At 38.8% G+C, this 72,089-nt stretch overlaps 2 protein-coding genes across 6 annotated transcripts; both read right to left on the reverse strand.

Moving 5' to 3' along the window:
• Positions 1 to 18,223: 18,223 nt before the first annotated feature.
• LOC117402510 (macoilin-1-like) lies at positions 18,224 to 36,802 on the reverse strand. Of its 5 annotated transcripts, XM_059023730.1 has the most exons (12): positions 36,546 to 36,801; positions 34,674 to 34,767; positions 34,067 to 34,208; positions 33,705 to 33,831; positions 33,281 to 33,404; positions 29,248 to 29,426; positions 26,925 to 27,381; positions 26,559 to 26,717; positions 25,037 to 25,216; positions 24,182 to 24,302; positions 20,939 to 21,113; positions 18,224 to 20,724 (listed from the first exon to the last, which is right to left on the reverse strand). In XM_059023730.1, exons 3-12 carry the CDS (start codon positions 34,184 to 34,186, stop codon positions 20,534 to 20,536), a joined length of 1,833 nt encoding a protein of 610 aa, XP_058879713.1. In that variant the 5' UTR covers positions 34,187 to 34,208; positions 34,674 to 34,767; positions 36,546 to 36,801; the 3' UTR covers positions 18,224 to 20,533. The 5 variants fall into 5 exon arrangements, with proteins under 5 accessions (XP_058879713.1, XP_058879712.1, XP_033859618.2 ...); XM_059023729.1 differs by lacking the exon at positions 34,674 to 34,767 and having other exon boundaries at positions 29,257 to 29,426; positions 36,546 to 36,802; XM_034003727.3 differs by lacking the exon at positions 34,674 to 34,767 and having other exon boundaries at positions 36,546 to 36,802.
• A 2,283-nt stretch (positions 36,803 to 39,085) lies between these two features.
• On the reverse strand, positions 39,086 to 43,785 carry LOC117403207 (cysteine-rich venom protein kaouthin-1-like; the record flags this gene model as incomplete). The annotated part of the gene is made up of 3 exons (XM_059024748.1): positions 39,086 to 43,187; positions 43,464 to 43,509; positions 43,731 to 43,785. Coding segments are annotated over 3 exons (210 nt in total), but the record flags the coding sequence as incomplete, so codon positions are not given.
• Between the last annotated feature and the right edge of the window lie 28,304 nt (positions 43,786 to 72,089).

Genomic DNA, 72,089 nt, shown 5'->3' on the forward strand with positions numbered 1-72,089 from the left:
CAGAGCCGCACCAGTCCCCTGCAAGAGAGGCAGAGCCGCACTAGTCTCCTGCAAGAGAGGCAGAGCAGCACCAGTCCCCTGAAAAAAGGGGAGACTACACACTGGTCCCACCTCCGTCGCCAGGAGACTACACGCTGCTCCCTCCTCCATCGCCAGGAGACTACACGCTGCTCCCACCTTCGTCGCCAGGAGACTACACGCTGCTCCCACCTTCACCGGCAGGAGCAGAGCAGCCGGAGCTGCCTCTGGCTCCGCCACCTTCACCGGCAGGAGCAGAGCAGCAGGAGCTGCCTCTACCTCCGCCACTTCCACCGCCAGGAGCAGAGCAGCAGGAGCTGCCTCTGCCTCCATCACCATCAGGGGGAGAGGAGCAGGAGCTGCCTCTCCCTTCACCAGAAGAACCAGGACTAGATGCTGGCGGTCCTCAGCAGCCCTTGCATAGGCTGCTGAGGGAAGCACGGGGAAGAACCGCCCGGCCGCAGAGGCCGAGAAGAGGGCCAACACCCGCACCCCAGCTTGTCCTGACTCCCTGCCTCGCTTCGCCCAAGGATGCCTGCCTCGCTTCGCCCAAGGATGCCTGCCTCGCTTCGTCCAAGGATGCCTGCCTCGCTTCGCCCAAGGATGCCTGCCTCGCTTCGCCCAAGGATGCTTGCCATGCTTCGGCCAAGGATGCCTGTCTGGCATCGCCTGGGGCTGCCTGTCGCGCCGCATCGCCTGGGGCTGCCTGTCGCTCCGCATCGCCTGGGGCTGCCTGTCGCTCCGCATCGCCTGGGGCTGCCTGTCACTCCGCATCGCCTGGGGTTGCCAGCCGCTCCGCATCGCCTGGGGTTGCCAGCCGCTCCGCATCGCCTGGGGTTGCCAGCCGCTCTGCATCGCCTGGGGTTGCCAGCCGCTCCGCATCGCCTGGGGTTGCCAGCCGCTCCGCATCGCCTGGGGCTGCCTGTTGCTCCGCATCGCAGCAGGAAGTACTGTGTCCGGAACCCCACCAAGGGGAGCTGCCGGCCACGAAGAAGGTGGGGGAGGTCAGGAGACCTGCTCCCACTGCAGCAGTTTCGCTGCCGGAGATCGTGGGGGAGGTCCGGAGACCTGCTTCCACTGCAGCTTCTTCGCTGCCGGAAGTACTGTGGTCGGAGCCCCACCAAAGGGAGCTACCGGCTACAAAGACAGGGGGAGAGGTCAGGAGACCACTTTCCCCAGCAGCAGTTTCGCTACAGGAGTGGACCAGCATGCTGTCAGCCGTGCCACTACCGGCAGAGGTGCTGACAGCATTGCCAGCCATGGGCCCACTGAAGCCTCCCTTCCCAGCCCGAGACTTTGTTCTGGACTGCTGGGTTTTTAAGGGGGGAGGTGGCCGTTGAGGCCATGTGTGCTGCGCACAAGGGGGGGTATATGTGGCAATGTGGCCACGCCCTTGTGCGTAGTTTGTGTTATATGTTGTATGTTGCATGTGTAAATGTTGGTGTATAGTCATTGGTACACGGGATATAAATGGGTTCACGTGCTGGTTAAAATGTAATGTGTGGTTACGGGAGTACACTTAATTAATTCACGTGCTGGGCTTCAAGTGAATAATTAATTAGTAATTGAATCCCAGCACAACAGTATATATAGACACATTTTCATTCACTCGGGGTTGGGTGTTCGAGAGTGGAGAACGGGAGAGAAAGAGGAGTTAAAATAAGTAATAATAATAATAAGTGTTTTGTACTCACCGTGTTTGTTTGTCTCCATGCACCGTTTGTTAAGTGTTAGTTTGTTTTGTTTGTCTGTTTATTTTGGCTACAAGTGCCGTGTCCTGTTTTGTGTTTAAAACCTTTTATTTTTCTGTTCTGTTTATTTATTAAATGCTGAGCGAAAGCATTCGCTCAGCTCCACCAAACTCTACCTCTCGTTTTGTTTATTTATTTCCTGGCTCTGGTCTGACGCCACCCACTCCGGCCGTCTTTGTGACAGCCCCCCACAGGCGAACAGGATTTATTTACATATCAACACACTGAACAACTCATGTGACACTACCAGCAATGGTAGTGCAAGGAGCACATACAACACAGTGTACAAAAATTTTGGTAGGATCTACAATATCTGAATTAATCTTCGCTGTCCAGTAATAAACCAACATTGCTGAAGTGGTTGATCATGGTGGATAAAAGGCTAGGGCAAATATGTGACAGGCAGATATGCGACGGATTACTGTATAACCAATATAAATCAAACTAAATACTGTTAGATAGTGACATCTCCTGGCTATCAGTGTAATGATATGTGACTGCATATGTCAAATATAAAAAAATAGGTATTCATAAAAGTAAATAGTGTGTCACCATTGATTTAAACCATTTATTTTTTGGTATTCATTTTATTACTTACAAAAGTCACATTTAAACAGCTTTCATGTTAGTAGACAATAGTACTCTTTAAAGCACTCTGAACATATTAAAGCAGTCCACAAATAGAATGTGCCCTATTAGGAAACATATCCAGAAACAAATGTTTTTATACAATTAGGTACAGAAAGCAACAGGAAGCTTTCCTTTATCTACAACAACTGATTAGTAATTGTATCCACCCATTAGAGATGATAACGGCTCCATTTATATAGACAGAAATGTTGTACAAGCCCAATGGCAAGGCAGGCTGCAACCATCTGGAGTCATGTCTTTAACAAGAGCCAAGGAGTTATGAACTTTGACCTGATCAGATGCATGGTAATTGGAAAATTGTGACATCCAGATATAGCTGGTCACCTGTAAAACAGAATATGTACAGGTTTAACATATATTGAAACAAATTGCTTAATGGATTATGAATGCTGGGTAATTTCCTTTTATTTTTTTTAAATTCTGATTCCAGGGTAAACCCAAGGCTACGTTGTTTTATATGAGTGTCATGTAAAGGAGGTAACAGTACAGTTAAACATAATACAATACAAAGCAAACAGGAAATAGTTCGTAAAGATTTTCGAGTCTACTGGAGGATATCCCAGTTGAAAATATATTTAGGAAATTGGAATTACTTAACTATAACCTTATCACATCTGTTATTTGCTACAACTCCATATTTATTTGAAAGGATAATGCTTAGGGTTAAATTACTGGATTAAGGGATGGATCATAGTGAAATGCCAATGGTAAAAAAGCTGCTTCATTACTTACCATCACAACGACATCTACTACAACATCTTCACTATGTTGCTCAAAGAACCAATTGTCAATTAATTCTGCCTGTGTTGCGTGGGAATCATCCAAAATGACTATTAGGCCGACCACAGTGTTGAAAACCCCCCCAAACACAATATGACATGCTGAGTAGCTGTAAGGCAGAAGATATGAGAACAAAAATACTCAGCTGTTAAATTATAGTATTTGGTCCTGGAAAAATCCCATCATATACTTGTGACTCAGTATACCCAGCTGTTAACTTCAAAGGAGCAGGATGCACAGTAAACAAGCGGTGGCATTGTAGTGCAAGTCTGGATAAAGACATTCTGGAAAATGGAACTTGCCAAACTGTCCTAGCTTTAAGAGGATTGGCATAGTTCCACTGAATTGCGACATCTCAGGTAGCAAAATTTGACTGCATTCTTAATGAAAGTTTTAATCATAAAACAAACCTTCTCAAACTGGTTATTGGTAGTAAGTTTTCTAAACAATATACAGTTCTGTAATGCTGGAGAAGCAATCAGAAGTATACTATACCTTGACTGGAAATATGCATTCAATATTTCTGTTAATGTTACATGGTTGAGATCCAAACCACACCATGTCCACTGGATAGAAGTGATTACCAAGGATAGTAACAAGAACATCCCTGTGGAAGGGTGGTGGGCAATTCACTGACACAGAGGAGACAGAACTTTATTTGTAACGCCGCTCAGGCGCACTGATTTATTTTTGCCACAAGGTGGCACTGTGGTACTGTTCCAGAGCACAACCTAATACCAGCAATGGTAAAAAGGTTGGCAGGTCGTAGCGCACACGCAGGTGCTCAAAATAATAATGAAAACAAAAGGCGAAAGAAACAAGGGAAAATAAAACACAGTAATAAAACTACAAAACAAAGGTGCTGCACTCGGCAGCATTACCCCAACCGTCGCTATCCGCACAGCCCATGTCTCCGTCATACGCTCACCCGTTTCCTCAACCTGTGGAGACTGTTTGGGGTTCTGCCAAGTTTTTCCTCGCTACTAAAAATTGCTTTTCTTTTCGGTTTAATTAATTTATTGTTGTGCTCATTCTTCTCCGGCCATGCTTGGTCCGACAGCAGAGCTTCCGCCAGCTGGCTCATTTCATCTTAGAGGGGCAGGCCGAGGAAACAACAGAGCACTATCTTATTGGGTCAGCAATCCCCCAAGACCCGCCTCTCAGCCACTCATAATGGTTTGAAATGTCGAGATATTGTGTGATCTTGACAGAACACATTTCTATTTGTTTTAGTTTTTTTCACTGTCCTTAAATGGGCCACCGTAGAAATCTGAACTGCATGCCGATGTTTTTTTTTACTTTTTGCAATTTAACAAGCTAATCTCTTCCCCTATGTGCATAATGGTGATGGAATCAGCATCAATATTTAGTTTTTCTTAATGATTGGTTATCAAAGAAATTTATATTTTTTCAGTATGACTGTTACAGGTTAAATAAGTGCTGTACTGATCTTTCAATTAAAAATAAATACAATATCAATCATTTTGTTGTGGTGTTTTTCAATGTTTAATAAAGATTATGGTTGGAAACATTCAATAATGTATGGTATTGCCATTGATAACTAAGTTAAACTAGAAACAAACAGTATTCCAATCATTGGTGTAACATTAGTGCTTTGAAGACAATAGAATGCCCAAGGAAAATCACATGTTAAAAAGGGCTAAACAGAAGCACATGTGAAAGAGAGTTATGGGGTTACTCAGGAGACAAAAGCTATTAAATTCAGTGTGAAAAGTTGTTGAAATTAGCATTTACACATGCAAGCAATTTTGTTGAGTTTGTACAGAAAGGAAAATATATTGGTAATGAAGAAAAAAGTATTTTGAGGTCAAGTACCCATTTGTGAGCATACAGAATGCGTAAAGTTTAAAATCTCTGGCTTTACTCTCAAATAGATGTCAGTCCCACTGCACAGCCATATGGATCAATGAGAACTTTAATGACAAACAGTCCAAATGGTAGCTCATTCATTATACAAGGATTTGTGATTCACTCATGCTGCTAACTTCACAGGGGGTTTCCTTAATCTGAATTTGCACAGCTGAACTGTTTTCACTGAAGTAAAACCCATTAATATGAACAGAGATATTTTCCAGCACCTACAGAATTCCATACAAAGTAACACTCTGAACATCTATGTCAATCAAAGTGGTTGAAACAGGATTCATCTGCAAATGAGGCTGTGTGGTCCAGTGGTTAAAGAAACAGGCTTATAACCAAGAGGTCCCCGGTTCAAATACCACCTCAGCCACGGACTCATTGTGTGACCCTGAGCAAATCACTTAACCTCCTTGTGCTCCGTCTTTTGGGTGAGATGTAATTGTAAGTGACTCTGCAGCTGATGCATAGTTCACACACCCTAGTCTCTGTAAGTTGCCTTGGATAAAGGTGTCTGCTAAATAAATTCGTATCATGAAATCTTCCTACAATCTAGAAGAGGTTATGTAAACTATTGTAAGATTTAGCATTACAATACTAAATAGATGTCAAAACATATGCATATTAAAGTAAGCATAAGCACATATTTTATTATACTGATCAATGGATTTTAGTTACAAAATCCACAAATAGCACATCAAAAAGTTAATACATAAAATAGGCTTTCAAGAATATACAAGGAAGATTCTGGAGGGGGGGCTTTTAAGCAATGCTTAAACGTGGATTTGTGTACTATTATCACAGCAATGTTAATGATCCAGTATTATAGTTTAACCATAGCATTGTACATCCTTTCTTTTTCAAATGTACCTTAGCTGATCCTGACCTCAGCTCACCACCAGAGAGGTCTTGGTATTCAGATTTACTGTACAGTTACGGTTGCAGTAGACATTTTATGCATTTTAAAATGACGTTTTTATGGTGTCTAAAAATATGTCTAAAGTCGATAGGCCATTGAGTTAATTCATCCCCGGTGACACTGCTGCAAGGGATACCAGGCAGACTGTATTCCAGAAACCTGTACAGCTACTGTGTGTAAAAGGTAGCTTGGGGGAACTCTCAAACAAGAATAATAGGTGCATCTACTGACTTTTATTGGGCTGCACCATGCTGGAATGAATGAAGATGCTAATTCATGGACTGCAGCCAAAAATATAAACAATAGTACAAAGCTTGAGGAGAGATCGGAGTTACCTAAAGCAGTTCATATTGCAGAAGATAGGAAACAGCACAACAAGGTCCAATACATCTTGCAGGTATTGTTATAACTGATATGGATGTGATACTGGCAAATTAACTTTGATTGAAATATAAAATATTACTTTACCTGTAAAAGTTTGATCATTGACAACAGTCATTTCTTGTTGATATTCAAAAACGCAAGAGACAGAACAGTGAGCTGGGACATTACTTACATAAACTGTCACCTTTCGCTCATACAGCTAATTCTGTGACACATGAAGTTATCATACATGATGAAGCTCAGACTGTGTCATTATATGTAAAGTAATCTTACTTTAGCTATAGCTTACCATGTGTTAAACCATATGCATCTTTATGGACAACATATAGGACCGATAGAGAGATATTTTAGGAAGTCAAAAAACACTGAAAGCGAAGTTTGACAAATAGTGTTTGCAGCATCTTTGTTGTGCAGTATATTCATTTTGATTTTCTGTAACGTGAAAACAATCCAGCGAGGTGCAGGCTTGTCCGCCATTTAGCTTTGCTCTGTGAAGAGAGGAAGGACGTTCAGCGTGATGATGTAATTTGAGGGAATTTATAGCCTTTTGATACCATGGTAACCACACATTTAAATCTAATGTCTTTGTGATGTCGCTCAATATATACAGTAGCTAATGATGTAATGATCTACTGTTCCTGTGTATTTAGATCTTCAGACATCATGGTATCTAGTCTATGTATCCATTTATTTAATTTTATATACTGTGCATATTTTATTTTATTACATTTTATGCAAAACATATCGTATACAAGGTTGCTTGTTTTTTTAAGACTGAATATTTATTTTATTTATTTACGATTTCACTTATATCTTTACCAATAGATTGACACACTTTACATGTGCGTTTACACGTTTCAATGTCTCTTAATGTATCTATAATCCCTTTATGCTTACCGTGGACTAAAATGTCAGCCAAATTTGCATCCCTTCTAAAAGCTATGATCTGTGTTTTCAGAAGTATACGTAAATGCTTCCAAAATATTTTTGAAATGTTGGGTAATAATTTAGAATATGTAATAATTAATGGTACTCTCTTAACCATCTCTTCCCTTTTCTTATAATCAAGCAGTTCATTCCCATTGAGTTTGTCAACATTTCTCATTTCTCTCTCAATAATTTGTTCTTTATCTCCTCTTTTCTTTTTAATTCCTTTCTCTGTATTATATAGTCATTTTCATCAGAATATATATATATATATCAATATAGCAAAGGAAAGAAGGTACAATTGAAGTGTGCAAGTACTGTCCAGTTACTATACATATATAAATATTGTGACAGAATAAATGAAAGTAACCGAAAACAATAATTTCATACAGTACATAAAAAAATAGCTAAAAATAGGCACAGAATAAATAGCTAAAAATAAGCACAGAAAAATGAAAATAAAAACTGAAAAACAGAAGCCCTAATTATATGACACAGTAACTCTCATTACTGATATACCCTTTGTATGCAAAACAAACCTATAGAGATTGAAAATGTAATGCATGTTTAAAGGAAATAAAGTACAAAGTACAATAAAACCTATTTGATAAGGACTTTACACAGTCTGATAACTTAATTGACAATGTTTATAAAATCAAATGTAATACAGTAACTACATTTTTATTTTTCAGATAAATAAACTACATGTTATGGTTATTCATGAGTCAAATACTGCAAAAGCCATTTGATCAAAAACTGTTTATCAGCTTCATAAAGCAATGTGTTGATTGCATAATTAAAAAAACAAACAAAGTAAAGCACAAGTTTTATTTTTTTAAAAACCTCCTAAAAGCAGAAATAGCAAGTCTGTGCTTACGTGTGTATTATACAATGTCATACTGGGATGTGAACACTAATCCCTCAGCCTCAGACTGAAGTGGCTGGAAAAGGCTTTTCCTGTTTATATGTTGAGACAATTATTTGTCAAGGCTCTTCCTCAACATTACACAAATCAGCTTCATAATAAATAAAAAGGCTATGTTTGTTTCTTTTTGATTCTTGAAACAGTTAATGGAATTAAATATTTGAGTGCCCATACAGCTTAAAGCCTACAGTAAATGTACACACATTTTGGCATACTGGTTTTAAAGAGCACAGAGGTACATTCATTGGTTAGTATTTAAATATAATAGCTGATTAGCACTCGTATTTGAAGGTACTTCAGTGCTTGATACACTGTCCCACATAAGACTGATCCCTCGTGATCCAGACACAGTCAGCCTCTGTGGGAAAATATACTTAAAAAAACAAAAAAAATGACAGGGAAAAGGATGCAATACTTGCCAGGGCTTGGTTTAAAGGAAGAGGGATAAGAGAAGAAAGAAGGTGTGACAGACATACGGAAAAGAGCAAGCTTGTTGGATATAAATATTTAACTGCCACCAACCATTATCCCAGGGAGTCAGTCAACGCTGGCTCGAATTTCATGTCTCTCGCTAATGTATGTGTTCACAACATTGGGGGTTAACCAGGTGTTATGAAGCTGAATCCTGACTTGTCTTCCCTTGATGAATTGCTTCTAGGTAATACTTGTTCCCTTTGTTCAGCTGCGGTTTCCTTGATGTTTATCCCAGGTTGAATCCCGTTCAGTCCACCTGGATATCGCATTGGGTATAGCAGCAATCTTCTCCTACAGAAAAAAAATCACATTCAAGTCAAAATCATGATACACAATATAAGATAAACATTGCATTAAAAAAATGGTGACCAAATTATAAAATGGTGACCTTGTTTTCCTTCTCTGTTTGGCTGAAATGAAAAAAGGAGCTACAAGGAACCCACATTATCTTGCACCAAAAGAGAAACAAGGATATACTAGGGTTATGGCTGATATTTATTTTAAATATGTAGGGCCTATGGTTCCCTTTCAATTTGAAGATGACCACCAACAACATTAGGTATGAGATATGCCTGCCTATTGGTAGGTATTTTCTGAGCTCTCTATACCAGAGCTGCCGATAGGCCCCTTTCTGGGATGACGCCCTTGGTCCCGCCTACTAAGGGATTAAAACCATCATACTAAGGAAGCCATTTCTCTTTTTGCCTCTCAAGACAGCAAGGTCAGACCCTCTGTGTTGATATCTGAGCATATTGTGAAAAAGAGCTTCGAGTCTACTGCAGTTCCCTTGGCTTTCAGCCTGAAAGCTGGCTTGCCGCTTTCAAGGAATCAGTCACTCCTGATTCAGCCTTTTTCTTTCTTTCATCCCAGCAACCTGCGCGCACTTGCGTTGCAGATGGCTGCTTTACAATCTGTGGTATGTGAGTCGACTGCCTGTGCAGTATTGATTTAAAGGAGTGAGTGTTGTCGTCTTTTCAGCCTTTCACTCGTGTGGGAGCACGTCCTCCACCGGGGCTAGGCTCTGCCTTACCCCCGCTGTCGAGCAACTCAGCTGGCTGCTGAGTGGCCATTTTAATATATATATATATATATATATATATATATATATATATATATATATATATATATATATATAGTTATTGTTGTTGACTAAATACCCTTGCTGACACATCTGCAGTCCGCACACTTGCCTGCGTTGTGTAGCAGCTAGGTAAAAAAAAAAAACAACAGCAGCAGGCCTTGTCCTCCTTGGGCTGTATTTTTCCAGACCCACTCTAGAGTAGACCTCGCTGGCTGCACCGGCCTGTCCACCTTGGTGCCTTCAGAAAAAATCAACAACAACAGCAGTGTGCTCCCCTGTATTATTGTTGTAATTGTATATATTGCATTGTACTCCATCCACAGATTCACCTGCCGAGGCTTCGGTGCTTGGTGCGCACAGCACCTCGGTGCTGTGTTACCTTGGTGCACCCAGTGCACACTGTACTTAGTGCACTCGGTGTGCACGGTGCTCGGTGCATACGGTGCTTGGTGCACACAGTGAGCGGTGCTCTCGTTACTCAGTACAATCGGTACAATAGTGCACTCGGTGCGCGCGGTGCTAGGTGCATTCGGTGCACCCGGTGCGCTTGGTGCTAGGTGCATTCAGTGCACACAGTGCTCTGTGCACCCGGTGCACTCGGTGCTTAGTGCACTCGGTGCTTGGTGCACCTGGTGTGCTCGGTGCTTAGTGCACTCGGTGCGCACGGTAATCGATGCATAGTGCCTCGGTGCATTTGGTGCACACAGTGCTCGGTGCTTAGTGCACTCTGTGCGCATGGTGCTTGGTAAACATCACCTCGGTGCATCCGGTACACACGGTACTCGGTGCACACGGTGCTCGGGGTCCAACATGCCATGGAGGCCATGGGCAGAGAGGACTTGTGTGCGACTTTTCAGCCCAGGGTGCATCACAATAGGCTCTGAAGGGCCATGGGAGCCCCATCGGAGGGGCCCCATCCCTGCTCCTCCAGCTCTCACAGAGCCCCTCGCAGCAGATCCCCTGCGCTTAGGCTCCTGTGACAAGACCTCGCAGTCGCTCCCCCTCACCCAGATGAGAAAGGCGAAGCACCTAAAGCAGACGAGGGACATCATTTATCTCAAGGAGCAGATGGCTGAGGTCCTTGAGCTGCTATCTAGGCAGCAAGCTCCTGCGGCACTGGTAAAGGCCCCGGCCCTGCTACCGCCCGCACCAGATTCGGCCCCTGGGTCTACCATGAAAGCCCAGGTCGAGCTGGAGCCACAGCCCTTGATAGCGGAGGAGGACACGCTATCTTTAGCGGCCTCCTGGGATGAGGACTCCTTCCCCACGGAGATGGTGGAAGAACAGGAGCTGGGGACGCCGACTGTGGCAGAATGTAGCTCCGAGATTGCCTCGGAGACTGGTTTACCGCCATTTCCCAGCTCCATGCCGGCATTAATGGGACCTGCTGCAAATTTTTTGCAGATTCCCTGGAAGACACCGGCAGAGCCCCACCGGTTCGTGTTTCAGACTCAGACAGTAGTTCCCACAGCACAGCCATTCCCACCGTTCTCTGATTTTATGGAGGAGGTACGCCCGACTTGCTTCATTGGAAGGCACAGAGAAGCTGGGCTTGGCAGGATTCCCCCGGTTGACTCCACCATCGCAGGCCCCCAGCAGAATTTGCTTGGGACATTTTACAAAAAAACTGCATGTGGGCGGGCGAGCCCATACACACAGGAAGAGAGGTACACAGAGGCTTGCTTTTGGCTAATTTTGTTATTTTATGATGGCTAGGCATTTCTTTCTCGATTACAGCATACACGGTCTCTGAATCTCTCACGCAACCTCTACCTCCTGAGAGAGAGCTCTGTCCCTAGTCCTACCATGTCAGAGGCATGTCTGCTGGATGAAATGTATGAATCATTGTGACAGGGTACACCCTGCTCCTGTGCATATTATGTTTTGTATTTGTTGCATTATTATTTAAAAACGTATTGTTTAAATTCATATAAACTATGATGTTTTGTTATTGTTGTTTTTGCAGCATGGACGGGGTTAAACTTCCCCATCCATGCTAAACCCGTGCAGAATGTGACCATCTCCAGATGGATTGATTAATTTATTATTATTTTGGAGATGGTCACATGTATATAAACCCGCAGCTTTGGCTGACTGGGGCAGAGTGTGTTCAGAGTGGAGAACGGGAGAGACGTGAGTGAAACAGAAACTAAACATAACAATTGCTACTCGTGCTGGATTTGGATCAAAATATGACTTGGTATAGGTCCCCGATCAGAGAATGTGAGCAGAGCAGAGCGGTTACAAAATCCCGCTCACTACTCATAATATCTTCCGCTCTGCTCCTTCTGTTATTCCGCTCCACTGCTTGTAATTTCTGCTCCGCTTCCCTGCTCCAGACAAAATAGGCACGCTCCGGTCCTCTCACATGGTATCAAAAAAAATTAAATAAATAAATAAATAAATAATTAAACTAGCCGTTTTTCATCCCACTGTGTTGTCGATTGCAGATGAAAAGAATGGACATCCAGAAATGAATACTATTTAATCTTCCTTATTATAACAAAATAGCTTGACACAAGTAAAAGAAAATTTCCAGCTATGATCAGCAAAGAAAAAAGCCAACATAAAGTCCTCAGAGAAGTTATCTAATTCAGTCTGGAGACGCTTTCTCATTATTATTGTCTGATACTGAAAAAATGCGTAAATTGAAAATAAAGTAAAAGTTAGGAAATATCATCTTGCAATGAACAGGTTTTTAACAGGTTTCTACGATGTTGTGTACGGTGTCACATATTTCAAACTTTGCATATGATTTGTATCAAATTAGCTTTATACTGGGCTGTATCCAAATATCTCATAGGGAGCTCAAAGCAACTCACAACCACATATGAGTGAGTCTCAATGGAGCTAACGGACCACCCTGTAGCGGATGAATTATCCTTAAGGTGTTCACACTGCGCTGTACTGGGGCATAACCGTAGAACTGTATAAGAACAATATAGGCTAAGTAATAACTGCAGACAGATGGACACACTGATGACCTTTCTCACATTTTTATATGGCAGCTCCACATTCGGGAGAATATTTTTTTCCCTCCAAAATGAATTATGAAGTGTAACGCCAATCACATTGAAGCTTTTTTTTTAAAAAATACAATTCTCCACTCATAAAACATAAAACATAATAGTGCCTAAATTTGGTTTAAAACTGGAAAATGAATGGTTAACATGCACAGGCATGGCGGAAAATACTGTAAAGTGACTGCATCTGTATTTGTATTTGCTCCTGCTCTGCTCCCCCGCTCTATATACAATTGGCTCCGCTCCACTCACACTCTCTGTCCCCAACGCAGGACCGGATTAACCAATATGCCATAATAAGCATAGGGCCCCCAAAAATATTGATTCGCGTAGGGCCCCCACATCCTTAATCCGGCCCTGATAAGAACAAAGCACAGTTAATATTAAAGACGTTTGAACAATTCCTTATGAAAATCCACAACTGCACAAATGTGTTACAATCATATTTTTCAATTAATACATAGCAGTAAAAACAAACAAACAGGTCAAGTTACAGTTTTACAAACATTACCAGAAAATAGAATAAAAATACATTTACAACACCCTAAAATCCATGGACCAGGCCTCTGCTATATACAGAAAAGCTAACATTTTGAGAGCCTGTGGACAAAGAAAAGCTCATTAAACTTGAGAACATACAGTATCAAATGGACAGTTTGCAACACTAGAGGGTGCTACATAGTCCATAAATGTAGTTTGAGATGTTTTGTTTCAAATAAGGATCACAACCACAACTTGCAATTGCAACAATGTTTATTGTGTGTTGATTAATGTAATTGTTTAAGACTTTAAGCCGACCTATGTAGTTGCCCTCCACACAGCACTTTAGAGTTCCAGTGCCAACATGGTTCATTTCAATTGGGTATTTGATTATTTCAGATCATGATTTTATTTATTATTTCTTTGAGGATAGCACAGTGCCCATTATATCTGAAAATCTATATGCCTTGAGTAGATACATGGCTGATAACTTGTGTTCTAAATCCCGACTGGAAAAACTAAAAAACCCAGAAAAAATAATAGTCAGGTCTGGACAAACAGAATCATGCAACAGAAACAACTTGTTTAAGTATTTTAAAGAGATAGGTCTTCTTCCACAACACTATATCATGTTTTGCATGAATCCCTGTAGGGTATTACAGATACAGTAAAACAAGCTGTGACAAATCATATCTACCATACCATCAGCTCTCCTACTAGACGATGATGTGTTTGAAAGCTGCTCCCTGGTTTAAACCTGCACAGCATGTTTAATGTAATATTTAAGCTGTCACTGGCTTTTGTGTTGGCATTCATGAATCACTGTAGGCTGACAAAAGAGTTTGTTATGCCAAGTGCCTTCTTACTTTAAAACTAGCATTTATTTCTCAAAGGAATTCCCAAATTCGTGTTTACATTTACCATTTAATTTACACTGGAGATAGTTCAATTAAATGAACTGCTCCAGGCAGTGTAAACCAATCACCACTGGTTGCAATTTCATGTATTGCCTAGCTTTGGCAGTGTTTCAAAAAGCATTGTTAACAGGAAGCTGATCTCATTCTGCATTAATGTCATTAGGTACTGATTGAATAGGTTAGGTATTCATTCACTTACACCCTGCCCAGGGCTGGATTAAACGAAGGGGCCCTACGCTAACCCATATTTGAGTGGCCTTATGCACATTATGGCAAATGGTGTTATTATTATTATTATTTATTTCTTAGCAGACGCCCTTATCCAGGGCGACTTACAATTGTTACAAGATATCACATTATACATTATTTCACATTATACAGATATCACATTATTTTTACATACAATTACCCATTTATACAGTTGGGTTTTAATGGAGCAATCTAGGTAAAGTACCTTGCTCAAGGGTACAACAGCAGTGTCCCCCACTGGGGATTGAACCCATGACCCTCTGGTCAAGAGTCCAGAGCCCTAACCACTACTCCACACTGCTGCCACACTTATTGGCATATTGGTTAATCCGGCCCTGCCTTGGGGACAGAGAGTGTGAGTGGAGCGGAGCGAGCCAATTGTATATGGAGCGGAGCCCAGAGGGGACATTTCCAGCCTGCTCTTTCTCAGCACTGAGAAGAGCTGAGCATGGTTTTATTTTTCTTAAATACATGCCATGGAGAACTGTGTATGCCTTTATTGCCTTTTACTATACAACAGAAATCACATGTGAGTGATAATAATTAAAGCATCATGGGAACACAGAGCACAAAATGATGCAATATGGATCACAGACATACAAAAAGCTTCAGTTCCAGGCAGTAAAGTATAAAAGTATTAGCAAGTGCATAATACAACATCCATGAGGTTAGTCAGTGGTTTTGTTAGTTTACCAGAAACTCCAGTAGCTAATATATATATGTATTTTTCTCAAACCTGTTCGTAGATTCCTTCTATGGGCCAGTAGTAGCATTGCATTCAATAGAACAAAACAATGTAGTTTAACAAAAAAGGGAATGACTTTTAACTTCTTTTTGGGTATTCTTTTGTAGCGAGACAAACAAACACTATGGACTTAAACCGTTCTTGCCGGCTGCAGACATCCACATTTGAATTTCCTTCAGCCTCCTGCATTGTGCACATTTACCTTTATGCGCCTTTTTTTCAAAAATTTCAAAAAGAAAAGTTTCTAAAATTTAAAGAGGCATACTGTGCACATTTGAGACAGGACAGGTTTTTAAATTGGCACTAAACCTGAAATAAATGAATACGTAAATTGTGCCTGATTCATATATTTTATCCTGCAGACTGGTGCTTCTGACGTAGTAGGACTAGGGACAAATCTTTCCCAGACCAGGAGGTAGAGGGCGTGGGGCATTTGGTATTGTACATTAGCAGGAAGCTGCTTGTGTGAGAGACTCAGTGACCAGGTATGCTGTAATCGAGAAAGAAATGCATAGTCTTCATAAAAGAACAAAATTAACCAAAAGCAAGCTTCTGTGCGCCTCTCTTCCTGTGTGTGTGTGGGCCCGTCTGCCCGCCCGCCCGCATGCAGTTTTGTAAAATGTCCCAAACAAATGGCAACCTCGCAGGGGCCCAACGCTATAGTGTCATTTGCGTATAGGTTAATCAAGCCCTGCCTCTGTCCCTTGGTTTGTTTACTAGTGAACACACAGTTTTTTGGTCGTCTTTCTGAGCTTCAAGAATCACAGGTCCAAAGTGGGGGAAGGAAAAAAAAGTGATCATAATTGGTAACGTGATCGTTTATGCAGTCATTCAAGGGATATATAATCACAGCACAGTATCAAGTAGAAAATACATTTGCTAGCAAGAGCATTTTAAAGCATATATGGGCTTTTTTTCTGCACACTTTATGTGAAACTACATAATTAGCCATTAACAAATAATGAAGCACATCTGCTAATGTGTTAATAAACTAATTTAAGTTACTAAGCAAAAAAGTGCCCATTAAATAAAGCATTATTTGCTTTCAGATACAATGTTAATTCCATCACCAGTGAACCTCAAATTGATGGATCTATACCACATTTTTAAATTAAAGAGGCATACCATCTACATTTTCAGAATATTTTTTGCCTGTTTAATATTATTATTTGTTTATCCAAGGCGACTTACAGAGACTAGGGTGTGTGAACTATGCATCAGCTGCAGAGTCACTTACAACTACGTCTCACCCGAAAGATGGAGCACAAAGAGGTGAAGTGATTTGCTCAGGGTCACACAATGAGTCCGTGGCTGAGGTGGGATTTGAACCAGGGACCTCCTTGTTACAAGCCCTTTTCTTTAACCACTGGACCACACAGCCCCCTCTTCCAGCATATTTAAGTCAAAACCCACATAATTAATGATTTTCCAGAGAAACTGTAAAATCAGGAAGGGTAAGATTGACAAAAGGGTGTCTGAGGGTTAGTTTTTGCTAGTCTATGTCAGGAGGGAGCAGAGGTTCAATGACATTGTCGCTTCCCATTTCGGACATATGGCAAGGTGAAAATAGAACAGGAGGCAGATGCTAATCTAGTGACTAGTGTTTCATTGTGCCTTTTTGTGAATTTGGCACAAGTGGAAACAGTACAGTTTATATTTTTTGCAAGTAGATTAGTGGAAATCAAACTCAAAATGATTGAAAGTTGCAGTCAGATAAATCTGCTAAATGGTGGCTTGATAATTCGTGTAATAGTTCTTCAGGATCTAAAGTGTCCTTGTGACAGAGAGCAAATGAATCCTAGTCAACAATCTTCCTCCTGACCTGTGAGTGCCTCGTACTGGATGGTCTGGCAGTTCATTCCAGGGTCAGTCGGAAGCCAGCCATCCAGGAAGGGGGCGGAGTCACAATGCCCAAAGTCATCGCTCTAATGCGGTACGTGATGTGTCAGTCGTGATTAGAGGAGACATGACTGAACTAGCTATCATAGGGGGCATGACTAAGGGTATAATAGGGGATGTGACCTTGTAATCTGTTCCTTTTGATGTGGTTATGACAAAGACAAGTAAAGGAAACAAACTGTGAAAAGCATATCATGAGTGTTAAGTGTTTTGTTTGTTTGTCGAACCTGTCTGTGTTTGTCATTTTTAGACAGCTAACAAAAAACGGGAGCTGTCGCTACAGGCCGGCATCAAGCCTGGACTACACTTCACTACTGTCACTATAATTGCCTTGCACCGCACCTGCAGTAAGAGCACTCACTATCAGAAGTGACCGTGTCTGTGTTGTGTGTTATTCTTTGTGTTATTATTTTGGGACTGAACCCTGTGGTGTATATGCTGGCAATACACATTGTTGTGTAGAGCCAGCATTATTATTTAACCGGTTGCAAACCGTGAACTTTGTCGTTGTTGGAGCACCTGCATCACCTGTACACTGCAAATTACTCGATCACAGTCCTAAATAAATAAAACAAAAGTTGGGAGATTTAAAGAACTGAAATCCATTGCCAAATCTTGTCTAAATAAAAACACAGAACAGTGTAGTTCATTTAGTTGACAACTTTTTAACAAAGTTGTTTACTTTCTATTTAAAACGTTCTGTGCCCATGATAACAGCCCTTGCTGTTTTAATGACTCCCAATGTAATGCAATCATGGTCTGTATTTTTCAAAAAAGAAATATCAGTGTTTTTATGGTACTGTTGGCCCAGGTTTACAAAGTTTTTTTTATTTTATTTTTATTTTTTGAGCCAAATTAAGTCTGATATTCACAAGACTTTTAGTTAAAGAACATTTTTTCATTAAATAAAAGAATGGATCTATAGTGGCAGCAGCTATCTAGAGTTTCTATTGATGGTGATCTGTCTTGTGTTACTTAGTATTGTTTTCTCCTGTGATTGGTGTTTGCTTGGGAAAGAGTTCTCATAAACTGTACCATCTGACAACAAACTTACAGAAACATAAATAGTGTATGTGTTGTCAAGTTGCGTATAGGTTGGAAAGAAACCATTGGAAACCAATGTAAAATGTAAACTCTTTAATTTGCATTTCAGTAACAGAACATGGTGTAAAAATCAACAAGCCCTTAAATGTATTCTGGTATTGATCAAAAACGTAACAAAATACCTGATGTCAGACATGATGGGCCCTATTCACAAAGCTTCACGTTTTTTTCAAGGTCAAAATTAGTTTAGATATTCAAGAATCTGGTCCAAACTGTTAGAACCCAACATTATTCTGCATCAGTTTCCTGAACACCAAACTGTAGTTATTGTAATAACCTATGAGTTAAAGCTTTGTGAATACGACCCAACATTTCACATTGTTCAGTTCAATATCAGGTTGTAAAAATAACACATTTGTATATGTGGTTAAGGGCTGAAGTTAACATCCCACAATGACCAAAAGGTAAGTTTGCATGCAGATTACAATAAACTCGAAACTCAAGTCTATACAACAGAGTGTTTATCAGGTTTGAAAAATAAAGTTATTGTTATTATTATTATTATTATTATTATTATTATTATTAGAAAAGCAGTCTGGATTTTGTAATATTCAAAAAATACACACTGTCTGCCTAATATGCTACAAGTGTAAATTAAATGTCCACAAATTACAAACAGGTACATTTTGAACAGATTTACATAAAAAATACAAAGGACAATATCCTAGTACAAAACCTTTACAAAGTATCAAACATACTACAAAACAGGTATGAGCACTTCAGGTCAAAAGTATCCCTATATACCATATACTTTTTTTGTTTTGTTTTGTTTTTTAATTCAAAATTGAACATACAACATAAAAATATGTTAAATATTTCAACAAAGTTGAAATTCAGTATAAAATTAAACCATAAATAGATAAATAAATAAATAAATCTGTACACGATTGAAACCGTTCAGTTTATTGTTTTATCATTTCCAACTCATAAAACAATATAAAACTTACTAAATTATTAATACTAAAATAAATTATGACATAATGCATACAATATAAATGAAGGGGAAGAGTGCATTTCAGATTACAGAAAAACTGTATTCTGACATTAAAAAAAAATCAGTTTTGATCTAAGGGCTCGACTAAGATGATCAACTAACTTTGCTGCAGGGAAATATGTTGTAGTAGTAACTACGTGAACTGCCTTCCAACCTAAATTCCCTGCAAGCTGATCAACTCTCCAAAAATGCCAGTCGATCAAAACAAATCAGCTTTACTTCTTGCTCAGAAAACTTTTTTCAATAATAAACGGGAAAATATAAATTATTAATTTAACCCAAGCAAACATACCTTTGCATGGGTTGCATTGTATCAATAAAGTTTTACAGACCAGCAAAAGTACTGCTCTCATGATTGAATGTGAAGAGATGGCATTAGTTCTCTTCCAACTGCAGTCAATCCACAGTTGTATAGCACATACAATGAGAAGCACAGCTCAGACCTGTAAATGGCTTATCTTGAGCAGACCATCCTAGAATGATAGTCCAGCTCAGGATCCACAATCGGTTAAGATCAGACAGCCTAAAAAACATCTGGTTGTCAATACTGTGCATCAGCAATTGAGGCGTATACATATACTCCACCTGGAACTCAAGATGTATGCTCTAAGCCCAAAAACACAAGCCATGGACACCTTGTCAGCAAAGGATCCAGTTTACTGATGAGTGCAGTTCTTCTTCTACCGCCTAGATAGCAGGCAAATAATTTACAGGGAGTCCTGTCTTTCTGAAAATGACCAACAATCATTCAGTGTACTCAGTGTCCCAAGTTCAAACCACTTCTTGGTTTTGACAAATGTTAACGGAATATGAAGAATTCAGTGCCGTAAGTTCCCTGCTGGGAATTCATTTTGTGCTATTCTAAACCTTATAATACGTAATCACCAATAGCATCACAAGTGAAAATGGAAAGAAACTACAAAATAAAATAACCATTTTACAAATCGGACAACGTCTGAAAGTAACACATTACAAACATGCATCTCTGCGAGCTACAGTACATGGACATTGATCAAGATTAATCAGTTGTTTATGGACCACGGATGGACCAGAACCTACATTTACATTAGTTGCTGCTCCTTTAAATGCACGGATGTACTTACGAGTGCCTCAACTACATCGCCACAAGCATCCCCAGCAAATGTCAATTTGTTACAACTTCTGACTACAGCAATCATACCCTTTTCATCACACGGCAGGGTTCTCTCTTTTCTCTCCCAGACTGAATTCTACAAAAACATTTGTTTTAGTTCACATAGACCCTGGGCTGCATACGGTGGCCTGGCAACACATTCGAAGCCTGGTTTCAGCACAGTATGGACAAGCTGGAATGTTTATTTTTTAAGACACTGGTACATTAATGCACTGGGATCAAGCACATAATGTTCAGAATTGACAAACTTAGTTAAATACTGAGGTGTAACTGGGTGCTGAACACCATATGTAATGTCTGGCATGACAGCCATTACTTCAGCAATCTTCTGTTTCATTCCTCCAATCTCTTTGTCCTGTTTCATTAGTTTTCCTACAGGATAAACAAAGCATGTAAATTACAAGAAGATAAACGATATAATCAAAGATCTGTATAGGGTTTTATTAAAATGCTTCTTTAACAGAGGTGTAATAAATCTACTAAAGAGTGAATATTATTTTCACTCGCATAAAAACAATGTAGGAAAGATGTACATTATGTCAATCCCTGTGATATGGAAGAATTAATAAAAATATTTAAATAAAACCTTGGGCTATCTCCAGCTGTCGCCGTGCATCTCCAAGAGCAGAGAACAGGTCCAGCTTGATCCTTGTTTCAGCACTAAGGTTGTATTCTAGGTGATGGGTCTTATCCTGCATGGCTGAAAGTGCTGACAGCAACATCTCACTATCTTGTTCAATGCCTTTATATCTGCAAAGTACCTGTAACAAAGAGAATAAAAAGCAGTTATAATAAAATAAATGTTAACATGGGCCAGTGTCCTTCCTGGTTTTTAATTTAATTAATTGTTTCTAATAAGCACTTATTGGTCCAATTAAGTAATTTAGGGTACAGTTGGAACAAAAACCAGGAGGGACACCGGCCCTCCATAACCAGTACTGGACACCCCAGATCCATGGTTTTCAACATGGAATTGCAATTGATCCATGAGCACAAGTCCAACAGCTGCTTAACTAGCAAGAGTTGGGAAATGGAACAACTATTTACTGGTTTCCTACTGGATACCCAGTAGGTAAAGTGTATACAAAAGAGGCATATGCTTCCAGCAATTATATTAATTTAGGACTTGTGGCAGGGCAGAAGCTTGGGTGCTTGGGAATGTAAGGTTGGCAGGGATGGGGTTAATCCTGTCCCTGCCAACAGTCACAGGTGTGGCTATTCTCCAATTAAAAGGAGGAGAAATCCGTTGTGTGGGGGAGGGGGTTAGGTGAGTGAAACTGTGTTTTGTTGGTAACAGTCAGAAGGCGAATGCCCAGCCCACATTTGTGTATTTCATTTTGGCTCTCGTTCTTGTTTCTTGTTTTTTCTTCTGTTTTGTTAATAAATGTGCACAACAGCGCTTCACTGCAGCGTCTGTCTCAGAGTCTCGAATTCCTGCCGGTAACATCTTGGGCCACAGCTGTGATTGTTGGCAGAGTCGGAATTAACCTCATCCCTGCCAACCTTACATTCCCAAACACATTATTTACACAAGCAGGGCTTTTGCCCTGCCACAGTAGTGTAATCAACAATCAATTTGCATTAGAAATGTACAGACAAGGGACTTTAAATTGTCTGATGAAGTTGGACCACTGTTGGTCATTGCTGGAACTGTAACAACTTTGTTGCAGAGAAAATGTAATTATTCTATTCCTATACAAGGCAGTTTCTTAAGTGGTTGTTTTAAAAATATTTGAATGTCCTGCATATTGCATAGACTATGATGTATAGTCAATATGATATATCTTCATAATAACTTTCATGCAGACAAATATGGGTTTATAGTAGGGGTAGGCACCAATATCGATATTTTGATATGATATCGATAATTTCCATATCGCGATATCGTGGGATTAAAAAAATTAATGTACGCTCGCAGGGACATACTTTTTATTGCCAATACTGCTAAAAATACAAATGCAGTATAATCAGGTTTATTTTATATTAAGATACCATAAACCCCATACATGCCAATCATTGTTAGTCTCGTAGGCAAACACAACACATAAAGTATAATTTAACCATTTTATTCAATTGATTGGTGGTTTTCTTTTTCTAAGAAGCTGATTAACATGTGTATTTAAAACAATCAATAGCTATAAATGAAGAAAAACAACACATCCATAACCTGTGTACCCTCTCTTGTGCGCTCTACTCCCGTTTCTTCACCTGTTTCCTCTCACTGGCCAATCCCTTACCGAAAACTATATCCTGTTTTCAAAATGTGTGCGCATCAACTAATTCAAAAACAGGATCATCTTTTTTAAAGGGATACACACCTAAAAACAGATTTAACACAAACAAACATAATAAACAGGAAAATCGGCTTAAATAATTTGATTTTTTATATAATTTTTTTTTTCTTCCATTCAGAACGTACTCACAAGGTACCAAACACTATTTGCATGCTGCATTCAGCACTATTGGGATTATTTTGAGATATGAACATGCATCAGTGGTTCACTGCATTTTTTCCATGTGATTACTTACACTATCAGTAAAGTATTTTTAAAATGTGAACTTTTGGTATTATACAGTAGATGCCGCTTATTAGCAACCTCTCGGTTCCCAGCAAAAAGTTGTTATTAACCGAACGTTGTTATTCAGCGAAAAGCCACATTTTCAAGTGTATGTATATGGAAAAACAATCTATACTACAGTTGTAGAAACAGCACATTGAAATACACATCTTTGTTCATTAGTGTTAAAAAATAAACACGAAAAATCAGAACAAACAACTGTTTACTAATACTACACGATGTGTAAAACAAAAAAGGTTTACACAGTACTGTATGTACACACAGTACTACAACAACGTACTATCAATATCCTTAAAAACAGTAAACAAACTTGGTATACAGTACTTACATTTAATACAGAAGCATCATTTTTTGTGAAGTAGTTGTCCAATGTTGTTTGTTTTTTTACGATTCACCACCTCTAGCTGTAAATCTCTCAATTTTGCGTAGCCAATTTCAAAATGCGGGATACAACAGATTTTGAGATGCCAAACTTTTCTGCTACCCGTACTTGTTTAGCACCGGGTTCACGTAGTGCCTCCAGAACCCGAACCTTATCGGCTACAGAAAGGTCTACACGTTTTGAAGCCATGATGACAGGCGACAATCAGACTCAATAAATGTACAGCTGCGTGCACGCAATGTATTCGTGTGCGTGCCATAGCCATAGAAATTGTAAAAAAAGTCATTAAAGCAGCAGACAGTTGCTAATATCCAAAATCCATTAACATTGAAGTCTATGGGACTGGATTGATTCCTGTGAAAATGTAGTTAATAACCAAAAGTTGTCTTTATCAGGGTTGCTAATAACCAGCATCTACTGTACTTTTAAAACATCAAAACACATCTCAAAATAATGCAACATTTAGCATGGCTCCCTACTTAATACTTTTACATGTGTCGTGCATTAGAGAAGATTAAATGACTTCTGGATTGGCTAGTCTGCCCAGTAAAGTAAGGTACATAAATATTTTGGTTTTGAGGTAGCTGGTGATAGCATGGAATAGTAAAACAATATAAGTATACCTTGTTTTTCTCCATGGATATTAAGATACTAAGTTAAAGTAAGTTATTGCATTTCTTGTGTAAATATCAGTTAACGTCTGTATGTATATGTTTCCTATTGCAATTGTGCTATTATAGTTTTTGGAAGACTTTGATATTATCGATATCAAAATACGTGCACGATATCGATATACAATTTTAATTTCATTGCCCACCACTAGTTTATAGCCTCTAAACCCGTATTTGTCTTTAAATTAAACATTTACCTCCACTTCATTTTCAAGGTTTATTATTTGACTTTCTTTTGCTTGAAATTCCTTCTGAAGTTGGTTCCAGTCTGTCTCCAGCTCCTTAGCTTTTTTCTTTAGGGATTCTGTGTGTTCCTGCCTGACAGGGGGAATTAAAAATAATGCAAGGGATTTAGGCTTAGCTACCAAGGGATGTACGTATATTTATAAAGTAGGCAAAAACATTAATTCCACTGAAGATTGTACAACAAGGTATTATATAAAGAGTAGCAATACACCTTATTATTGGTCGCCTCAGTAAAGCTAATATCAGTCACTTATCTGCGTGTCCATTTTTCTATACCGGTTGCTATACTGGTTAGCATGTATTTAAAGCTCATTTGTTGAGCTTAGGTATATTGGATGCTGCATGCTTCACTGTCAGCCAGGGCTAGACTGGCGTTTAGATCAATGGAAAACAAAACGTGTCTATATATAAAGTACACAGTTTGTTGTTACACTCTATTCACTTAAATTCCACTGAAACCTGTTAAAGTATAATATATATTTTGGAAACCACAAATATATTCTACATGGAACATACAAAATGTAAATAACTATGCGCTCTGAGATAATTGCAAGCGCTCTGAGATGATTGCTTTTAGGGGCGCTATACAAAATAAAGTTTATTATTATTATTATTATTATTACTATTGTATAAATCTACCAATGAATGAACACAAGAAAAAAAAAAGTCTACAATTATTTTTTTACCTAGGCAAGGAATATTCACGACCTTGATCTGCAATTAGTATGACAAAGAGTTTTAGCAGCAAAGCACCCCAAAGAATAAGCCATTTTCAGAACACTCAGGAGGGAAAGAGGCAAAGTTACCGAGTTGTGAAAAGTAGAGCACCCTGAGTTACTGCAGACGTTTCATCTGTTTTTCTTGTTCTTAAATCAGACAGCTGTTTCTCAATAATCGCTCGAGCCTCCATTTCTGCGCTGATCTTCTTTTCTAACAGTACTGTTGCCTGTTTGTCTCTCTGCTTGGTCTTAATGACAAAAGCAATTCTAAAAGAAAAGGACAGAATGAACAGTCAAAAACAAGTTACAGCTTCAGTTGGAGACATTAATGTCATTGTAGTTAGCAAATACATTCCACACACACACACACACATCTTTCATTACATGGGTCCCAACCCAGTTTTTAAAGAAACACATTTAATTTTAAACATGACACCTGGCACTACACTAGTTGAAAAGAAAACTTTCCAAGCCTCACTCTCTTAAGGCCACAAACCCAATATTTGAAATGTATATGGGGTCATTACCCATTTTCTTGAAGGGATCAAACCACCACCCTTGGTCCACCTGAGCTAAAACGATCCTTTTGTTTTTTTACAATATGGCCAGTTCTTGGGTAATAAACCGTTATGAATAACTGAGGGGAAAAAAGCACTTTCATATATCAGAGAACAACTTTGCATTCTTTAACCACCCAGCTGCTTATCCCGCGATTTCCACGTGGAGCGCATGCAAGTCCAAATTTGTCACTTCCGTGAGAATAGCGTGCAGGCGCTTATATGTGCATCTGCAAAGTTTAACACGTCTTTTTAACATGCTTCAATAAAAAAATAAGAAAACTGTATTGTAAAAAAGTGTATGCAGCTTTATTTTTTACTGGCAGATGTTATCGGTCTCTAAGAAATGTGCTTGACAGACCGGGTCATCTGTATACACACAGCTGAGAGTAAAACATGGATGCCTGTGTATCTACAGAGAATAAAATGAGGAGATTTCTTCATTTATTTGTTGGTGTTACAGTTTGGAAGGAAGCCTCGTTAGGTTTTATACTGGTCAAAACGACCTATGTATTTATTGTACCGACACTTCATAATTCCTATAACAGCTCTATACACCCATGCCTGAAACTGGGGAAGATACTGTATATGACATGACTGAAAATTTGCGACGCAGGTTTTCTGATGTATATGTGCTAGATAAAGACATTAGCATTGATGAGGGGTGGAAGTGCATCTGCTTTGAAATCTATCACACAAAAAATAAATAATTTCAAAAACGTGATATGACTGAACAAGTATTATAATGTTATTATAATGCTGCAATTTTAAAATATGTTATTTATACTTATAAAATGCTGCCATTGGAAAAGAAAATGATCTACATTATAATGTTACAATTGTAAACACACTGTTGTTATTTAAGTTCTATTGAAATACTGTATTTCTGTTTATCATAATCACAAGAATAAAATCTGTCCCAAAAAAAAAAAAAGAGCATTTAACATGGAAATTGCCAAAATAAATGGGGAGCTGGGTGGTTAATATGTTGTTGTTTTTTAATTTATTTTACGGTAACAAAAGTGATTAATATATTAAAAAATAACACATACTTGTTCTGTAGCAGGTCATTTGCTTGTCGAAGCAGTGATATTTCTGGTCGAAGACTTCGTTCACTGTTTGTGAGGTTACAGAAATGACTGCGAAGCTCTTGTTCACTCTGTTTATTGGTCAGGAGATCTGACTTTAACTTCTTAACTTCCTGCTCCAGCCTAAAAACAAATTACTTTATTATTATCACCTTAGTTATCCCCTATGGGTGCACAGCAAGGTCTATTCTAGTTACATGACTAATTTGCCATTGAAAAGATTAGAGTTAGACAATCATACAATACAGAATTAATAAACATTTATTTTGATATGTGCAGTTAAACCCCTCCACCCCACCACACCCACAATTAAGAATAAAACAAACTTACTTCCTTATCTGTTCAGAGGGAGTGTTTTGATTTGCTGAAAGGCTCTGTTCACTCATCTCCCAATTAGGACTGATATTTTTGGTCGAGCATTTCTGTTTTTTCTCCCCTTTAACAATAGGCACTAGGATACGGTTAAGCATTTTACGCACTTTGGGCGATGTATTTTTAGCAGTCCTTTGAACTTTAGCCCCTTGTTCTTCTTGAGGTAGACATTCAGAACTTCCAGATGTCTCACAAGTTTGACTTCTGTTCAGGCAGTTCTCCTTGTTGTCACTCTCATTTGCTTTAAAAGTTGAAGGCTGGAAACTATTGTCATTTGGCTTTGTATCCTCCATGTCATTATTTGTGTCTTTGCAATCAATTTGGGAATAGTCTAACAGGTACTTGACATCTGTAACAACAGCCCCATTCTGACACTGGTATTGTGTGCAATCTGATTTTGCCATCCACTTAGATGCTGCAAATATAAAACACAGATATATGTTTTAATAATCTGAAATTATGGATTTCCTTTTGGGAACCACTAGAACAGAAACCAGTGCAGGAACATAGAGGGTCTCTTAATACCATAATAAGTGCAAGGTTATAGTGAAATGCAATCTTCTATAGGTGGCTAGGAGTGTATAATACAATGTAGGTGAAGACTGGTGCAAGATCAATGCAGTTATCTTGTTCACCGCGAAGAATGTGACAGACAGACAGATAGCAATGTAACTCTTAGCATCTGTTAACAAAGAATGGTGCAGTTTGAATAAATAAGTACATGTCACTGACATCATTAAATGGTGTACACGGCTTTTCATCATTCATTGTCACTTACCATGCGTGTGTGCACGTTTTAACAATCGGGAAGTACAGAATGTTTTGCTTGCAGACAACACACTTTCCCAGGGGGATAAAAGCTGACAATAGTACGGAATGATAATGGCACACTAGAAAATTAGGAACTACTACTGAGTACAATAATTAATTAAATGTTATGCATTATTTTGTTTATATAGTTTAAAGTCCAGGCAAATGTGTGTCTAATGGCAAAATATTGTCTTTTAGCCTGTTGCTTAAATGTATTATTATTATTATTACAGGGTCTGTAATAATAATAATAATAATAATAATAATAATAATAATAATAATAATAATAATAAAGACTAAAAGGCAGGGATGGAAACAAAACTGCCATTGCATATGAATTTCTGGTTTTGCTATGAGTTTAATAAGACACACCTGAGCTTGTTACCTGTACACTGTGAATAATCAAGTTTGTAGTAAAACCTGGCATGGGTGAAACTGCTATGTAATAAGAGTCTTATTTCCATCCCCGAAGGGTCTCAATGTTACGAGATATCCGGGTAATTCTTAAATGCACAAACAATAAACACAGTCTATGAAATCACGGCAGGTTAATCCAGCAAGAAAAGTAACACTCACCTACCTAGAAGAATAAAATAAGATTTGAAACAAATCCGACAATCTATTCAAAATGCCAAAGTGAATGTGGAGTTTCACTTTTACTTCAGAACCATTATAAACATTGTGACATTGTTTCAAATATAATCAAAAAATTGTGATAGACAATTATTTTTCACACAAAATGTATAATATTATCAACGTTGCAATCGTGTTGGGCATTCTTAAAAATTAAAGTCTCACACTGACCACTGTGGTATGAAATAAATGCATGTTGTTTTGGTTTTACATGTGGAAATGACAAATTAAATAGCACTGTTTTTTTTGTTTTTTTAACTGGGATGTTATGTGAATTGCCTAAAATAAACAATACAATTTACTGTACTGTATTCAAGTTACTGTACCTACTACGTAACTTGAATAACTACTGACCACTACAGTATATTTTTTTCTTATGTCACCATTTCCTTTTTAAAAAAAATTTTATTAAAAAAATATATATATAATCCATATATATAAAACTGCAGTGTACAAAATTGAAGGCATATGAAAGAAAAGGTTTTTAAAAAAATGTACACAAAAAGTTTAAAAGATTACAAAATTAAAGATTTTCTAATCTTTTAAACTTTTTGTGTACATTTTTTAAAAACCTTTTCTTTCATATGCCTATATATATATATATATATATATACACACACATACAGTATATATATAAACAGTATATATATATATATATATATATATATATATATATATATATGTATATTTTAGCTCAAAGAGCCAGCTATATTATATTGTCTGAAAAAAGGAGAAGGTGACATAAGAAAACAATATGCCAAATAAATAATGAAAGAATTAATGCATTTATTAAAACTGATCCCCCCCAAACGAGACTAAAACCTGTGTGATAACTTACGTTCCTTACAGTCTGTCTCATATCTTGGGTAAAGTTGCAGGCCTGGAGGTAGAGCTTGTTGCAGTAACTGCATGTAGAAGTTGTTTTCTTTTTGCACAGCTTTCTGTATCCTCAGTTTAACAATGCTGGTGAAGTAACAGGTTGCATCAAAACCCAAGTAGACTACTGGGTACCCAATGCTTTAAAAGAAAGGAGGGAGACAATTGGTACAATGAATGCTATGCTGGACTTTCAATTTACAAAAAAAACTGAAAGTAAGCACAGTTTGGTACAATCCTAGTTATGCTGGATATCAACAGATATATTCCCCCAATCTCACGCCTTATATTTCTCCAAACCAATTTCCATACATTTTAATGTCCAATACCTTTGTGCAATTTATAAATATTTTCTCAAAAAGTTTTCATCTGGTGCATAGACTCAGTTGGAGTAGATTGGCAAACTCAGACCCCAACATGGTCTCATTTGAAGTGATTTTTAAAACCCAAAAAGTAATGACTAAAGCTATGGTTTACAATTTTAGAAAAGCAAACTATTAAGGTATGAAACAGAGACTAACAGAAGTAGATTGGAGTAAAATAGAGAAAACATCCACAGGAAAAGGATGGCTGTTTTTTAAAAATGTAGTACTAGAGGCGCAAAACAATTAAATCCCAAAAGTACACAAATCTAAATCTAAAACAAAATGGCCAAAATAGTGTAATAGATCAATTAAAAAAAAAAATTCCGCGAAAAAAGGCACTTTACAGAGCGTTTAAAAGGGACCAAAAACAATGTACACAGAAAGAGTACTTGGAACTGCAAACACAAGTCAAAAAGGAAGTTAGAAAGGCCAAGAGAGAGATAGAAATTCAACATTGCTAAGGGGGCTAAAACCAATTCCAAAATGTTTTTCCAATAATATAACAGCAAGACAACATTCAAAGAGGAGGTTAAATGTCTAAGACACACAAATGGCAAAATCATAGACAAAGAAAAAAATAGCAAATATATTAAACGATTACTTGTCACAGGTTTTTACAAAGGAGGACACAGACAACATGCCCCACATGTCGACCTGTTCCTATCCAGTTTTAAATAACTTACATTCCTTACAGTCTGTCTTTAAAGGGACTAGGAGCTCTTAAAATAAACAAATCCCCTGGGCCGGATGAGATCCTCCCAATAGTACTCAAAGAAAAGAAAGAAGTTATTTACAAACCGCTAACCAAGATCATGCAACAGTCTCTTGACAAAGGGGTTGTACCGACAGAATGGAAAATTGCAAACGTAATACCGATCCACAAAAAGGGAGACAAAACCGAACCAGGTAACTACAGACCAATAAGCCTGACTTGTATTATATGTACACTTATGGAAACTATAATAAGATCCAAAATGGAAAATGACCTATATGGTAGCAATATCCTGGGAGACAGTCAGCATGGTTTTAGGAAAGGGAGATCGTGTCTAACTAACCTGTTTGATTTTTTTTTTGAGGATGCAACATCGACAATGGATAATTGCAAAGCATACAACATGGTTTATTTAGATTTCCAGAAAGCGTTTGACAAAGTCCTGCATAAAAGATTAATTCTCAAACTGAGCGCAGTAGGGATTCAAGGAAATGCATGCACATTGATTAGGGAGTGGTTAACATGTAGAAAACAGAAAGTACTGATTAGAGGAGAAACCTCAAAATGAAGCGAGGTAATCAGTGGTGTACCACAGGGATCAGTATTAGGTCCTCTGCTCTTCCTAATCTACATTAATGACATAGATTCTGGTATAGTAAGCAAACTTGTTAAATTTGCAGATGACACAAAAATAGGGGGAGTGGCAAACACTGTTGCAGCAGCAAAGGTCATTCAAAATGATCTAGAAAGCATTCAGAACTGGGCAGACACATGGTAAATGACATTTAATAGAGAAAAGTGTAAAGTACTGCACGCAGGCAATAAAAATGTGCATTATAAATATCATATGAGAGATACTTAAATTGAAGAAGGAATCTATGAAAAAGACCTAGGAGTTTATGTTGACTCGGAAATGTCTTCATCTAGGCAATGTGGGGAAGCTATAAAAAAGGCCAACAAGATGCTCAGATATATTCTGAGACGTATTAAATTTAAATCAAGGGAAGTAATGTTAAAACTTGACAATGCATTAGTAAGACCTCACCTAGAATACTGTGTTCCGTTCTGGTCACCTCGTTACAAAAAGGATATTGCTGCTCTAGAAAGAGTGCAAAGAAGAGCAACCAGAATTATCCCGGGTTTAAAAGGCATGTCGTATGCAGACAGGCTAAAAGAATTGAATCTATTCAGTCTTGAACAAAGAAGACTATGCGGCGATCTGATTCAAGCATTCAAAATCCTAAAAGGTATAGACAATGTCAACCCAGGGGACTGTTTTGACCTGAAAAAAGAAACAAGGACCAGGGGTAACAAATGGAGATTAGATAAAGGGGCATTCAGAACAGAAAATAGGAGGCACTTTTTTACACAGAGAATTGTGAGGGTATGGAACCAACTCAGTAATGTTGTTGAAGCTGACACCCTGGGAACATTCAAGAAGCTGCTTGATGAGATTCTGGGATCAATAAGTTACTAACAACCAAACGAGCAAGATGGGCCGAATGGCTTCCTCTCGTTTGTAAACCTTCTTATGTTCTTATATGCTTCAGTGTAACTGGAACAGCCCAAGGATAATATATAATTCTGGTATTATTATCCGTGCCCTTGATGTTTCTCTCCTTTTTTCCCCCAATCGGGCACTGCAGATACTGAGTAGTTTACTGGTGCTCTCAAATCCTGAGCATTCAGCCAATAGAAAGGCTTGTTCCTGCGAGCAGACACAGGGAGCCTTCCCATTGGTTGTCCGGTGTGGAAATAGTGGTACGAGCTGTCAGTAACTGATCAGGGGGCTGCACGGTCTGCAGCCTCAGTGACAGGCAAGTTACCAAAGGAGACAGACTGGAGTTAGTATGAGGTTAGCAGCTCATCATTTTCACAATTTATATTTATTTTTGGGCAAAAGAATTGTAAACTTAAGCAAAATTAAAAGTGTTCCTAATATTTGCAACAAAGCTTAATTCTGTGCGCTGTATCGCAGTAAAATGCAGATAGAATTTTGATAGTTAAGACTGGCCGGTGAGTAGTGAGATGTGTTACCATTTCCACCAATGAAGATAACCCATCAAACAGGTGGCTTATAAGTCCATACTGTATACGATTGAGAACAAATCTATTCACACATTGTGTCCATTATTGATAAAATGTATTTTCTAAAACAATTGAACCATTGTTGCAGATATAGAAGTGTGAATAAGTAACATATTGAAACGGACTGCAAGTACAACACTTATTATGCCATTTGTGTTTATATTATTATTATTATTATTATTATTTATTTCTTAGCAGACGCCCTTATCCAGGGCGACTTACAATTGTTACAAGACATCACATTATTTTTACATACAATTACCAATTTATACAGTTGGGTTTTTACTGGAGCAATTTAGGTAAAGTACCTTGCTCAAGGGTACAGCAGCAGTGTCCCCTACCAGGGATTGAACCCACAACCCTCCCGTCAAGAGTCCAGAGCCCTAACCACTACGCCACACTGCTGCTGATATCAGATCATCTTGTTAACCGACTAGTTGTGATGCATTTGTTCTAAGTTTGACACATGAATACTTTTTGTGTTTGAGCCACCTAACTCAAAACCAACTACTGCTCCATTGCTGAAGACATCTGAGCAAAACCCAGTGCAAATTCCACTAACACCAGTGCAGACTGCAAGACAAACAAACCTGCAATACAACACTAAAAACGCACAATCAAAGTACATTTTTCATAGAAACATTTGTTTTTCACTGAGATATGTAGAATATACAATGGTCAAAACTTGTATAACCCACTTGATGCTCTGGTATTAAGCCATTATATAAATAGACATTGTGTTTCACTACACACAAATATGTACAAAGTAATTAAACAGTTTTTTTTTTTTTTTTATTAAATCAAAAGGATTATATTTTCTGCCAACCTACCAGTGTGCTGCAAATAGATGAGACACATTCACATGGGAATTTTTCAGATCCTTAAACCTGAGAGCTGCTTCAATATAAACCAGCAGTATCCATAGCGACACTGTAGACAAACACAATCCTCTCTCTAAAGGAAAAACACGTAAGTGAAAACAATACAAATTATTGTTTTAAATTAAGAAAGCAATCCTTAATGGTGCCATAGTAAATCACTGCATGTAACTGACTGTCATTTATCACAGCTATACAGGGTCTGTAATGTCATGTTTTTATTTTTTATTTTTTATGTTTTATTAATATCTCACAACTTTGCTTATTCAAATGATGAATATTTTATATTGATTAGTAATCATCCTTACATATGCTGCTCTTTTGAAATGCTTTGTTTTGTGCAATACATTCAGTCAAGGTAACATGTCTCTCTTACCTGTATGCCATATGTAATCAAACCATATATATGTGCTGGCAGCAAAGAAAAGCCAGTGCAGAGGTACAAAGATTAAACAAAATACATCCAAGGTGAATGCTGCACATACGAAAACCACACACACCACCTGGAAACAAAAGTGGGGTGACAGATTTAAAAGAAACACATTTCATTAGATGTTATGATGCTGAACAACAACAAAAAATGAATACCTATGGCTAGACAAAATGCTTTTAGGTTAACTATAGTAGCCTACTTAAATTATAAAACAGCTGGATGGACAAATACCATAAACATTTAACTGGTTGTGTGTATGTTTTTATGCATTTAAAAATATATATATTTCAAATTATAATGCTTACCAGGCCATGACAGTGGAAAAAGGTGTAAACACTCCCAAAGAAAAGCCAGCAAGGCCACAGATACTCAAATCGAAACTCTAAAATGAAGTCGACCAAAAGAACCAGAATCCAGACTACCATGAACTTCAGAAATGCAAAAGCACTGAAAAGGACAGATAAAAACAGACTAGCATTGTACATACTGTAGGATGACACACATATTTGTGAGTCTTCAGTTTCCAATGTGTTACATGGTATCTTATACGTTTATTTATGTCTACCCCTCAAGAGGGAGACATTCTGTTTCCATCACTCCCTAGTGACTGGATAAACGTAATTCCTTTGTTCTGTACTGTACATCTCTATTTTAGATGGCAATTGCTTTTGCATTGAAAAAATGTAATACATCACAGAAAATATATTATAAATAAGAAGAAGAAGAAGTAATAATTGGTGGAACTCTCTCAATAATAAATAGTTCTCAGATTATCATGACATTTTGCAGTGCTTCAAATCTTGCTCAACAAGTCTAATTGACTTGCTTCACTGTGTGACGCACAGACAGTATGTGCAGATTTCAGTGGCATGGTCAGACAAAAAAAAATAATAATAAAACTCCATGTCTTACATCAAGCGATTCCTGCTGGCTAACCACTTGAGTACATCCCCTCATTCACAAGACACCTGGGCATTATATTCACAATATTACCAAGTATTTGAACCTGTGAAATGAACAGTCTTTATTCAAAGAAATATCTTGTACACTGTATATCTTCCTTTTTTTGATGGACACTATCTAATGCACTTCCTAAACTGGTTATTTATTTTTGTTCATTGAGTAATCTGGGACTGTTTGTTTTGTGATACGCTCTACTAAAATAAAATGGTCAGTTTTATTTCCAAGAAATGCATTTAATTGAGTATTCCTAGGGTCTTTCTGCATTGGTTCAAAAAAGAAGCCTTAAAATCATGTTCTTAATAAAAGCTGTCTACTGCAACCTGGGCTACATAATGTTTTATGGTACCTGTGTAAAATTGTGGTTCTGTTTTAGCATGAGACTAAGGCCTTAATTTGTTCTAACAAAATGTATTGGTAAAATAATAATAATAATAATAATAAAAGTGCTGATGAATATAAATAAAACTGGGATTTTCAGAAAAAGAATCAAGTTTCTAGGAAACTGCATTAATGGAGAGGTCTCTGGCCTGGAGAGTCCAAGGATTAATTATGCACAGTCAATGTCACTGTCAGCTAATAGAGTTTGACAGTGACATTAAAGTCAGTTAAATTATGAGCACACCTAAGCAATTTGAAAGTGACATCTTCTACTTTAGAAGGAACATGCACTTAAAAATCACTCAAGAAATTGACAATTGTACAATTTTTCAATTTTAAGGCCCTCAGCAACACAAGGCATTCACAGGGCTACTGCCATTCTAAATATTTTAGATCCTCAAAATCACTCCAATATTTAGCCTGGTTTCATACCTGACCTGTATCTTCCACTACACAAAATATAAGCCAAAATCTTGAGGTGGGAATGTCTGGATGAGTTGACACGGAATGACCCAATACACTCATCACTAGCCCTTCAAACAAATTTTCCTCCTTGATGGGACCGAACTGAAGGAGTCATTTAATGGATGGCACTTTAAATAATTAGCATCCTGAGACCAAATTGAGAACTACCAAGATATTCCCTGATCTTAAAATTGTATCAGTTACCATTTAGCCTGAGTATGCCATAATAAAGTCAGTACCCGGTTAAACATAAATCATCTCATTCAAGTTTGAAATAACGAGAAACATCTTGAGCGCTGCATTGTACAGATGGCATAATGACGACATTGCTTACAATAACAATCTGTATTGCAAGTGCGTGCAGAATTCCGTGTGCCTAACCTCTTAAGCTTCTTAAACGGTTGTCGTCTTTAATGCTACAGCTGTAATCACCCAACTGTAAATGGTAATGCAAAAGCATATTCTACGTTACCTGTTCTTTGTGTGATTCCCCAGGAAATGCAATTATCTAGCAGTCTAGACAGCTTGAGTATTTTTACGCAGAAGCCTAATCATGAGTAATTGTATCAGATCAATTCAATTTATTTTATTATTTTGATTTTAAGTGAACTGTGGTGGCTCATGACGATGTTGCCAGGGAAATTATCACAATAAAGCAATATCCTACTAGTCCTATCCGGAATATTGCATTATGTATACTTAATTTACCAGGCTGCGCTGTCAGATTTACATTTTGTTGAATTAGAATATATGACAGCATTAATCGTTTCCCATAGTGGACTGACTGCACGTTTCCTATAAAGCAAATATACAAAACTTACGTTTTGTATCTCTAACATCTTGCTCATAACAATCCGTATTTAACAACGTCGACACCACAAATTCACAACCAACATTCGGTAAAAACATACAGTAGAAAAAACTCCAGCGTCACAGAAAGGACACAACGGATGCCAAGCGCGCGTTTTGTGTCCATACCTTTCAGAAAGCCTCTCTGATATTTTACTCCTTTTCATTTTCCTCATCCTGCTCGTATCCACAGAACGTTTCTTCATTGTGCGTTATTCTCCCTTTTTAAACGATAAACAAAGGGCTTAGAACCTACACGTAATACATTTAAAAGATATTCCAGCCTGAACCAAACGAACAAAGAAAGGCTGATTTTTCTCCGCGTTTTGTGTATGATTGAAGCCTAAACTCAAAAGTATCACTGTGCGCATGCCCTAGCGGTCTCCAATGTTTTATAAGAGATGCAAATTACAGGACTCGCACACAAGCACTGCCTGTAGGTGCTTCTTCAAAATATTACTACAATTTCCTCAGGAGACATTTTTCATATTCTATACCAAATACACACTTTCCATACAGGTTGTAAGTCACTCAATTAATACACGATGGTATTTGCTGTTTGCTGATGCCTATTTTTGGGCATTTCATTGTTCATATTATCAAAGGCAATATGCAGTACTACTTATATGTACTTTAGTTTACAAACGTTTTGTAACACCTTGGTCGAAATCAGTTGTTAATGGGGTTTAAATAGACTTCCATGCAGATCATGCCTGCAATTCGAAACACATCTGATCAGCTTGCATAAAGTATTCTATGATACTTTATTCAGCTCTGAAATGTTCACTTGTACCGATAATTTTAGGTTACATTGCCTTATAAAATACAATATACAATATACCATTTATTGCATTCTGCAACTTTCAATTTTTCTGTTGATATGTGCTGTGTGAAAATTGTTGAAACACCTGCATTATTGATATCGTTAGCATTTCTACTGGCATACAGTACCTTGTTCTTTCATGTGGTTGCCCTAGCAAATGTCATGAATGTGTCTTTTTAAGCTCCACTCTGTGAAAACACAGTTGGCCAATTGGAGTCAAAGCAGCGGCAAGCTGTCACAAGCTCTTTCACAGCCTCATGAAGACTGGCTGGCAGGACCAGTTCCACTCAACAATACCATCAAGGACCAGCAGAGGGCAGACATTTTTAAATCACACAAAGTAGAGAAACGTTCTTTGAACATTTTTGTCACCACTGGCATTTGTACTTATATAGTACAGTACGTACTTGATCTATAGTACAGTACAGCAGTATGTACATCATCTATAATACAGCACAGTAGAGTTAAAGTATGACAGTATGTACTTCATCTATAGAACAGCACAATAGTTACAGTATGACAGTATGTACTTCATCTATAGTACAGCACAGCAGAGTTACAGTATGGCTCCTATGACAGATATTTGATCTTCACGCACCAAATCTTAACTCTTAACAACAATCCTAATAACATTCAACTGTAGCGATTATTTATGTATTAGTTCAGAAGATTATGAAATATTTCTCACACTAGAATTAAACAATTACAGAACATTTTTTATTGTGTTGTTTAATAATGTAACCATGTGCTATCTTTGTACTTAAAAAAAAAAGTATATATTTGCATCATTTATTTCTTACAATTATTTCTATTTGGTTTTTGTTGTTTGTACTCCTGCACAGATAAAATAAAAACATATTTAATTTGCTGTCTATTACTATAGTCAGTGAGATTTTTTTTATACTTTAATGCAAGTTCTGTTTTAGTTCCCAATTGTGAAGTCAATGAGGTGAGTTTATGTGAATGAATTAATGTTAGTAGTGTAGCATTTATAGGTTGTATTTAAATAATTAAGCAAGTGGTAGAAGTTAAAATAATTAGAAACTTTAAATAAAATGTATGGATAACTGAAAATGAAACCAAGTACGACGTTTAAAAGCAAATCAATAAGAGTTGCCAAATGTGTTCTTTACACTATATATAAAACTAGCAGGTACTTTTGAACACACTGAAATGGAATCAACACAAGAGTTTGTAAGATAGTGTTTCCTGGAGGGAATGTTTTAGTTCTGCCCTCGGCAGGAAAGCGAGTGGCATGTTGGCTGTGCTCACGTTTATGCAACGACTGACCAGTCAGAGTTCATACTGAATACCATTATTTTGGACCCTGATTAAAGGCACCTTGTACAAGGTGATATCTGGAATGGTAACAATTGTTCAAACCTACACAAAGACTCCAAAAAGTCTTACAAAGTGATGCCAGCAGTGGGGTGTATATTTCAGCATCTTCAAGCTACAGGAGGGACCATATACATAGTGTGGCTGAGAAGTGGCATGTCCAAACAAAAATTAAAAAAACAGCATTTATTACTAGCTTGCAAAATAACTTAACATTAAAACTGCTAGGAAGATACTAACACACTGATAATGTCGCTGCAATGGGACAGTGAGTACAGCAAGCATGGAGTGCCCCATGCTTTAACGCACAAAACTGGTGGACAGCAGACCAGGTGACAATAAACCAAACACTGTTAACTATATGTACTAACGTTAACCCTCCCGTTTTCCACTCTACAGGTTCTTTTGGGATTATGTGACACCAACTCTCTCCTCCACCTCCTCCCTCTACTCCTCTCCCCTCCCCTCTCCCCCCTCATGAACATCCAAGGACCACAACACAGGTAAGTAAGCTTCAATTTTTATTGCAACGAATGGCCACAATAATCTTTATCCAAATCACAATTTACACAATACAATCCCAGCTAAAGCTATACATGACATCTATCTAAAATCACAATTCTTACTAAAACAATTGGATAAGGTTAACACTATCTAAAAACAAGTTCAATTGTGCAAATAGGCAGGGAGGGTCCCGGTGCTTCTCAACAATGAGAAGGGAGGCTGTAGCACAGAAAGATACAACCTCATATTCCTTGTGTCCCGGCTTGTAGTATCACTCCTGGCTGAAAATGGCCCTTGTCCTCTTCACTATAAATTAGCCCAACACAGGACCGGCTTCTCTCCATCCCGAATGCTGTCCCGCTGGTCACCATCCAACAGGGTGTCAGCCTAAAACCCCGGGCCCAGGCACCTGCTGTAACAAGCCAAAAGAACAAACAAAGCCCCCGTCACTGCAGTTGCAACATATTGTATTGCAATTTTAAGTTTATAACAATACTCCAGTGGGTCATCTTTTATACAGACTATCACAATAATTATGTACAATCAGTATAATGCTATTTGACACACTTCATAACTCCTATACAGCAGTAAAGTCAATATATGTATTGTACTGTCAAATAAAATTGTTTCTAGTCGCACACTGAACAAAATTATTCTAGCCCAGTGCACTTATATGCAAGCTAGACAGGGTTCACCACGCATACAAAAGTACTATTACTTAGTTGTAACTTCCCTTGATCTCTTGGTCCAACTTTTCCAGGTTCTTCCTGCAGTCTGTTCCTCCAGAGATTCCTCTCGTCCACTTCCTCGTCTGGATCCTCCAGCAACACAATCTGCCCTGCTCTCTGCCTGCACTAAGCTGACAACACACCTTTTATAGGCAGTTAGTAATGGAATGAGGTAATGGGTAACAGGTGATGCAATTGGGTTCCTCAGAATGTCAATCAGTCCTACCATTTAGTCACCAGTGTACTAATAATAAATACAACAAAATAGTAAAACACACAAATCAAAAACTGAACATAGCTGAAGATGTCTGTTAGGAAACGCTAGCAAAATGTCTTCCAGCACAATTAGATGGTGCAGCATTCAAAATATGGTACCGTTTATGAGCAAAGTTAGATTAAAATTATGCTGTAACAAAGAAGAAGCTTCAATCTTTAATGTGCTGATCCCCACAACTGTTACCTCGTGAAGCAAATTAATCTCACAATCAACTTATTGTAATCACTGAGTCACCAACTTTGCATGATGTACATAGAAACGTGTACACTCCAAATACTGAATGAAATGATAATGGACCTAAACCATACCATAAAAGACACCAAATGTTCACAAAACACACCCTGTATGTGAAGCAATTGGGGCCACAAGCATGAACCAGATGGGTGCAATACACGGAAAACATGCTCTCCCTAACATGCAGTCTATTAGGGCTGCAAGGCAACTTCGGACACCAGAACAGAGTCCTATCCTTCTCACATCCTTTTCCAAAAATGTCACACAAAAGATTATATAATGGAAACAGATCAAATGTGTTTTTAGTTTTCAGCTGGACAAAAACAAAAACAAAAAACATTCCATCACTACAGCAACCTTGAAGACTATCATAGAATAGAGCAAAGTTAAAATGTATAGACCTGTGGCAAGGTCCAATGTGGAGCATTGAGTCAAGCTGGTCAATAACTCCTCAATTTGTGGGATCAATTGATCAAAAAATTGTTTAGAGGTGGTCCTATATGCCCTATCCAGTATCCTTAGCATCCCCTTCTAAAGCATCCAATAATAAATCCACTTTTTGTCTTTCGTTTAAGGTCTGCATGCTTATCGTGTCATTTCTCTCTTCCACTCACCCAATTTCACTTCTACCCCAGTATCCATAAACTTGGGGATCAAAGGTGCTCCCATAAAGAAAGACATCATCATGGTCACTGGGTGTGGTGCCTCCTCCATACTGTTGGCAAATGTGCTGCTCAACCCAACCAAAATCCTGCCAACTGCACCAAGATTTGTGACACTCACTCGCTCAGAGGGGCTACAAACAGAGGGGTTATTTTTAATATCCTCTCGGCCCAAGAGGTTCCAGTCCAGTGCAATAAAGCACTGAACAATAATAGATAATTGATCAGGTTCTTTTTATTTGGATACAGAGCTAAAATACAGGGAACAGTGTCACCAAGAAAAACACAGACAATAGATACAGTAGTCTCCATGTATAGGAACACCTCCTAAGAGAACACTTTTGTACACTTGCATGAAGCAGGACACCAAGCCAAAACCGATTGGTGGTGTGACGGGGAGCCCCGCCCCTGTGTACATTTGTGCGCTGTTTATTATGATTTATTTGTATTATTATGATTTGTTTTACCTCTCGTGAGAATGCGTGACTGTCAGCTAAGTAATTTGAATTGGCTGTCAGTCACGCAGACTAATTTAAAGAATGCGACCATCTCCGGATTGATTGATTGTTGTTAATCTGGGGATGGTCGCATATAAATGGAGACCCACGGCTTTTGCGGGGAAGTTCAGGAGTGGAGAACGAGAGTCAGAGAGAGGAGGTAAAAGAATAACTAAAGAAAACAATTGCTATGCGTGCTGATTCAACATCAGAACAAGTCTTCTTACGGGTCTGTGATGTCACCACCACGCCAGCCTGGCACAGTGGCAATATCCATTAGAGTCTTTCAGAGCAGGACAGTTGGAATACATGTCTGTGTAGGCACATGGGTTTGCTCTTAAGTATAGTCAGTAACAAGCACCATGTCTTAAGAGTATTTATTTGCATAACTGAATTAGATGTTCTGAAACATAGCACATTGTGACAAAGAGCGAATGAATCCGAATCAACAATCTCCCTCTCGACCTGTGAGGGCACTGTACAACAGGAACTGTGTGCCTTGTACTGAATGGTTGCGCAGTTCATTCCAAGGGCAGTCGGAAGCCGGCCATTCAGGAAAGGGATGGCGTCACGGTACCAGGAGTCACCACCCTTGTACGGTAAGCAAAGTTTCATTCATGAATTGCAGGAGACGTGATTGAACTACTATCGGAGGGGGCGGGGCTTAGGGTACTTTAGGGGGACGTGACGCCGTAATCGGTTCCTTTGTTGTGGTTGATGAGAGGAAACGAGGACTGTTCGGAACCTCAGTTAAGTGTTTTGTTTTATTTGCAAACGTGTGTGTTTTGTCTTTGCCAGACTGATTCAGCACAGATCTGGGAGTTGCAGACTAGGGCCAGCGATTCACCCGGACTTCACCGCACCTGCACTTAACCAGCATCACTGTTTCCAGCACCGCACCTGCACTAAGAGCATGCACTGTCCGGAGACATGTCTGTGTTTGTGTTGTGTCTGTGGTTTTGTAATTATTATTTCGGGACTGCGGCCCCTTGTTTTGGCACTGGCAATACCCATTGCTGGGTAGAGCCAGCTTTATTATTTAAACTTTGGTCAAGAAAAATAAAGAACTTGAACCGTGAACTTTGTGTTTGTCCTTGCCTGAAGCACCTGCATCACCCTTTCACTACGCACTGCAACCCACACGTTCACACACATAAATTAGCATCTAAAATTATCTTTCAAAAACTTTACTGGATATTGAAAGAGTTACCCAGTGCATTGCAGAATAGCAATTTTTTAAAAGTTGTTTAGAACCAATAATAAAATGGTAAGATACGTGATCATTTTGTTGTTAATACCGTAAATTAATAGTTTCTACACTTACTGCAGAGCTTATCTTTACAAGCATTTGGGCACACCACATGATGGACCAGCTCTGTAGGGTGTGATTAATAATTTTTGGTAGTTTCCTCTGCACAGTGTAAGATAAAAAAAAAGAAAAATCACTGTGTAAATGATTGAACTGCTAGATTTGTAGAGAAGTGTTACTTGTAGATACCTAAACTTTCTAACAATGCAAAAGAGTGTTGGTTAGATCCCAAAAATGTTGTTTTAGCTAAAGAAGCATTTAGAATGTTCTGAATCTTGCTTCAGATTAAATTATATTAAAAAAAAAAACATAACTTCCAGAGGGCAGTACTGGCATACATAAACATATTCATATTCAGAACCAGGGCAATGAGCAACTGCACAGCCAACCTTGTTAGACCTGTATCACACAACCTACAAGGGAATTGAAAATCATTCACAGCAGGTTTTTTTAAAAAAACAGAAAAGCACAAATGCATTAGTGGTATTTTTGTTATTATTTCTTTGAGAAATTTGACATTGTAGATAATGGCTGCAAAATAAGTTAGACGCTAAACTAAACTATTAAGGTTTTGGTTGGTAATTAACTTTTACCTGAGTGTAATGCCCAACAGCAGCAGCATTTGTTGATCCAACTCCATACTTACAATACTAGGCTTGGACTGCTCTATCTCAGGAATTTGCATTGGAGGACATGTAAAGATTCTCACCACACCCGCTAGCTGTGAAGTTTAAAAATATATAAATATAAATTAGATGGCCTGTTGAACAGATATCCAAGATGTCTGACATTTTATAAATGATAGATGAATAATAGTTGTGTCATATTATGTGGGTTATAGTATATTCCATCCCCGCTACATAGTCTCACTTACAGACAATATTTTTGGTGCCATTTATTGTATATAATAAAATATTTTCTTGAAAAACATAATAAACTTACTACTGATTGTTCTCATGTCAGAAGGACTGTGATTCATAGAGCAAGTATTAGCCCATTAGCAGCTGCCTCTCCACTCCATTCCTTTGAGTGAGAAAAATAAATGACATATATTAAGGGAATATATATATATATATATATATATATATATATATATATATATATATATATATATATATATATAGTGCCTTGCATAAGTATTCAACCCCTGTGGACTTTTCCACATTTTGTAGTGTTACAACCTGGAATTAAAATGGATTTAATTAGGATTTTTTGTCACTGATCTACACAAAATAGTCCATAATGTTGAAGTGGGGAAAAAAATCTACATATTTTTCAAAATTATTTACAAATAAAAAACTGAAAAGTCTTGATTGCATAAGTATTCACCCCCTTTGCTGTGACACCCCTAAATAAGCTCTGGTGCAACCAATTGCCTTCAGAAGTCACATAATTAGTTGAATGGAGTCCACCTGTGTGCAATTAATGTGTCACATGATCTCATATTAAACACACCTGTTTCTGGAAGGCCCCAGAGTTTGTTAGAGAGCATATCTAAACAAACAGCATCATGAAGACCAAGGAGCTATCAAAACAAGTCCGGGATAAAGTTTTGGAGAAGCACCAATAGGGTTGGGTTATAAAAAAATATCCCAGACTTTGAACATCCCCCGGAGCACCTTTAAATCCATTATTAAAAAATGGAAAGAATATGGCACAACCGCAACTCTGCCTAGAGAAGGCCTTCCACCAAAACTCAGTGACCAGGTAAGGAGGGCATTAGTCAGAAAAAGCAACCAAGAGGCCAATGGTAACTCTGAAGGAGCTGGAGAGATCCAAAGCTGAGATGGGAGAAACCGTTCATGGGACAACTATAACGCGGACGCTCCACAAAGCTGGGCTTTATGGAAGAGTGATGAGAAGAAACCCATTGCTGAAAAAAAAACATATTAAATCCCGTTTGGATTTTGCCAAAAGGCATGTGGAAGACACAGCAAACATGTGGAAAAAGGTTCTCTGGTCTGATGAGACCAAAATTGAACTTTTTGGCCTTAGTGCAAAACGATACGTGTGGCGCAAAGCCAACACTGCTCATCACCCTGAGAACACCATCCCCACGGTGAAGCATGGTGGTGGCAGCATCATGTTATGGGGATGCTTTTCATCGGCAGGGACTGGGAAACTGGTCAGGATTGAGGGCAAGATGGATGGAGCCAAATACAGGGAATTTCTAGAGGAAAACCTGTTTAAGTCTGCAAGAGACCTGGGACTGGGGCAGAGGTTCACCTTCCAGCAGGACAATGACCCTAAACACACAGCCAAAGCTACACTGGAGTGGTTTAAAAACAAGAACCTGGATGTCTTAGAATGGCCCAGTGCAGAACATTTCTACAGGTGCCAGTATTTTGAAGTTTTTGACATTGCATTCGATCTCGCTCTCGATCTCTCGATCTCGCTCTCACTAGTTAACTACCCATTGATCAAACAATTACCTACGGCTCCAGCCACATTCTCACTTGTTTATTTAAGGATGGGGAAGTAACCCCATCCTTGCCAAATAATAACAATGCCAGCTTTTCACCGCCCACAAATAATAAACAATAACGTTGTGTGGCTTTCGTCCATCCGCACACAAATACAATATACAATAATAATAATACAAATTAAAATAATAATCATACATAAATAAAGTACACACAAGGGGTGGGCACCCCGTCACAGGTCTAAATCATCTTCTGAGTTTACAAACTGTATGTGTTCAAGGCTAAAAAAAGGTACAATTGGGAGTAACACTGGGTGGGCAACTTTTTCCTATGATATGGTCAGTGTGACAAACATTCTTAAACAATTCATCAATACAAAAAAAGGTTTTATTTGTTAAAGGGGTGCATAATACTTTTTAGTTTAAGGCCCACCCACGTCCAAATTCCATGTACTGGCTCTGAAGATGAATCAAGTAATTTTCAGTTTCACCTCAACAAATTCAAATGGGCTGGTGCTTGCTGGGTATTCAGTGCTTGAGTACTGTTGCAAATGTTAACGTTGCGATGTGTAGCTGCACATTGAAATCCAATCATCAAAAACAACTATGTAATTTTCATAATTTAGTTACATTTAGTTTGCTTTTTCAATGCAAGTACATTGTTCTATTCTTTTAGTACCTTAATGGCCTCCGTAGTTAGACAGAAGGAGAGAATGCTGGGAAGTCTGCCTTCTTTACTTTTCCTTTTTATGTAATCCTATACACAGTTTAGAGCTATAATATCTGCTGTCGCTGTTCAGTTGTTTACCTGATTGCTGAACCTTTGTATGGAGTTCGCTGTTGAATAAATCCTGTTGATGCACAATCCTGTCGTCCTGCCTGATTTATCCGTCATGCTACCGACCCAGAGAACAGAAGGTAACCCATGGCCTTACAATATCTTCTCGCAAAACAGATAAACAGAGAGCATGTTCAATATAGACAACAAATGTTATGTGCGTCATTCTACAGATAGGGGACTGTGGAAGGGTGTGGGTATTCACTGACATGGGAGACAGAAGGGTGTACTTGAAACACTGCACAGGTGCCATTTTATTTATTACTTTTGGTTTGTTTTATTTTCAAGTGCGTGTTTTAGCCCACAGAGGGCGCTGTTGTCCGTGGCCTGAATACCAGCGATGGTAGACAGGACCACGGAAATACCCACAGGTAAACAGTCCCGCTGACACACTCGCTGGTGCTCTCAAATAATAATAACAAAAGGCAAAATCAAAAAAGAGAAAATAAAACACAATAAACAAAACTACAAAGAAAAGGTGCTGCACTCAACACTTATGAGGTCTGCCGAAGGTTTCCCCCCTATCGATATTTTTCTTTTCTTTGGGTTCGTTTGTGTCTTTTCCCAGCTGTTCTCGGTCCTGGAACAGAGCTTCCGTTAGCTCGTTAGTTCATCTTTCAGGGTCCCACCTGAGGGAACAACAGAACGTTATTTATAGGGCTAGCAAGCTCACCAATGCCCGCCTCTCGGAGATAGGGAAAGCCCACACACCCTCTCTCCCACCTCTCTGTGTCACTGCCATAACTGACCAGCGGATATTGCAAGGCTGCTGCCCTCTTCCTGCAGCACTATGAACGCACCAGAAGAGTCAGCACAGATCTCCCCCCTCTTAAAGGGACTGTGACAGGCTAGCTGCAGGGATGACGTCAGGCCAGAAAGAATCACACACACAGGCAGTACTCGGGTTGAAACTGAGACGCTGTTGCGCTCAGTGTTTTAATAACACACAGAAAATAAAAGGTTTGAACAAAACAGAAAACAGGACACGTCACTTGAGGCCAAAATAAACAGACAAACAAAACGAATAGACACTAACAAACAGGGTGGACGAACGCTAAACACAAAACCATGCTGATGCTTCCAGCACATTGTAGCAATTATTTTCTCTGGTTTCTTTTTAGTTTTTACCTCCTCTCCACACCCATTCTCCACTCACGAACACACAACCCCGAGTGAGTGAAACGTGCATCTATATATACAATTGTACTGGGATTCAATTGCCAATTAATTATTCACTTAAATTCCAGCACGTGAACTAAAAAAAAACTTTATTAAACAAATAACTTTATTAAAATAATAACGTTTTACGTGTCAGAGTTGCTTCTAGTTTATCTGGACAGTGCCAGATATCTGAATGTAGCAATATGCTGAACAACAGTCGAGCTGACAGGCTGTGGATTGGCTGATGCGGAAGAAGCAGGTACAGGACTGGTTTCTTCTCTAGTTGCACAATATTCATTGGCTGGTTTTGAGGCACAGCACTGATTGGATGATTTAGAGGATAATAAAATACATTTGGACAAGTTACATCTTCTGTTAGTATTTGTTGTCCAACTGAACTTTAATTACGGCAAGTCAAAATGAAAAAGCCGGCACTTGTACGGATTGATTTTAAATTTGATTCACAGCTAATGCTGTGACTTAGCAGCGGGCATCTACTGTCTGATAGAAGCCACTAGAGCTGGAAGCTGATTGGCTGATGGTACTGAATCGTTTTCTAATGAAGTGATAGTAGCTGACTGCGACTGGTGTTATGCGTTCCGAACCAAAGGAGAGGGCACTAACGAAAGTCAAGGTCAACTACCACACACTAGAGCCTTCATTGAGAGGCTACTATCCCTTTTAGAAAATGATTTTTTTCTCATTATTTTCTTTTAAAAAGAAACACTTTAAAACCTAGATTTACCTTAAACTTGTAATGGCTCATTGGGTACCCTTCTGCTGAGAAATGTTTTAGGAAAATAGTCCCAGAAATGTTCATAAAAGATCACAAACATAATTAGAAGAAAAAAATGAATAACTTTATTTTACAAAATAAATAAATAAATAAATAAATAAATAAATAAATAAATAAATACTTGTCAGAGCTACTTATAGTTTACCTGGAAAGTGCCAGATATCTGAATGGAGCTATACTACTGAACTGTCCATGTCACGGTTTGTTGTTGTTGAAAGATGCTAAACTCCAGTCAAGCTGACAGGCTGTGATTGGCTGAGTTAGTAATGGCAGGTACAGGATTGATTCTTTTCATTGGTGCAAAGTCTTGATTGTCAGGTTTTGGTGGATAATGAAATAAATTGTTGATGTGACCTGAGCTTTCATTATGGCAAGTCAAGGTACTTTCATGGATTGATTAGTCTGTTTCAAAGCTCATTTCAAAATGGCAGCTGTGTCAACAACTACCAGTGATTATATACCGATACAACTGCTGTGTCAACAAGTACAGGTGATTATATGGTGACACAGACTCTGTGTCGACACGTACAGATGTTCATATTGTGACACAGCCTCTTTGTCAACAAGTACGGGTGAATACATACTGTCACAGCATCATGTTAAAATGTATTCAATTCAGTTAAGTAGATTTTCATTGGTAAAACATTCTTCTCTAAATTTTGTTATTTTCTTTCTTTGGCTTTAGCCTTGGAAGACAAGCACAGCATGACACAGCATGTAATGGAAATCATGTCACATCAGGACTTCAGCACTATTATCAAGCATACCATGTTCAGAATGCAAACCGATCATAAATTAATTCCATTTAGTAATACATAGATGCCAATGTAGCACATTTAAAAAAACAGTTTCAGCCTGTAAGGTTTCCCATCATTTTCAGAATAAAACTACTTAAGTCATTGTAGTCCTGTCCACTTGGGGGCACTCCCACCTCTCTCTCTCTCTCTCTCTCTCTCTCTCTCTCTCTCTCTCTCTCTCTCTCGTAGCAAAGGAGAGATATATTTTTCTGGATACAGTGGTTTTAAAAACAATTTGCAGCTACTGTTTGTCTTTTTAAATGCCTACCTGACTGTGTCTGTAGAAGACTGTTTGCTTGCTGCTGGAGAATTGATTGGTTTGGTAACATTAAGTCAGCTTCCAGAATGAACAAAGCAATTGTTATGTTCCTTAGCCAGGAGCAGATTGTTAATAGATCAGTTCAGAGTGGGTTCTGGTTTAAAAAATCATTTGTTTCTGTTTTACCTTTAGTCACCCCCCCAAAAAAAGTAATGCTGTCTAATGTTTCCCCTTTTATAAAAAATAAAGTCCTGGAGAGAGAGCTGTCCCATTAAATCAAGATTGTGTCTCCTATAAAAATGATACCGCTTGTTTGTAAATGCCCGGATATTTTAGGAGACCAATATTCATGTTAGTTAGAGACCAGGAAAAAATATTCGACCTTTCAGTAAAGATCACAGTAGACAGTAAGGACTATATTATTTTTATTAGTTTTGAAACTATGAGATGTTTCAAATGTGGAGAGCATGGGCGTCTGAGGCAGGTCTGCCCCCAAAATAAACAACCAGCTGACACTGCGGACAAGCTTATCAGTGCCGAGATTGTTCAGAGAAACACAGGTGGAACATAGCCGGAGAGTAAGGAGGCTGGGCAGGAGAGACCGGAGCCAGCACCCCAATAAGAGACCTATTATTGAGACTGACAGCCAGGTGCTGTCCACTGAGCAGTCTGGCCCAGTGAGGAAGAGACAGACACCAGCAGTCACAGATCCCTGAAAGCAATGAAGGTGAGTCAGTATGTGTCTGTTTCTCACGGCAGCTCTGGGTTACAGTCTGTTGCTGCGGTGAGGCGGAGCTCTGAGTCTGAGAGTCACGGCAGCGCTGGGTTACAGTCTGTCGCTGCGGTGAGACGGAGCTCTGAGTCTGAGAGTCACGGCAGCGCTGGGTTACAGTCTGTCGCAGCGGTGAGACGGAGCTCTGAGTCTGAGAGTCATGGCAGCGCTGGGTTACAGCCTGTCGCTGCAGTGGCTCAGGGCTGAGGAACGGGGAGTCACGACAGAGCCGGACCTCAGTCTGTCTCTGAGTTAGATCCCTGTTCAGGGAGAGGGGTGAGCGGTAACGCTGGGGATCAACCTAGCGCTGCTGTCGCTTAGTCTCGTCTGGCTCCCAGCTGAAGGGGAAACTGCTTGATGCTGAGGAAATTGAACAGGAATCAATGGAAGAATCAGAGATATCCGGCTTTGAAGAAGACATCGAAGAAGATGGGGTGCTCTCTGACATCTTGCTGTTCTCTGACATTTCGTCTAGTCAGCAGGTTAGACCCAAGATTTACACTTTGAAACAAATCACTGATTTTCTAGACATCATCAAGAGAATAAGGGGGATAGAAGTGAAGCATAACTTCCCTAATTTAAAATTGTTTCTGCATTCCTGCAATGTTAAGCTTTACTATGGCAAAGTTTCACTCCAGTGCCCTTTGAACTCCTGTTGGATTTAGCCTGTTTTGGTTTAAACTATTTTTAGCGTCTATGGCATTTTTTCAAATAGGATCTCTAAATATAAATGGCTGCAGAGATGTACAGAAATTATCCTTACTGTTTGAGTTTATTGAACAGAAGCGGGGTGGTGTTGTGTTCCTACAAGAAACCCACACAAATGCAGAGAATCAAACACACTGGTTAAGAGACTGGGAGGCAGAAGCAATTTTAAGCCATGGCTCTAATGTTAGTGCTGGGGTTGCTGTTTTATTTTCTCCAGGGTTAAGAGCGCAATTAAGTTGTATACAAGAAATTGTACTGGGTCGTCTTTTAAGAATGGAGGCTGCTCCCTATCTGGAATGCTTTATTCACTGGCCATAGAGCCCCTGCTGCACCTGCTGAGGGGCTGGCTGGTTGGCTGGGCACTGCCCTCCTCACCGTCCCCTGTCACAGTGAAGGTGTCTGCATATGCAGATGATGTGAACGTGTTTGTGTGCAGTGACGGAGACATCAAGGCACTAAAGCAGACCCTGCACACGTTCCAGAGATCGTCTACGGCAAGAGTTAACTGGGCAAAGTGTGACACATTCGTGATTGCACCCCCCCTGTTCTGCCCGAGGCACTGAGATGGGACAGGACAGGTAGAAAAGTGCTGGGGGTGTTCTTCAGAGTGGAGACCTATATGCAGAAAAATTGGGAGGGCCTGGTGGACAGGGTGAGGGGGCAGCTGCAGAGATGGAGGGGACTGCTGGCCCAACTTTCCTTTAGGGGAAGGGTCCTGGTGATCAATAATCTGGTGGCTTCTATGCTGTGGCACAGGCTGGTGTGTCTGGACCCTCCACGGGGCATGGTGCAGGAGATTCAAAGAATACTGCTGGAGTTCTTCTGGAGCGGGAGACATTGGCTGCAGCCAGCATTGCCAGCAGGGTGGCAGCCTTCAGACTGTTCAGAGGCTCCTGTACGCTGGGGAGGAGGCTCATTGGAAGAGACTGGCTTGTTTTTTTCCTCAGCAGTGTAGTGGGGCTGGGGATAGACAAACACCTGTTTTAATTGAGAGTACCAGAATAGCTAAAATAGGTCTCCCTTCTTTTTACTTGAGTGTTTTAGATGCCTGGAGGGCAGTGAGGGTGGAGAGAGATGAGTGGTCTCTGACAGGCAGGGTCCTGTTGGAGGAGCCCCTATTTTTCAATCCGCTCTTCCCTGTGCGTTTCTTTCAGTCAATGACGCTCTTTGCCAGCTTTGTGAGGGCAGGAGTGACCAGGCTGAGCCATCTGATCAACCTTGAGCTCTCCTGCTGGCTGACTGCTACACAGCTGGCTGGGCAGCTGGGCTGGCACAGAGAGGCTGGCAGAGAAAATGATTAGTGAGCTGAGAAGCTCTCTCTCCCCCGAGCTCAGGGAGGCTTTGAGGGAGGAGGTGTCCAGCAGCACAGGGCAGAGACAAGATTTCATCTTTCCAGGACTGCTAGTGTGTCCAGCAGTAGGTGAAGGAGAGGGGGATGGAGGGAATGAGGGAATGCTACTAAACTTAAACACACTTAAAGACTTAACTTTTCACACAGCAGGGAGCAAGAAAATCTACCAGTTGTAGATTTTCACATCACATTTTTACCAGTTGAGGGGGTTGGTGGATTCAAGATGGAGGGCATGTCTGGAGGTAGAGGAGGGGTACAGGATAGTATGGAGGGTGCTGTATAAATTGCCCCTCACCAAGAGAGTGGGTGACCTGCAGCAGACAATCCTGCACTGTATTGTGTCCAGCGGCAGGTTTCTCCGCAGAGTTGATTCTAGCATTAGCTCAGAGTGCTGTTTCTGCTCTGCAGAAGAGACAGTGTTCCACATGTACAGCGAGTGTATAAGGCTAGAACCACTCTTCCATCTCATACAGGAGCTCCTGCAGGGCCTAGGTGAGGAGTTTACTAAAGAGCTATTTATCTGTGGGGTTCCCTGCAGTTTTAAAAAAGAGAAGCAGGTGTGTTTTAATTAATTTTATAATGGGTCAGGCAAAACTAGTTATTTTAAAATCCAGAAAGAACAGTATCTCTGGGACCAGGCTGACTGCAGTTCAGGGTGTTGGTGGTCAGCCGGATAAAGATTTTGAATTTTTTTAACTAAATAATAACCCGGAGGACTTAGAGAGAGGTGGTGTGTGGGAGACGCCTTGTGTGCTGTGAGTGAGGTGGGGGAGCTCCATTTTTTTTTTCTAGTATTAATTTTATTTTTATTAATTTACAGAGTTTTTATTAATTTGGCTTTAATCTGTTTTTAACGGAAAGAAAACACTGTTTTGTGTTTATAGTGATATTTTATGAACCTTTTATTTGTTTAAAATCTGTTTTTAAGGAAAACATGATGTATTTTAGGATTTTTAATGCTGATGAGGCAGCAGGAATCTTAATTTTGTTGTGTTTTACCTTATTGTATTTAAATGAATTTTAATTGGAACGTTTAGTAAAGGATCTTAAAAGCCAAAAGTCTCTTACCCCCCCCCCCCCCCACACACACCCTAACAACATAAACATACTGTATTACTTAATTGCTGTTTAACCATTAACTTTGGTTCTGCATGTTGTAAGTAACAAGAACATTCTCTTTCGAAACTAATTGCTGTAGATGCCAGACTCAAAGTGGCAATTATTCAGCTCAACCATTAGTGTGACTGTACTGTACATTTCGATGAAACTGGGGTAAATGGGAGGGCTTTCCTAAGAGTGTGCTTTTCCCAGATAAATATAAGAAAAGCAAGTGGTAGCAGATGATAAGTGTTCCGTTACAGAGCAACATGTCTTATCTTGACTGCATCTATGCAAGTGAGTTTTTCAGAGCAATTACATTTTCACTAAGTAAAACAGGCTCATTTCAACAAGCCATACAGGGAACCGTTGCATTCAGATGTAATGACACTTATTTCTGCATGGCTGGTCTATTGATTTACCATTTTTCTCTTTATGTACCTAACCTTACTGCTCATCGACCTACATAACATTTACATATTTAGCTGCTGTTAACTGCTACTTCTTTTAGCATATATTGCAGTTTACACTATAGTAAATCCATGTGGTAATTAACCAGTCACTGAATAATTGTGTCTGCTTATATCAGGTGGCTGATTATTTTCGCTCAGTTGTTTACATTTTATTTTTTTATTATCATCTTGAAAACCGACATTACATATATATATATATGTATTCATAACACCTTTTTTCAGTGTTGTCAAACCCTTGTGTTACTATAATGGTTATATAAATATATATATATATATATATATATATATATATATATATATATATATATATATATATATATTTATTAGATTTCAATAAATACAGCAAAAAGTGTTAATGGCTACAAGTCACAAAACTGTGTTTGAAATACTGAATTTGCAATTACATTTTGTGTGAGAGGACCACAGAATGAAGATGAGCTGCCCAGACTGCAAAGTTTGTACTCAGGAACTACTACACAGGATGTATTAACAGAGCCTATGCCACAATTTTCGGGTTAAAAACAAAAAAAAAAAAAAAAAAAAAATATATATATATATATATATATATATATATATATATATATATATATGTTTAATAGCAGTTTGTAAGTACAATATTTGATAGCATGGAGCCACACGCTTATTCAGTCATCCCTGGTTTCAAATCTGATTCACACCACAAGGGAATTTAATTTTGTAGTCTTGATGGTAAATAGCATGAAGTATTCAGGTCTAAACTGTGTGCACATAACACATCAGACAAAATAATGTAAGTTTTGAGTTTGACTAAAATCACAATAAAATCTTAAGACATTACAATAATAAAAATGTTAGCAAGTACAAACGTGACAAGTGAAGACCAAAGAACACATTGCTTACAATGTAGAGCTTTTATGGACAACTAAGTTGAATGGCTATCTTTAACAGCACGTGTTAGAAGACTTTCTCGAGGGATGAGGCAATGTGGAGTATGATAAGAAAGAGAAAATACCATGCCACACCCAACAGAGTTCAGAACTGTTATGCAGCGTATTCGACTGTAGAATTACAGAGGACCTTACTGTAAATGTACAGTATGTCAGCTATTTAATGCTTTAAGGAATTATTATGCAAATCTAAATGTCATTACTAAAAGTAGCTTCAAATTGCATTACTGTCCCCCATGATATTTGCAATCATTCTCAGAGGTTCAGAAGCTGCTCTTCAGATCTAGTAGCTAGTTTTACCAGGCAATTCCATGTATTAAAAGAGTCCTGAGTTTAAGATAAAAATGAGGTCTATCTAAAACGACAGCCCAGTGTACTGTATGTTAATACTGGTACGCTTAAATTAAATGTACAACTGCCCACAGATCGGCTGGCTTATTCTACTGTATTTGTATAGTCATTAGTGATATTATTCAAGTCAATGAATCACCCTGGGGGAAACACTGATGGGACTTATATTGAGGAGTAGCTATAAACATATACACTGTTTAAATCATTGAAATAGGCACCGATGCATGTTAAGTTTCAGGGAGAGACCCTTATTACATCAATATAAAACATCACTCTTCCTGCTTTTGAACAGCTTTGCTGAAAAAGACTGGATTTGACAAAAAGCAGTGGATTCCAATTTAAACAGACACACGGTATCTTGACAAAGATATGTTAACCATAGAAAAACATTTACATACATACATCATAAAGGGGAGGGCTTTAAATTAAACAATAAAGTGCTACTGCACAATATCATTCATTCATCCCTTAATTTAGTTTTTTTTTTTTTAAATAATGCCGCTATTCCTCTGTCTACTTAGTAAAAACTGTACAGCTCCAAAAGTACTTTTTTATGTACCTTCAAGTTTTATCAAACAGGGAGAAAAGATCAATTCAAATGCAGTAAACTACTGTATACTTTTTAAAATATTATTCTTAACAGTGTGACTGCTTTCCATTATTGACATTTCGATTAAACACTGCGCACATAATTAATAATTCATCCTGTTTTTCTGTTATGAATATTAAGATAATGGTAAATCAAGTTATTTATTGCAATGGATAGCGACACAGAGAACTTCCCCACATTGTTTTCTGAACAGCCTGTGATGTGACCTGGAAGTACCCTCTTCTCTATGCTGAGAAGGGGGACTTGGAGAGCAAAGGTTGAGGCTTACTCATGTGGTTTTGCTTTGTGCTTTGGAGTACTGTGCCGGTCCATGTTTCTCATATTATTATTATTATTATTATTATTATTATTATTATTATTATTATTATTATTATTATTCAAGAAGACTTACAGGGCAGTACAGGGGTACAATGCAAGTTGAATATTTAAATACAGTATAGTTTACAGTAAGTGCAAATAATACTACTAAAATACAATGTGAAATATGCAACAAATTAGGATTACAAGAGGTTATATATACAATGACATAATAGTAGTGCAATAGGGCAAGGATAGTGCATTAGCTGAGGATCCAGTAACGTGGTGAGAAGATCAGGGAAGTCCAGTGCATAGTAGGAGGTGCAGATCAATAGATAATACAAGTGCAGTCTAAACAGGCTTACTCTAATTTGGCTGTTAAAGGCATTTTCTCCACTAGCCAACAGAGAAAAGAAAACAGTCGCCCATCATAGTTTATTCTAATATGCCTAACTGTTACACACTGCCAGCGTATGTTTAAAAATGCACTGTATAAAACCCTGATATAGCATTTTAATTTCAAGACCACGTCACTAACATACTTTCTATAAAATATGTTCTAAACAAAGTTGTTACGGCAGGAGAAAGGCAGACAAAATCAAGCACATCCTATATAGATTTAATTTGCTAAAAATATGCGAAAAGAAAGTTTACCAGCGCTAGGGAAAATAAACAGACACTGCTGGGGAAGGGCTAAAATAATATTTATAATAATGCAACTTCCAACAAACACGAACAGAGAAAAAAAACAACACTATGTCACAGACGATTCTGGCACATCCCTTTTGTGCTATAAGTCATTAAATCCTTTTGCATGGAAGGCCTCGGTTTTTGCCCACTGATAATGGGAATGGGAATGTAGAGATGGAAGCTCTGCTAACAAGATTTAAGTTTTTGCAGGTATCAGGCTTTTAAAGACACACCTGTGGTGGCTTTGACAGACTCACTGAGAGCAGAAACTGACCCAAGACTGTGACAGCTACTGGAAGCAGGCTGATCTTTGGGATGCAAATTGAACATTTGTGAAACTGCATGTGTGTTAAAATGTTGTAATAACTGTACTGTGTTTTAAAGAATATAAAGTCAGCAGAAATACTAACAAACTGTTAAAACACATTGTTCATACAAAAAGTTATAATATGCTCTGTAGCCTATAGTTATGTAAGAGCATTCTATATTCCTGTTTATTCTGTTATAATAAGGACAAATATTATTGTATCTTTGTAAGTCTGAGTAAAAAGGGAGCTAGGTTGGGGTCACACTGACCAAAAAACACCTGTGAAATTAGCTAAACTTGTCTTTGTCTGAGTTACTGGTGCCAAGGTTTATAACCTTGAGGAGAAAGGCAGAAATGAGAATCTCATTTAATTACCTCAAATTGTTCACAGTCAGGTTTCTTATTTATTATTATTAATTTCTTAGCAGGCACCCTTATCCAGGGCAACTTACAACTGTTACAAAATATCACATTATTGTTACATACAATTACCCATTTATACAGTTGGATTTTTACTGGAGCAATCTAGGTAAAGTACCTTGCTCAAAGGTACAGCAGCAGTGTCCCCCACTGGGGATTGAACCCACGACCCTCCGGTTAAGAGTCCAGAGCCCTAACCATTACTTTAGTAGTCTTTAAACTAAACACAGGTATTCTAGAATAATTCAAACAGAATATAAGTGTAGATGTTTTATTTTAACAGAATAACTCACGTTTGAAAATAAGAGAATATAGTGCAGAAACTAACTTAAAGTAAAAACTTCAGTCAAAGCATAATAGTACTAGTCTGTGTTAAGCACATAGTAGGCTTGCCAAAAAGAAGGTAATTAATCTTGGTAACCCTTGCCTGTTTGCAGTACAAGGCGGAGGGTGATGTTAGAGGGTTTTGGAATCCAAGGTTTCTATAATAAGTGATCTTTTACATATAAGAAATACCTCTTGGTACAGGAAAGGGGGAGTCAGTGGTGAACTATATGGACTTAAATCATAGGAACTAATGAAGACCTGGTATCTTCTACTAATGATGGATGACCTCGACAGAGGAGCAGGTGGATCGTAACTTGCCTGAACAGGATTCTTTGTAAGAGAAAAACAGAGAGAGGTCACGTTTAGTTTAATGCACTGAATGGCTAAAATGGGACTGTTACATTTTGAATATGTTCCTGATAGACTGGATTTAAGTGAGAATACTTGGATATATAGTTGCCTGCTTTGAAGTTTGCTATGAACCTTCTACCAGCCCCTATTCAATATGTTTTAGTTAACTGTTAAACTACATCTATACATGTAACATCAGTTCAAAAGTTCACCTTACATATTTCGGAGATGTAGGAGAGATGGACTAGGGGATGATGGCTAATTAATCTTATGTAGGGAGTTACCGGGTGTTTTGCAAATGTTGTTCACTTGAAGGACATGAACTGTTAAGGCTAATTAATGTTTAAGATTTAATTATGACTTCTGACGTAAAAAGCGAAGCAAAAACTCTATAAAAAACCGAGGTAAAATCTTAGTCAAGTGTCACTCAGCTTGCTAACTACAAACTGATGTGATCCATGCTCTGAAGATCTCTGATCGAGCTGATTGCTGTTGGTGTCGTATTTAGAAGTCTTTGCCTTTGAAGACAGTTCCTGTCCTTACAGTATATTCTACACTTCCATATATATTTTTGGGAGGTAAGAACTATTTGGAATTTATATCTCTCTTATATTGATGCATTGCTATAAGGTATATGACTTATGTTTTAGTCTATGAGATTGACATATTGAATGTTTTAGGACTTAGCGGTGGGCGTTTTTAGTTTTATGCATGCGTAGCCTTATGGCAAAACATGTTGTAACCATAAATGTATTGAAGTATTAATGCTATTATACCTGTTCAGGCACTGGGCCGCCCATTTTGCCTGTCAGCTGGGATTCGACATAGTCTGTAACTACTCAATCCATTTTTTAGCATTTAATAAACCGAAGGGGTACTAATACTACTCTGATTCGTTAAAACTTCAAATCGAATGAGTCTGTGTGAATTTCTTGATTATTAAAAGTAATCTGGATACGTTGCAAGCCCAGTGCATGTCTCACCTGAGTTTAAGAGTGTGCTTAGAGTATATATATAAATAAAAAGAGTACGTGCGAATCTGACAACTAACAACTAGATTTGTTCCCAGAGAAAGGAACGGGTACCATAATGTAAAAAGAAAATATATGTCGCAATCACCAGATCTCAATCCAATTGAAATGCTTTTGACTGATCTGAAAAAAGCTGTAGACATGCATTGTGTATCCAATCTGTCTTAGCTGAAGGCCCAGATGTAACATACTGGTTAAGAATTATCATAAATGGGGGCTCCCGAGTAGTGCATCCGGTAAAGGTGCTCCGCATGGAGTACAGGATGCGCCCTATAGCCTGGATGTCGCCGGTTCGAGTCCAGACTATTCCACTGCCGACCGTGGACGGGAGCCCCCAGGGGGCGGCGCACATTTGGCCGAGCACCACCTGGGGGGGGCTTAGGTCGGCCAGGGTGTCCTCGGCTCACTGCGCACCAGCGACCTCTGTAGACTGGCCGGGCGTCTGCGGGCTTGCCTGTAAGCTGCCCAGAGCTGCCTTGTCCTCCGACGCTGTAGCTCTGAGGTGGCTGCATGTTGGGCCTGCAGAGTGAAAAGAAGCGGTCGTCTGGGGACACATGCTTCGGAGGACTGTGTGTGTTCGTCTTTGCCACTCCCAAGTCAGCACAGGGGTGGTAGTGGTGAGCTGAACCTAAATACAATTGGACATTTCAAATTCGAGAAAAACAGGGTAAAATTAATTACTACTAAATTTTTCAACAAAAATAAATAAAAAAAGAATTATCATAAATGTCTGAAAGCTTTAATAAAAGCAAAAGGAGGACACATGAAATACTAAACAGGAGTGCCAATACTATTGTCATGAACAAATTGTTAAGTGCTTTTATTTTTTTTTATATAAAGATTGTTTGTTAAACTACCATAAATTGTGTATTTTGGTCTTTATCATATTAATAACCACTTGTCCAGTTTGCAGCGAAAGCAATGTTACTGAGTGCAGTGTTGTAAAAATTGAAAAATTAAACAATATTAGACACCTAAAATAATTGCCCAGTATGCCAATAAAATAAATTTTAAAAATGTAATTTATGTGTCCCTTTTAACACAAATATAATATATTTGTCAAAAAAAAAAATACCAGAAGGTATATCAATAAATAATTTAAATTAGTTAAATTGATCATGTTTATCATAACAAAAATCAACACTGTACATTATTAGGAAGAGGCCTACATACAGTACATCCTGTCTGGTATGCAGGTCTCATGACAGAGGCTGCGTCTGCTAGCTATTGTTCAAATGTATGTGAAACTGACATCTATATGAAAGGAATTACCTTGATGTACAATTTCTTTAATGCAAGCTCAATCCCCATCTATTGGACAGCAAATACTAAACAAAGACACAATTGGTCCAAATGTATTTTCAGTAGTTCGGGACAAACACCAATCACAAAATGTTTTAGTACAAATATTTATTGTAGCGAATGCGGAGTATGCGATTTTACAGAAAAGTATGCTATATATACACATTCATTTGGTATCAAAACTAACTTGGTTTGAGGGTTCGCTGCCTAGCCGACTGGACGAGGCTGAGACCCCCATTGATAAAACTGTTATTAAGAAAGGTGGAGATGGGGAGGTGGTGGGTTACGATGAAATCAAAACGCAACTGAGAGATAAGTGAAGAGGGTATTTATAGTGCTAACAATTTAAATTAGCTAATGTGTAAATTGAATGATTCAATTTTGTGATGCGGAGATTGGTGTCTGACCCTCCTCCTGAACTTTAATTATAAATTTCATTAATTATCCACCAAAACCAGCCAATCAATACCTTGCACCGATGAAAGCAATCAGTCCTGTACCCAATCACAGCCTGTCATCAGCTCGACTGGAGCGCAGCATTTTTCAACAACAACAAACCGAGATGGGCAATTCAGACACCTGGCATAGTCTAGAAAAACTATAAGCAACTCTGACTAGTAAAAAGTTATTTGTTTGAAGTTATTTGTCTTTAATTATGTATGTGATCCTTTATGAACATTTTCAGGACTATTATTTTTCAAAAAGGTTTCTCTGTGGAAGAGTACCTGACGAATCATTACAAGTTCAATGTAAATCTAGTTTTTAATGTGTTTTTTTTTAAAGAAAATAAAAACAAAAAATGCTTTCTAATAGCCACAGTGTCTTTGGCTTGGGACGCATAACTCCAGTCATGGTCAACTACCACACGGTAGAGCCTTCATTTCTTAAAATAGATCAGTGATTTCCTTTAACCTGATTGATCATATGAAGTCCCTAATCTCTGGTAAAGGACCTTAATGTGTGGTCCAGTGGTTAAAGAAAAGGGCTTGTAACCAGGAGGTCCCCAGTTCAAATCCTGGCTCAATCACTGACTCACTGTGTGACCTTGAGCAAATCACTTAACCTTCTTGTGCTCCGTCTTTTAGGTGAGACGTTGTTGTAAGTGACTCTGCAGCTGATGCATAGTTCACACACCCTAGTTTCTGTAAGTCGCCTTGGACAAAGGTGTCTGCTAAATAAACAAATAATAATCATTCAAACTATGTTTGATCTCTGTTACAAATCAATCTACTGGTAAATACAGTATTCATTTATGTATTTTATCTTTTTCTAATGCTTGATGAAAGAAAATCTCGTTTCGTACACGCCCTTTGGATGTTATCTTTCAACCTCGACTAAAATCAGCTTCCTCTCTGTCCTATACGTTCAGTCTACGGTTTAAATGGAAAATAAATCAAACAACTTGATGCAGACCGATTACTTTCAGCAACTTTGTTTTGCCACATCATAACAACAAAAGGTATTGTGCTCTGTTCTCTAACAAAGCTAGGAGGCTTTGAATAAATAAATGAACACGCCGTGAACAAGTTACTGAACAAACAGCACAATCTGCATTAACACATGTAGGCTATCTGATACTGTATATTTTTCTTTTTTAGTTTCGCTAATAAATTCTAGGACCTAACAGTAACTTAAATTCTGAAATTGAACGCTGTCTTTGAGATGTTACATTCCACTGAAGCTGCCCAATCCCAGTCAGTCACTTGTAACTTCAAACTACACATCACATGGTCTAGCTCCAAGAGGTCACATCTGAATAAGGTAGCTTTTCAATAAGTCTTTTAATGTCTTTCTTGCGTTAATGAAACTAACAGCAGGTGTTTCAGTTTGAAGGGGATTTATTTCTGTTGCAGTAGATTTTAGTGGGGGAAGGGGTTACTTTGTCCCAGCTTATTATATTTTCTTTCCCATGAACTGAGCTGGTGGAATCCTTTGATATTTTAAAATGGTAGCTATTATGAGAAAATTACACTTTTTCAGTTGCTATGTAACAGTATTTCAAGATCACTTACATATGTAAAAACATCTTCAAATGTATATTTAGAATCCTAAATTATATATACCAGCTGTCTGAAAGAGTAAACACTACTACATCCCTCATTCAAACAATTTGCCTACATAATCACATTCATACATTAATAAGTTGTACCATGCACATTCACTTTATGAAAGGTAATATCAGAACATCTTAACATATGGTACCACAAACAATTTGTCCCATTAATTTGTTTAGAACAGGCAAGATAGCACAGTATATTACACTAATGACCATGCTTGTATTTCCCTCCACAGAGAATGGAGTTATCAAGCATACTAAGGTTTATTTGCCATCAAAGGAGATAACCACATGGGTTATCCTTAGTGTATACCATCATATGGTTCCCATTAAACATATTTACTGTTCAGTCCTTGAATGCTTACTTTTGATCCTCAATGTCTGGTAAATGTGCTTAAGAAAAAACATATATCCCATCAATACAATAATAGAGGACAAATGTACTGCAATATTATACTTTCGAAATAGTTTGCTACCATGCACAGCAACCACTTGTATAATAACAATAATAAAGAATACATGTATTTTTATTTGTATTATTGTTATTCTTTTGATATATTTGAGTCACTAATAAATTAACGTCGCTGTTTATTTTCTGTATGCAATTACTTTCCCCATCAAATCAGTAAAGTTGCTCAGCTGTTCAATACGTCTGATCGGAGGCAGTATGAAGAACAGCTGATCAGTTTTACTTGTTTGCTGCTCATAAAAATATATATAAGCCAATTTACACATTCACTTCATTCATGAGACGGGCAATTTTAAAATCCCATCTCAAAGTGTCGTGGGATTGTGGAGCCTGTTGGCAACCCTAGTCACAAGTCGACACCGTCAGTAACGCAGACTGGCTGAAAGTTTGTCCGACAACTACAACCACTTTGCTGCGTCAAAAAGTCTGTGAACTTTGGGGTGCTTCAGTCCTTCTGGTGCACCCGTAGAAGTGTCTGCAGAGGACGTACAGCTTTTGTCTGCGAAAGAAGTATAAACCAACCTGTGTGCGGCTGGCACGTTTGTTTTAAACTTGTGTTTTATTTGATACATTGTGGATTGTTGAGGAGTAATTGTTTTAACCCTTAAGAATAGATTCTAGAAGGGGTGGGATATTAAAGTGCTGTTTTGTATTGCTGTGTAGTATTATTGTCATTGTGTTTATATGGCAGCTGTTGTCTGCTGCCAATTTCGACTACTGCTGCTGGAGCATACCAGTTAATCTTAAGCACCAATTTAGCCAAGCTGTTGTAGAGTACTTTAGTAGCTTAGTTTTCACTGTTTGTTTTGCTTACACTGGAAGAACGGATTGTTTTTTATGCAATTTTTGTTGTTGAATTTATTTTATTGATTATTTGTGTTTTTGTTGTTCAATTGCTCTTATCTATTTCTGGTTGGACTGCCCTACCAGTGTTGGGACTTTTCTATAATAAAAATGTATTGATTTTTTAACATTGTCTCTCTGGCTTTTGTTGGGTGGGAGGGACTCATTACTAAAAGAACCTGTGTGCTATATATTACCCTCACTAAATTGTTTTTATTAAATATTTTTGGGGTTAATCCTCCATTGGCGTAGTCAGCTACAGAAGCACTGGGAAATAATTGTTATAGTTTTCCTTAAGTGTTACAGGCTGTACAAACCATTCACATTTCAGATCTGTATCACTTGTACATCATGTCCTTATGACCCTAAAGTTAATGCCAGTTTTAAGATGTAATACGTAAGGAATTTTAGCACAATGGTGTAAGCAATCAAATTGTGTTTTGTGAACTCCTGGTTGTAGAAAATTCACACAAGTAATGTTAAGCTTTTGTATAGCACCAAAGTTATGAGTCTGTGGTATTTTATGTTGCACACTGTAAATGTTTTTTTGAAAAATGATTGCATACTACAAAATAAAGAATGGAGTCAAATAGAGTTTCTAGGGTCATATGTTTCAAGCTTCTTATATTTCAAGAGATGTGGGGCTCTAACAGATGGGAATTAAGAATTTTAGGGCATTGCCATTATTCCCCAAGTACTATTTTGCATTATATGGATAAGGTGCAGAATACTGATATACAAGTGGGATCCACTGGTTAACTTGACACGAAATGACTCAGTTTTCTCCAATGATCTAGCTGCAGTCAGTCCACATGACTACCATACAGGAAGTGATTAGATACCAGGAAGAAACAGTTTTATTTGTATTGATCTGCTGCATTATGCTTGAAAGCCAAAGTATATAAAAAAAAAATCAACACAAGACAAGAAGAGTGATTATGCTAGGAATGCTAACACACATAAAGGCACTTTCTAAATTGATTTGAAAAATAGTATAAAAAATGCATTCAAATAGAAGTTGTTCTGGCATTTACAGCACAGAATTCTCACACCCAGGTTCAGGTCTTATCTTTCCGATAGGTTTCAGGTCGTCTTTGTTGGGAAGGTGAAATCGGCATGGTCTGTGGTGTTCCACAGGGCTCTATTCTAGGTCATTTTGTTATTTTCATTATGGAGTGAACTTCCACTGTTACACTGATAACGCTCACGAAACACTGTACCAGGAAATACTTCTGCTGGTGTGTTATTAGCTGCTTGCCTTGCTGACATCAAGTGTTGCAGGTCTCACAACTTTTTAATGTCGAATTCTGATAAAACAGAGGTTATGCTAATGGAGTCGCAGAGCCAACTAAAAAATGCCAGTTTACTTGAGTTAGACTTTAGCAGTTTCTCATTAGAACTAAAACTATAAATCAGAAATGTGGGGGTCATCTATCATTCGAGACTCATATATCCTTTTAGCATTTGAGAAATAGCTAAACTTAGACCTGTTATTGCTGTATTTGATGCTGAAATACGAATGCATGCCTTTGTTTCAACTAGAATTGATTACTGTAATTAACTTTTCTGTGGTATCCCAAAATAATGTGTAGTGTCTCACAGCTCATTCAGAACACTGCAGCTAGAATTCTGACTAAAACCAGAAAATGTGAACATATTACCCCTGTTTTTACCTCTTTGCACTGGCTCCCTGTGCTGTTTAGAATAGATTTTAAGATTTAGCTTTTAAATCTAAGGCCCTGAATGGATTAGCACCCAGTTACTTACAGTAATTATTGACCCCTGTGACAGGGTAGCATCACGGCCTAGGCTGCTACCGGCAGGAAAGAGACCCAGAAACAGAAGCTGCAGTTCAAGCGCTAAAGCACACATTTATTAAACACAGGAACAAACAAACTGGCTTGAGGACCAAAATAAAGATCCAAACACTGCTGTCAAGCTGGGCATTCACCTTCACCTCCACCTTCACCTTCACCTTCACCTTCACCTCCACCTTCACCTTCACCACCACCTTCACCTTCACCTTCACCTTCACCTCCACCTTCACCTTCACCACCACCTTCACCTCCACCTTCACCTTCACCTTCACCTTCACCTCCACCTTCACCTTCACCTTCACCTTCACCTTCACCTTCACCACCACCTTCACCTCCACCTTCACCTTCACCTTCACCACCACCTTCACCTCCACCTTCACCTCCACCTTCACCTTCACCTTCACCTCCACCTTCACCTTCACCTTCACCTCCACCTTCACCTTCACCTTCACCACCACCTTCACCTCCACCTTCACCTTCACCTTCACCTCCACCTTCACCTTCACCTCCACCTTCACCTTCACCTTCACCTTCACCTCCACCTTCACCTTCACCTCCACCTTCACCTCCACCTCCACCTTCACCTTCACCTTCACTGAAGGAGTACAAACAAACAGTTTAACACACAGTTTACACACACCTAGGCATTTCTTCTCCTTTAAATACATGTGACCACTCCCCAGTTTGCACTCAGTTATCTAATTGGGGCATGGCCACACCTGTGACTGTTGGCAGGGACAGGATTAACCCCATCCCTGCCAACATTACACTCCCAAACACACACTATTTACAGCAGCAGGGCTTCTGCCCTGCCACCACCCCATATACTCCTAACTGCACTCTTAGATCATAGGATGTGGGGCTACTGGTTATTCCTAGGGTGAATAAAAATAGTGAGGAAGGGGCTTTTCTTGTAAAGCTAAATTATGGAATGCTCTGCATTCTTCTATTTTATGATGAAAGGTGCAATAGAAATGTGAATTGTTGTTGTTGGAACTCTGCAGTACTAAACACTACAGAACAAACGCAACCTGACAATCAATAAAGAGTAATCATTTATCATCCCATTTATTTGTTTAACAATTTTTACAGACACAGAAATGCTCAACGACAAAACACACCATTACATTCAAATTAGACAATCACAAAATGGTTGTTCTCTTTTAGCCATATGGGATTGGAATTTAATCATCGAATCACGGTTCAGAATATTCCCAGCCAGTCTCTTTTTGATTTTAATCTGTTCATGAAAACAAACACTAAACTTATTTTCAATCATGTGTAAATTACTTTGATGTTTTCTTCATGATAAATGGTGTTTCTTTCAAGATAATAATCTAAATATTACACACACACACACACACACACACACACACACACACACACACACACACACACACACACACACACACACACACACACACACACATATATTCTTGAGTAAACTTACAGCCGATTCACAAACCAGCTGCGTTAAATCTGTCTGCTTTCAACTCAAGCGGAAGCAGGGTATTACATTCCTTACAAATTACTATTGGGATAAGGGGGGCAAAAGTTCAACACATGTGTTTTGATATTTTAGCTCATGCATACTTCTTCAAAGTCATAAAAAAAGTAGCTTTCATAATAAATTGTGGAGGGGGCCAGGGGTCACCATACAGAGCTTAGCTCTTTAACAATACATTTCTGAAATTTCATTTGTTATGCAGACTTTCAGCATGTCTATAATATATGGATTTAGGGTAAGAAATCAGTTCGGGTTTGGTGCAGCAACGAATAGGTAGTCACACAGCACACACACTTCAAGCATGATTGTACTATTAACAAAGACATTGGTGAGTTCTCACTAATTATACTGAAAACATTTAGTTTCAACAGTGATGTATACAGCTGTTTTCTAATTGTGGGTGGGGGAGGTATTCATTCACTTGAAAGTATTCAAGCCTAATAACAGACATGTGTTATTGGCAAGTATTCTCACCTTGTTATGTGGGATTTCAGCCTCTATCATGATCGACTGGGTGTAAAGTGCTCATGCTGGGATGAAATGTACATATGGCTGAAACATTCAGTGGGTTCATGTTGCACAACATATTTGGAATACTGCAGGTAAGTATTCCAAATAAATATTCTAGATAGTCTGTTTTAATACTCCACTATGCAGACAGTTTACTATCCATAGAAATATCCAGAATACTACACACAATGGGCATGTGCAATTACAAAGCAAGACTGGTTAACAAGAGTAATTTGATGCATACCTGTCACAAAGACGGCCGGAGTGGGTGGCGTCAGACCAGATGCAGGAAATACACAGACAGAGATTTGGGGTTTTGGTTAAGCTGAGCGCGTGACTCAGGCGTAGGACGTTCGGGCTCCTCCCGCTTGGGCTGTGGACACTCAGGCTCCTCCCGCTCGGGCTGTGGACGCTCTGGCTCCTCCCGCTCGGGCTGTGGACGCAAAACCAGCAGGCATTCTTCCTCTGCTGGTGGAGACGGGGACAGCAGGCATTCTTCCTCTGCTGGTGGACCTGCTACCTGGGCTGCTGTTCCACGTATAATTGCCTCCAGGTAGCTGAGGACCAACCCCACACCTTCCTCCCAGGTGCTTAGGGTCTGTTCCCTCGCATATGCCTCCCATCGCTCTCTGTCCATAAACCGCAGGAACTGGACGACTACTGGGATAGACTGGGCCTCCAGCCCAGCATTTTCCAGCATCCAGTCCCGCACTTTGATTGCGTCTTCTGCCATTTTTTTTCCCCTCTTTTTTTCTCTTTTTTTTTTTTCAATCCAAAAATGCTGTTCCTGCTCTGGCCTGAGTCCTGGAGGCGCTGTAGATCCCACGCAGGACACCACGTGTCACAAAGACGGCCGGAATGGGTGGCGTCAGACCAGATGCAGGAAATACACAGACAGAGATTTGGGGTTTTGGTTAAGCTGAGCGCGTGACCACCAACATTAACACACGCACGCAACATACAACACATAACACACAATCATGTGTAAATTACTTTGATGTTTTCTTCATGATAAATGGTGTTTCTTTCAAGATAATAATCTAAATATTACACACACACACACACACACACACACACACACACACACACACACACACACACACACATATATTCTTGAGTAAACTTACAGCCGTTTCACAAACCAGCTGTGTTAAATCTGTCTGCTTTCAACTCAAGCGGAAGCAGGGTATTACATTCCTTACAAATTACTATTGGGATAAAGGGGGGCAAAAGTTCAACACATGTGTTTTGATATTTTAGCTCATGCATACTTCTTCAAAGTCATAAAAAAAGTAGCTTTCATAATAAATTGTGGAGGGGGCCAGGGGTCACCATACAGAGCTTAGCTCTTTAACAATACATTTCTGAAATTTCATTTGTTATGCAGACTTTCAGCATGTCTATAATATATGGATTTAGGGTAAGAAATCAGTTCGGGTTTGGTGCAGCAACGAATAGGTAGTCACACAGCACACACACTTCAAGCATGATTGTACTATTAACAAAGACATTGGTGAGTTCTCACTAATTATACTGAAAACATTTAGTTTCAACAGTGATGTATACAGCTGTTTTCTAATTGTGGGTGGGGGAGGTATTCATTCACTTGAAAGTATTCAAGCCTAATAATAGACATGTGTTATTGGCAAGTATTCTCACCTTGTTATGTGGGATTTCAGCCTCTATCATGATCGACTGGGTGTAAAGTGCTCATGCTGGGATGAAATGTACATATGGCTGAAACATTCAGTGGGTTCATGTTGCACAACATATTTGGAATACTGCAGGTAAGTATTCCAAATAAATATTCTACATAGTCTGTTTTAATACTCCACTATGCAGACAGTTAACTATCCATAGAAATATCCAGAATACCGCGCTCAGCATTTAATAACAGAACAGAAAATAAAAGGTTGGAACAGACAAAAACACAGGACACGGCACTTGTGCCAAAATAAAATAGACAAACAAAACGTACTAAACACTTAAACAGACAGACGAACAAACACGGTGAGTGAAAACACTATTTACGTGCTTACTTTGTTACTATTTAGTTTCTCCTTCTCTCTCTCCCGTTCTCCACTCACCGAACACCCAACCCTGAGTGAAAGAAACGTGCATCTATATATACTGTTGTGCTGGGATTCAATTACTAATTAATTATTCACTTGAATCCCAGCACGTGAATTAATTCTGTGCAACCCCGTGCTCACATATTACATTTAACCAGCACGTGAAGTGATTTGTGCTCTCCTAGTGCCTAAATACAAATCTACACTTTAAAAACCCGTGAAACACAGACCCGTTTATATCCCGTGTACCAATGACTATACACCAACATTAACACACGCACGCAACATACAACACATAACACACAATTGCACACAGGGGCGGGGCACATTGCCACAATACCTTATTCCTTCCAATAAACTAGCAACTGCTTTGTAGCCATCTACTGCTGAAGTATCTGTAGAGGATCAAAATAGAAAACAAGGAAAACTTTAATCCAACACTATGGATATAATGTAGTATTATTCCTGACAGTTAAAAGGGAGTTAAAAATGTCTACTATTAATCTTTGCATAAGTGTTGTTTTTCTATTTTATACTACAGCATCAACCTGTCAGCTCCGGAAACACACGCTGTTTATTTGTAATTAATTAATGACATTTAAGCCCTACATAAAGGTCAGTGCAACATTTAAGCCCAACATACTCTAACATATACGCAGGGACAGAGAAAGGCAAGTATTTGGAATATGCACTTGATTCTTGGTTGTAAATCTCCCTCCCAACCTGTGAGGGCGCTAAGCAGCGAGAACAGAGTTCCCTGGACGGGCTGGTCTGACAGTTCTTTCCCAGGGTTTAAGGGAAGTCGGCCAGCCAGGAAGGGGGCGAGACTCTGTTGCAAGAACACATTGACCCGGAAGGTAAAGGACGTGGCAGCCACAGATTGGAGAGGTGGTTGCACTCGTTTACCAAGGGGTCATGTGTGACAGCATAAAAGGGGACAGAGAATCGTAATCTGTTCCTTTGTTTTGGTAAATGTATTGGAGACCGGAAGGACCCGTGTTAATGTACTGTGAGTGTTTTGTTTGTTTGTCTGTAATTGCCTTGTCTTATGAATTGCTAGACGGCTAACATGATTCCGGAGATGTCACCGAGGGCCAGCACAAAGCCAGAACAACACTTCACCACTGTCACTAAATAAACTTGTATCACCCACCACGAGCACTACTGCACGCACCCCAGGACTGGTGACCGTGTCTGTATTATTGTGGGGCAGATATTTGTGTTTATTGTTTGGGACTGTAACCTATTGTTATTTACTCCGTGCAATACACATTGTTCGCCAGACCTGGATACAATAAAACCTGTTTCCATCTGGATTATAACTCTCTGTCTGTTTAATCACGCACTGCATCACTCCTGCACCTGTATCCACTTAACCACTTTGCTACAGCTTTACATGCAAATAGCTCAATATTCCACTTATTTTATTCCGAATACTCTTATTCAGTATAGTACTTACGTTATTATGACTATGGTGTTTATGTAACAGGTTTAAGCTTTCTTTGTACTTTATTTTGTATTTATAATTGAGTTTATAATCGAGGCTGTGTGGTCCAGTGGTTAAAGAAAAGGGCTTGTAACTAGGAGGTCCCTGGTTCAAATCCCACCTCAGCCACTGACTCATTGTGTGACCCTGAGCAAGTCACTTAACTTCCTTGTGCTCCATCTTTTGGGTGAGACGTGGTTGTAAGTGACTCTGCAGCTGATGCATAGTTCACACACCCTAGTCTCTGTAAGTCGCCTTGGATGAAGGCGTCTGCTAAATAAACAAATAATAATAATAATTTAAGATGTGTCGGTTTTTTTATTGTACTTTGATTATTTTATATTGTTTTGTTTTTTTAAGCACATGTGAATTTGTGTAATGAAATCATGTTGTAATTGATTAATTAGTCCAATTGTTTGTAGCTGGATACTTTATAAAGCTTCATTAAGAACAATGAGGAGAGGACTGTGAGGACATTCAGGATAATGTGCAGTTTGTGTGAGCATGGATGCCGGGCTGGGAAGTAGGAGCGGCGGTAGGGATTTTTGAGAAACTGCTACTTTGTGTGTGAACTTTATGAACTGTAGCGTATACTGGCAGTGGTGTGTATCCGCTTATAGCAATTTTAGCTCATGTGTTGCCACTGCTGCTACATTCTTAGCCCGGCAGCGGATTTGACTGTAGTGAGATGGGCTCCAATGTGATTATTTAGCCTATAAAATGAAAATCCATTTCTTTTCTTTGATATCTGTGAGAATGGGATTATTTAGTCAATGGAATACGTGCCCGATGCTCAGTATCTGAACTCCATTGGAGGTGAGATTGAGGACTCGCTAGATTTTGTTTTGTGTAGTCGTAGCACCGAGTTATTTTGATTTGAATACATTTTGTTGACTTAGTCCTCAACCACATCTCCAATTCACCAATGCAGTTAACTCTGGTTTGTTTTATTCTGCTTAGGTGAACTTCAGTGCTTTATAACCTGTGATGCTGACATGTTAATTACTGTGTCTAATCTGTGTACCTGATAACCCGTGCTGTTAAACTAGGGCACAATTGGGAAACATTACATTTGAGTTGCTCTTTCTTTCTAGAGTTGGCGTAGTCGGATTACTGCACGGCATGGTGGTGGATTGTCCTGAGTGTAGTTGCCCCGCTGTAGCCGTGCACACCCCTCACTGGTTTGGCTTTGTTACCCCGCCCCTGTTACATTTACATGACTGGAATACTTATTCTGAATATTAATATACTGAA

This window comes from Acipenser ruthenus, chromosome 5, assembly GCF_902713425.1.
Source record: "Acipenser ruthenus chromosome 5, fAciRut3.2 maternal haplotype, whole genome shotgun sequence".
Classification (NCBI taxonomy): Eukaryota; Metazoa; Chordata; class Actinopteri; order Acipenseriformes; family Acipenseridae; genus Acipenser; species Acipenser ruthenus.

Bases quoted from the DNA above. Each gene is read 5' to 3' on its own strand.
- LOC117402510 (XM_034003727.3), bottom strand. From the start codon at position 36,622: ATGAAGAAACGTTCTGTGGATACGAGCAGGATGAGGAAAATGAAAAGG. The intron at 25,217-26,558 runs GTATGTGTTATT...CTTTTCTTTTAG, and splicing joins AATGACCTGCTACAGAACAA to AATTGCTTTTGTCATTAAGA. The intron at 21,114-24,181 runs GTAAATGTTTAA...TCTTTGTTACAG, and splicing joins ACCTTGAAAATGAAGTGGAG to GTACTTTGCAGATATAAAGG.